This window comes from Haemaphysalis longicornis, unplaced genomic scaffold, assembly GCF_048455015.1.
Source record: "Haemaphysalis longicornis isolate Haplotype H1 unplaced genomic scaffold, Haemaphysalis longicornis Haplotype H1 scaffold_4, whole genome shotgun sequence".
Taxonomy (NCBI): Eukaryota; Metazoa; Arthropoda; class Arachnida; order Ixodida; family Ixodidae; genus Haemaphysalis; species Haemaphysalis longicornis.
Window position 1 is genome coordinate 194,362,916 of NW_027526361.1, and position 72,089 is coordinate 194,435,004.

The 72,089-nt window shown below is 45.8% G+C and overlaps 2 long non-coding RNA genes across 2 annotated transcripts; both read right to left on the minus strand.

Moving 5' to 3' along the window:
* Window positions 1-1,044: 1,044 nt before the first annotated feature.
* LOC144179603 (uncharacterized) lies at window positions 1,045-10,455 on the minus strand. The gene is made up of 4 exons (XR_013324297.1): window positions 9,492-10,455; window positions 8,925-8,992; window positions 7,229-7,307; window positions 1,045-1,487 (listed from the first exon to the last, which is right to left on the minus strand). It is a non-coding gene; the product is annotated as an uncharacterized LOC144179603 (long non-coding RNA).
* Window positions 10,456-25,062: 14,607 nt separating this feature from the next.
* Window positions 25,063-28,856, minus strand: LOC144179604 (uncharacterized). Its single transcript, XR_013324298.1, has 4 exons — window positions 28,681-28,856; window positions 27,102-27,247; window positions 26,887-27,009; window positions 25,063-25,829 (listed from the first exon to the last, which is right to left on the minus strand). It is a non-coding gene; the product is annotated as an uncharacterized LOC144179604 (long non-coding RNA).
* Between the last annotated feature and the right edge of the window lie 43,233 nt (window positions 28,857-72,089).

Below are 72,089 nucleotides of genomic sequence, written 5' to 3' on the forward strand. Positions count from 1 at the left end.
TTGCGAACGATCGCACGGTTGCCTTTGCGGCACTTTATCTTGCACTCTAATTTTCGCACATGACTGGAAGTTTGTTTTATAATTTCCCGTGCTGTTGGTTCAATTATCTTGGAGCTTAAATTTGCTTTACACGACAGAGAACCCCAAAGCAGTGACTGTGACGTCGACTAGTGGGTTGCATCAAAATATTTTTGAGTTAGGCAACCAGCATAGGGGGATTTTATACCTTATGTTAATATTAGGTACTGTCTTAACTGTTTCTTATTATACACAAAACCATTTATGCCGAAGATTATTGGGCGTTTAATAAACAATCTACCAGCGAAAAGCACGTACGTGCACTGCGCGAAAAATAGCGTTCATGCGCTGTAAACATATATGCGAGACACATCTTGCTGGTACACGCATAAACCAACAAGCAGACTCTGCTTCCGCATTTTCTTTGTTCGTTGTCGCCCACCCCAGCTCCGTTACTCATCCCCGTACACAGACCCACACGCGCGCGCAATTTCGGCAGCGGCGCTACGGCGCCTCTGCGATTGCTAGCTGCACTTCGATGAGTGGCGTCTTACTGCTTCACATGCATTTATTCTGAAAACACTGCAGCATACTCACACTAAGAAAAAAAGGAGTCCATGTGACCCTCTTTGGGGGGTATTTACTTGCCACAGATTTGACTCTTCATCGACCCCTTTCGCAGAGTCACGCTACTCTTATTGAAAGGGGGTCACATGGACCCCGTCGCAGTAGTCACAGTAGAATATGGGTGACTACATCCTTAGAGTCAGCACTGACTGCCACGAAAGAAAAAAGAGAGTCACGGGACCCCTGCCTGATGATCATCGCGACCCTGTAACAAGAGTTGTGAGGACGCCCCCTTTTAAAGAGTTCCGTGATTCTTATGGCGACAGAGTCGTGGAAGTGTATGGGTGACCTTCCCAGAGATGGTCAGTAATACTGCTGGTGGAATCATTGCAGTATACGTGCAAGTGCAATTTTAGCCCACATGCATGCAGCTTCATGAGCAGTTTCATACAAGTATAGCAAAGCAAACCAAAAGCATTTGAAAATTATTTTATTAAAGACGAAAGTGATACACATTTGAATGAAAAGCCAGCTTAGGGTATCACAGCTGTTTTAAACCACAAAATAACCAGCAAATAGCCTAAAAATACAGATACACTAAGCATGTTTTACTGCTTGCTATGGCTTGTCACAACGCAGGTTTGCTAGACTAACAGGCATGATATTAAATCACAAAAACAAGTTTTGTGTTAACCAGCTTTGCATACCTGCTGGTGCAAGGTTAAACTGGTGTGGAAATAAATTGCAATAATTTTTAAAGGCTGCTTTCCTTGTTGCTGTTTTTCTAAGGCAGACTTCTTACACAAGTCCATGAAGTCAATCCAGCAATCTTCACAAGCCGTGCACAAGCGTTGCAAGGTGTCCTCGGGACCTGGCGTCTCGGACCAGGCCTTGTCTCGGACCTGCCAGAAATATCAATGAAAAGAAATTGAACGATAAGACAAAAGCAAAATGAAATTGTAGCCAGCACAGTAAAATCATCAACAACAGGCTAACTGCCCAGTGCCTGACAAAAGAGAGCGCGACGAGCACACCTCTTGCCATTACATTTTCTTGCTTCACCATTTGGCTTTTGTTATGAAATGTTTTGTATGAGGGAACATATGTATAATGTATGAAGTCACATATGGACACCCCAGAAATGCAAAGGCTTCAAAAATTATTGCATCCATAAAGAGGATCTGAAAGCTCCAGGGAGGGAGACTAAGAATTTATGAGTGCAAAAGGCTGCTACTCCCCCCTTTTGATGGTATGAAAATATCTATGTAAAGCTTAAAGCAGTAAGTGAACTGAGTGAACAAAGCAGTACAAGTGAACAAAACAGTAAGTGAACTGAGACACCTGCTGCACAAAGGGCATGCTCCACACTGCAAAACACTGGAGGGGTACAAAGTCTAACTCAAACTGTTCAGTAAAAAGCATGAGGCAAGTTGGTACATAGTTCTTAAAAAGTCGAGTCCATAGCACATGGCAAAGAAGATGATAGGACAAGCACTTGCTTGCAACTAAGTTTATTGAGTGCATCGTCTAAAATGACACCCTTTAATAGTGGGCCGCACAATAATAACAAAGGAATCATAGTGAGGTTTCTAAATATTCAAGCTCATTGCAATACAGGTTCACTGTGCTCCTGTTTTTTATGTAATAAACATCTAAAAGCTCCCAAATCAGTGCTTTAGCTTCTTTGCAGAAGTCAAACTTGGCCCAAGAGAGGCTTGTACTTGCATGATTCGCAATGAGTGGGTACATGCAAAACGCCAAGGGACAAATTGGATACATCGACTTTCCAGATGGGAACGACACATCATAGATTCCCCCCATTCCCTGGGCAAAAACCGCTGGGTGTGCTGCTTGTTGCGCTTTTCTTTTGCTTTTAGGCTTGATAGCAATTTGCCTGAACCTTCTATCTACGCTTCATTGATTAACTTTGACGCTTTTTTAAAGTTATTCAATACGCTGACTATATTTTCTACTCTGCATGCAATGTCTGCACCCCGTTTCGTTTTTTCCTTCAACAGTTTTTAGCTTAAGTGAAAGCATGAAGCACTAAATAATGCTTACAGTTGTAGTTATCTAGATCACACTTATTACTGATGTAAAAGAAACCTAAGTTGTCAGTACAAAGGGCACCACTGCCTTGTTACGTGCCTCGGTTTCTTCATGTTTTTAGTGGCCACAAGAAAAAATTTTAAACCACTTGTCTATTTGAATTATTGTCAACGCGTTTAGTTTCTGTACCCTGATTTTTTAACTTCTCATATAATTAAATTTGGCACAAAACTTGTTCCAAAGTTTCTAATTCCCTGGATGGGCTTTTCTGCACGAGTTGTGAGCGATGCAGTAAAGCTGACACTACAGCCTTGATGGGACATGCCACAATAATTAGTTTCCCTATCCCAATTTATTGACTTTGGATGTCCAATTTTTTGTTCTCGAACTTCTCATGCACTAGAGGGGCTTCTCTGCACAAATACAGAGTCATGCGGTAAAGCTGACACCAGCGTTGATTTCAACTCTTTTGTTACCGCAGAAAATTGACCAGTTTTTAGGGCTCTAAGAAAACATTTCTTTTTGCTAAATGTGTTGGTTAGGCACATAGTGCAGTGGCAAAAATGCGGATGATTCAACGCCCTTGCTAGCACCAGTTGTGTAATGTTTGCATAAATAATGATCGCAAAAAAAAAACCATATCAAAATTTTGTCACCATAAAGAAAAATGAAAAAAAAAAAGAAGTTGTGTATAACAAACAACCAATAGTGGAAAAAATTTAGAATACGCATTTTGAAGGTTTACATTAAAAAATCCTGTCCAAGAAAAAATTCACTAGTGAAAATTAATTTGTCCCCGCGGTGCCCACGTGGTGCTTGCACGCATGGTGCCCGCGTCTCGTGGCGAAGCCGAACATTCATTCCAAAATACACAATTTTGGATGAATCTCTGAAATGGTTTGATATTATTAGGGGCCCAACTTAGTCCCCACGTGATGTAAAAACATCTTATTAAGGACTACAGCAAGCACCAGATTCACGGCAAGCAAGAGATGCCAAAAAATCCACTTGGAATTTAAAACCAATCTCAGTGGTGCATTTTTGTTGACATTCTGATCATCACTTATCTACCAGAACTTCCACTTGCGGTTTATTGTCATCTTCTGACTCGCTATGGTAGCCCTGCTTGCAGGAATAACTTGCGATGCACTAGAATTGTGCCCAGCAAGCTTTTGCACGGCGAAAAGAGTGCTGCCTAACATTTTCAAAAAGGCACCATATGAAACCTTTTGGAGACTGCCAGAATAGACAGTCGCAGTAAGAAGCAACACTAGACCTCCAAAAATAGCCTCGTACTAACAAAACTGGCCAGTGAACAGCTGGCAGTGTTCAAGGCTGATTGGAAATCTCTACTTGTCTGAGCTGATATCCGATGACTTGGTGTTATTTTTTGAGTTTCAGCTGGAGCTGTTATCGCAAAAGTAGGGCATGAGTCAAGCGATATCACAAAAGCGTTCTTTTTTCGAGGAATAGTAGAGGGCGACGAGGGTGCAATGGCAAATCGGCTTGAAGTTGGGTAACTGCGTAGTAGCACGAAATATTAGGTTTGCAACACACAAACAGAATGAAAACTGCTCGATTCGCGGCCACGGCGGCCGCTTTTCTGATGGAGGCGAAAAGCAAAAACACCCGTGTGTACGAGATTTCGGCGCACGTTGAAGATCCCCAAGGTGGTCAAAATTAATCCGGAGCCCTCCACTACGGCGCGCCTCATCGCCTGCGTTGCGTCGGCGCGTTAAACCCTACAATCAATCAATCAGAATGAAAACTGCTGGAAAGTGGCTCAAAATGCCAGGTCTACTTGATACACATGCGGGGAACCTTCAGAAATAAGCTTTCACAAAATAAAACGACCCTTTCTTTGAACCAAAGCTCAGTAGTGGAAAGCTGGTGTCATTTCCAGGTAATTATCGTCTGTCACTGCCATCGGATTGCAAAACTGGCAAAATGATTTGGTATTTGGCTCGCTGGAAGACTTTTGGTCAAGAAAATTCCATGGTAATGCAGCATGACCACGAGTCGCATGCTTTTTTATCAAGCGCAGCAGCAACGCTCCCTTCTGAGAAAACATACACACCTCACCTTGCAAAAAACTGCCGAAAATCTCAAGGTTGCCTAAACGTGTAGTGTCTAGACTAACCACCGTGGTACATGAGAAACAACTACAACATCACAAAATCGGCAATATAAAGCACCGATCACCGATCATCAATGCTGTATATTCCTGATATCCATGTTGTCATTTCTCTTGCAACTAACGCATCCCACTGGTTAGTCTAGACACTGCAGTTTTAGAATCAGTTCTAATTTTCCTGCTCTGGCTACACTGAAATTTCTGACGGTGTTTTTGAGGGTTGAGCAGCATGTGTTGTTTTGATAGGTGCCATGGCTGCTGCGCTATACAAAAAAGGATGTCACTTGTGGTTACGCTGCAATACCATTAGATTTTTTGATCAAATGGCTCACAGAAGTCAAGTATCAAATGATGTCGTCAGCTTTGCAATCCGACTGCGTTTAAAGGTGAGAACTACCAGAAAATGACACCAGGTATGCACTAGTGAGCTTTGGTTTAGAGGACGGGTAGCTTTTTTTCAGTCAAAGTATTCGTGGATGTCTCCGCATGTCTGACAAGTGCACTTAGCATTTTCAGCCCTTTTCCTGTCATTTGTTTCATTTCTGCATTGCGCAATTTATATTTGGCACTACTAGACAGAGAACTTCAACCCGATTTGCCTTAACGCCTTCGTTGCCCACTACTTTTCCTCAAAAAAAGCATGCCGTTTGTGATTGCACTTCACCCATGCCTTACTTGTGCAATAAGAGTTCCAGTTGAAAGTCAATTGATAACCTCAAGTCATCGGACATCAGTTAAGGCAAGGAGAGAGCTTAAAATTGGCTTTAGTTTTGATTCTGTACGAGGATATTTTCGGAGGTCTAGAGTTGCTCCTCAGTAGAACTACATATTCTGACAGTCTGCCACAAGTTTGGTATTGTTTGTTTTCTAAAATGTTAGGTGGAGGTGCAATGCAGGAGGCTCATAGAGCTGAACGCCTTTTTCATTTGTCACGCAACAGTTACTTGGGAATAGCTAGCTGGGCACTGCTCCAGTGCATCGCACCTCATTCCTGAAAGCAGGGTTAGAAAAGTGAGACAGAAGATTATAACAACCAGCAAGTGAAAGCTTCAACAGGTGCATGATAGTAAACTGACAGTGAACGAGTTTTGTTTTCAGCCCCAAGCAGTTTCTGTCCTATGCCGAATTTTTACCTTACCATTAATGCGATGTCAACCATTGACAAGATGTTTCTACATCATGTGGGGACAAATAGTGTCTCTAATAATGCCAAACCACCCGATTTTTTTCAGTAAACTATCCGAAATAGCATATTCTGAAACAGAGGTAGGGCTTCACTGCAGAACGAGGGCACCACACATGGTAACATGTTTTTCATATCTGACAAATTGTACTGGGCAACTAAACTTTTTTCCAAGATGTGTTTTTTATGTTTGGCAAAAATTATACTCCAAACTTTTTAAACTATTTGCGAACTGATATACACAACTTATCCATATTTGCAACGTTTGGCCAAAAACTGATTTTGTTAATTTGCGAATCTGCTCTTGTTGGAAAGGGCATCGAATAATCTGCATTTTGAGCTGATGCAGAATGTGCCTAATCAATATGTTTACACAAAAATGGTTTGTTAGACCCCAAAAATTGGTAAACTTTCTGCGATAAAAAGAAAGTTACCGCCCTGTCTGCGTGCCATATTCCGAAGTCTATTCTTAGCAGATATCAGCGTCAACGCCAGAAGTAGTGTACTTAGCGAGCATCGCAATGCATACGGCAGCTTCTGGATTTTCGGGCCGTCTCGAGCGTTTTGATGTTCGGGACAGTTTTAGTAGTAGGAAGCATCGCTTCGTTCACAGAAAAAGAATTACCTTTAAACTCTAGCTTTAATCAGCTATCATGAGACAAATTCAACCAAGCTATTTTTCTTAGAAAACTGTTACTAAAGACAACTGTTTTTCTAGTGGCTCATTTTATTCATGAATACGTTGGCTGAAGTTGTTGAAATTGCAACTGTGTGAGAGCTTTTTATGAGTTGAATATGGGAGCTTTAACCTAATTGCTTGTAGTATTAGCATGACTAGGCCGATCTGGAAGACCATTTCGTGAGAAATGAGCGTTATCACTGCCAAAATACCTTAAAAATACAAAACCCACCCACACATCAAGATATTCATTGATGCCAGGGTCCCTATGGGAAATTTAGGAGGTGTGTCACGGTGTCACAGTGGTGGCGTGGTTATCAGACCAGGTAGTTGTTTCGAAGGTTGGTAGCTAGTAGCTCACAATATGCCTTTTTTGTCTGCTTCTTCGGGTTTTTTTTTTTGAAGATGATTCGGAGCGAGATTATAGAGAAATCGATAGATGATTTTTGAAGACTGGGAACGATTCCAAGAAATTTAAGCAATTTCGCTGACACAACCGTTTTTCTAAAAATTCTAAAACCACACAAAGAAGCAACACTCAGTTTTTCCAAAGCTCCTGCGAAGTGATTTCATTAAAAGTAATTACTGCTGTACTTACCAGTGCTTCTCTGAAGGCTTCGACACCACTTTCATTCAGCAAAACAGGCCGCAGGACAGTGTATCCACCCCTCTTGCATCTAATGATAAAAAAAAATACATATCACTGACATGGAAATTAATAAGATGTGGGGGACCAACAAAAGAGTATAGAGGAGGCCATAAGGAAAAATATCCACAGGGCTCCAGCTTAACAAATGCAATGTGGTAATTGCTACGTTCCTCATATTTTCACGGTGTATTAACAATTGCTTTATTATCACAGCCTCTACTTCCGCACTACTTTCATTTAGCAGTATTAGAAGTGGAACTGGATTACAAGTTTGTGAAAAACGCGGAATTGCTGTAAACACACAGATGACGTCAGCACTGTTTCTGCAGCAAGCAAGCAATAACACATGCAGTAAAGGGTCCATAAAGACTGAATACAGCTTTGTTTAGTTTGAAAGAACTAGCTTTTCAGTACTTACTCGGCTCCCTTCCAAGCCGGAAATACATTAGTCAGAAATACGCAAGCAACACAGAGTATTTTCAAATTTCTCACTGAAGCTTTGGCATGAGAGACGCAATATGGGCTAGCACTAAAAAATGTCGACAGACAAGAGTCTTCTGCCGGCCCTGCTACATTAGAGTGGCGGTTCTCCACCACGTCCTCTTAGGTGTTTTCCTAGCATTTTCTGGGCATGTGTTCGCTTCTAAACTTCACTTCACATCAGACTACTGCCCTGGTCAATGAAGGGAGGAAAACTGCTTATTCCTGTGTTGTGGCCCACAAAAATGATTAAACATATCAGATGTGCAATATACATAGCAAAAGTTGCCGCAAGTGAAGAGAGAAGCCGCACCGCACATAGTGAACTCCGTCTGGAACAACTTCTATCTAGCCTGATAATTTTACTTAGATTTTGTTTTGACGGTAGGCCATATTTGGCCCCTCTCACCAATTTGAGCCCTCCGGGAAGGCGTTGTTGCACTGTTCCCTTCCAGTTTCCATTCTTCTATTGCTCCCTTTGTCAATTTCTGCTCTTAAGGCTGACCAGCCCTCCTTCTCTTCTGTCCCCTATTTTACCCTCTCCCAGTCTCCTTTGCCTTTGTGCTATCGAGAATAACTGGTTTGCATGTTTTCATTTATGTTGGTTACATTGCTCACAAAACCGGAGGGTGGAAAAAAAACTTTTCCGAACTAGTGTTTGCCGTGCTCGGAATTATTTTAGTGTAATATTGCCTTGAGGAAGCTTTGTCCACTGATCAAATCTGTCTGAATATTCAAATCCTGGTTAGGGTTTCTACAGGTGTTGTATGAAGGTTTCGACGTATTCATAGTATTTCAGGATTCCTTCACCTGCTTTTCTCAACGGAATTGGCGGTGGCCAATTTTTGGGCCAGAACGTTTCGCGTGGAATGACCCATTAGTATTATGAAGCTTTGGTTTTTTTATGTGAAGCCTTTGGTGCGTAAACAAAAAGCACAAAACTGACACAACCTCTCTGGGAATAAAAAAGAAGTGACACCAAGGTTCAATTTTTAACAATTTTCACAGCATTTTAACATCCAAAGATGCCTTCGTGCAATAACAGTAGCTAACCGTTATTTGGAATTAATTTGAAATCAACAATATTTATGCGATCTCTAGGAGAGCAAATGGTGGTTACGAGCTGAACTGAAAGAACTAAGATAGAGACAAGTGTAATACAAACCTCCAAAAAGGCAAAGTACCCCGTGAGCATGGACATCCACAGGACTTGAGGATTAAGAGCAGCCATACCTGATAGAGCCAAAGGTGAAGGCAAAAAGTAAGGGCAGGAGCAGTTGCAACAAATGACAATTTTACACAGACGTCAACCACACAAGCAATTCGAAGTCTCAAGGGCCAGTCCAAAGCAGGCACAAGCAAATGTTATATCCCCTGAAACCTACTACAAACCCGCATAACCTCACACAGCCATGTCGATGAAAATCTGCAGCCCTGCAAGATTTTACCTGCTGTTATGACATGTTTCAAATGCTGGGTCTTTCCATGCCAAACAGCCAAGTGTATAGTGCTTGACAATCTAACCTTTCGGGAAAAATTAATTGTTGATGCGAAGATTCTCTTGGCCTTGCAGGAGTGTGACACGTTCACACGGAACTCGGGAGAAAGGGAGCAGAATGAGTTACAATGGCGAACGGTGAAAGGGAAACTTAGCACCAAACAAGGACACAAGGGTCAACGTGCAGCCCCCGAAATCCAGTTCAAGCGAAGAGAAAAACGAAAATGCTCTCACCAACACGAGAAGCCCCATTCAGCGATGTGTGCCGCGGGTCATCGTTGGTCCAGGTTGCAGCAGAGCATTGGCCCCCGAATGCATGTACTGCTCGGACAAAGCAGCACAGGCAGCACCACGCCCTGCGTGGCAGGTGGGGTGATCCATCCTGGGCCGTGGCCACCAACCGCAGCCAGGTGTAGAACCGAGCCCGGTTGTCTGCAAGCCAACTCGCTCGTCTGGAACCTCTGGTACACAGAATCCGCAGGCCCATCTCCAGTCCTGGTTAGCTCACCAGCTTCAGAGTCCTCTGGTTCTGCGATCGGCCTCCACCGGAACCTTGTTCCTTGCTTGAGCACCTCCTCCTTAATTAATGTAGACAAGCTGATGTGTTTATGGCTCTGAAATACAGTACATACAAAATATAACGAGAGGGAAGATGAAGACTTGGTTGCTGGCTAGTTGAAAGACTGCGCAAAAGATGAGGGTGACAGGAAGAGCGCTGAAGCATGTCTACTTGTGCAACACTGGTCTGCACGCTGGAGTAATGCCCAAGTGACAACATGTCTGGCAGACAATAATGATGCAAACAGGCGACTCACTAAATACAGAAAGTACACTCTGAGTGTGTGATCAGGACATGTAATATTTTGCACAGCTTTATGTCGGGCTAATTGGTGTAAGCTTTTGAAGGAAAATTGCTCTTGTTACGATCACAGAGACGGGCACAAGAAAAACGTCCGCTTTCACGAGAAGATGGCGCCGTCTACTCGTGAAATTGTACGTAGTTTTCTTGTGTCCGTCTATGTGATCATAAAAAGCACAACCTACCTTCAAAAGAATATTTAGCATGCTCCAGGCTTCTTTTGATGCCTATATTAAAGGATTCATTTTGCATTGGGGCCTATTTTCTTTACCTGCAAATATCGCGCGAACGTGACAATACATGCCAATATGCCATTCATAATGGCTTTTCCCCATAAAAAGGACAATAAACGGTCCCAACAAGTTTGCCTATACGGGCAGACCAGTGTTAAAAATGACGCTGCACCAAAGTGTTCAAAACGATTTACACCCCCCATGTACTGTTTTTTTTTGTAATTCGGTTTGTAATTTCACGAAACGTCAAAGAAGAAAACTACAGAATAAAAAGGGAACACTTGACACACTTTTGAATAGCCTGCCATTGCAAACTAGCGCCGTGTAATACAGAATTGTACCGCTCCGCCCAACAGTCAAATGGTTTTCTGCGACCGACGGCGCAAAAAGCAGCCGTTAGACAGCGAACACAACAGTAGAGCTAGAGACAAGCTTGACGTGGGCTAATGGACGAGGGCAAAAGGAGGGTGTGCTGAAGAATACGGACGGCATGAACAAGTTAGAACAGGCGCCTCGTAGGCGCTGTAAAATACCCCTCCTCCCCACACACACACCCTGAGACTTAATTCCCTGCGAGGCCACATGTCCGCCTTTCACCTCCAATTTCCACGTATATGAATTCTGTGCCCCTGTGAACTCTACGTGAACTCAAAGACGGGCTTCGTCATTAGCTCGTGAAGCTTGGCAACGTCAGGCGTTTTGGAACTGCCGTACTCGCTCGCTGGCGCGCGGCCCGAACTCTCTCTCCGTGTCCTGCATTTGCATATTATTTTCTCCCCCTTGCACATTGCAAATTCTCATCTGTTTAACTACATTTCCTGCGTCCTCACCTCTTGCCAACTTTTTTTTCCCGACAACGCCGCCAGCACACGGTCAACGCGTACGCTGTAGGGGCGCGTTGGCGAGCGAGTACGGCCACAGAACAGGGAGTACGGCAGTTTCACGACGCATATCGCGGCCCGCAGACCGCGAGCAGCCGCGAGGAGGGGCGGTCGCGGCGGCGGCAGCCGGTCTCGCGAGCGCGATAGCTTAGAACAGTCTCAAATAGGGAGGAGGGGGCGAAGGAGAGATTTCACAATGCTTACGAGGCGCCAGGCAGCAAGCAAACAAGCACAGCATATGCAACTTTTTCGGCAAAGCTAACCGAGACAACTATTTCACTTGGTATTATTAGCAGGGACAGTACTCACGCGAAAAAACACGATGACACAGCCTTTGTTCCGGCTTCACATTCAACCGTAGCACGCCGTCGACTTGCCGAACTGAAGAACTCTAGTAGACGATTTCAGGCGGTGCGCAATGAATTCCGCACAGCAAATTTCATACCGGTGTCACGCCGTTTCCATCCCGCAGCGGTTTTGATACGCGAATTCGACAAAAATGCGTCAACTCGCCCCGCTGCCTTCGCCGCCTTCGCGCCACTCACTGGCTTACTCTACTTGGCTCGCAGTGGATTCTATTGATTCGCGTTGTCTAAAATATTTGCATTTGTATTCTTGTTATTGAGTTTTAAAGCAAACGCTCCACAAAAGAAATCTGGTTCTGGCAGGAACTTTTTATATATGTACGTTTTACGTAATGTACAGAAGTTTTTATAAAACGAACGCAAATCAGTCACGTGACTACTTGGCGGCTTTTTTAAACGCAATAAAAGAGGCGACGCTTGCACACAGGTTCAAATATATAATAATTGTGAGCAACATGCATTAATCATTTAAATAAAAAGATTGTCGCAATATGAAGTAGTTTTTATTGAATAAAAGCAACTACAAGTAAGGATTTGAATGACTAACACTTGAATTCTGCTTTTTGGTCGGGCAGCTTGGTGTAAGTTTACAAGACATCTGAACCCAGAGCTCTGTACGCGCGCAAGTGCGATGCCTTACATCGATATGTACTTAATGTACAAAATTACTAGTGGCACATGAAGCAGTGAACATACTGCTTAATTGGTAAAACGCGAATGAGAATAACATTGTTGCAGTAAAGTAGGCTTTGTTGCACGACAACGAAGCTTTGCAAGAAAGCAGGCACGCAACATCGTGCTTAGAGAGGCTGAATTGTAGAGCGGCAGAATTGTGGCGCAAAAGCTAGTTACGTACACGCCACACGTCCTGATATTCTCCCGCCTATTTTGTAGGGTTCCTGAGAAGGCCATTTAGTTGCGTAGCAATATATATTACGAAGCATAGTTTTATTCGTGTTCTTATTCGCAGAGCGTTATCCGGTGCACAGTTGGCAATGTTTTTAACGTAAAAAATAGACAACCCATTTAAATCATATACAGAAGCAATGTCAATCATACTTTCTGCTTATTTCATCAACATTGAACAGCATTGCAGTAAAGACTTTAATTCGTATATATTAAGTATATTGTGTTATTGTTACATGTGGTTTCTATGCAATGTTAAACTATTTGCTAGTCTTTGCGCACTTTAGCATTTCCATTCGCCCATAGTTACCGACAATTGTAAGAACAAAATAATTTGGCTACCACAGGTATGGTATGTATTGTAGATGATTGCTTTCTGATACGACATATTCAAAAATATTGTTAAAGTGAACCTCTCTATGCCCACTCATGGCGCTTTTACGGTTGTACGCACTGCAGGAAAGCCAGCTTTATCAAATGGGAGGGCTTACGGTGGTGATGATGATGATAAACTCAGCGCAGGAAAGCCAACTTTAAACAATGGGGGGGCAAATTGTGGTGTCGTTGATAAAACGCGAAGTAGGAAAGCCAACTTTACAAATTTGGAGGGCACATATTGAAAAAGAATAATAAGAAGACGAAGAGGAGCAGGATGAAAAAGGCGAAGCTTTCTCCGATACAAATGAAAAGTCCACACTCCTATCCGCCAAAGTCCAAATCAATGACAACACTGAGCTAACCGAAGCAGCATATTCAGATGACCCAATTACACTCTAAAAATCATAATCACCCCATTAGCTTAGCTCAGCCATTTGCATTGTGGACTTTGCGTTTGTATCGTAGAAAGCTTGGCGTTTCAACCTTGTGTGTTCCATAAACAGCGTTAGATTTTTTATGCTTTACAGTCCTAGAAAATCAAATTTTGTACCGTTTGCGCAGAAGCGGACAAAGTCTCGGGACACACACCTGTGTGCCCTTACTTTTCATGCTTTTGTATCTGCGCCACTAAATCTTGCAATACGGTAGCAACAAACCTAAGTATCACTGTGGAAATTCAATCAGTCCATAAATATATGCTAAAAATGCTGTTGACCCGTGACTCCCATTGCAAAGTGCAAGAGTCCCATGACCCCTCCCTGTTTTAGAGAGGGTCGTGGAGCGTAAAAGAGAGTCTTAGTAGAGTTGAAGGGAGTCATTGCAGCGACGACTCCCTTTGGACTCTTTTTTTTAGAGTGTAGTGCCTGCTCAGCATTATTGGCTGTAGTAGGGCTTGATTTTCGCTTGTGCGTTGCGCATTCTGCTACAATATTACGGCTACCTCGTTATAATAACAGACCAGTCGGACAAGGCAGTTACGTTGTAGTTACGTTACTTTAGGTAACAATCATAAAACGTTTGTGATAATGAATCGTTGGCCTGTTTCAGCATTTCTAGATTTAAGAATTTACCGCGCTAGTCGGACAGAGGCCGTATATTTACTCTTCGCTCCTAATTTTTTAGTATCATCATTATATATATCACCGACTATCACTGGAGCACACTTGAGGTCCAGTGGCAACAAGTGCTTGCCAGGTTATAATATGCAGCCACACAGAATCTTGGGCAAAAAAAATTCCCCGCATTTCCCCGAGGGGAAGAATGTGAAAGTGCGAATGCACGAGTTGAATTTGCGCGGTTCGGTAATGTTCGCGAAAGAGAGATCACACACACACACACACAACTACAAAGAAAGAAAGATGCATTTATTCACAGACACCTATTTGTGTTGTCGTTGTACTTGATTGCTAGAGCGGATCTCAGCTTTGAAATTTCGGGTCAGTACTCCTTTAAGAGGGTGCATTAGCCCTTCTCACGCCCGATTCCTGCCAATCCCCCACGTGGGTATGTGCCATGTCAGCGGCCAGGCAGCGCGCGCCCATCTCCCCCCGTTGCTAAGGAAGACGAGGAGCGCGCGCACCCGCAGCTGTTGCTATGTGGACTACGGTGGCGGACGATTCAGGCTCGCTTAAGAAGTGCATTCGCACTTCAAATTAGGCACCCGCAGTCAACACAAATTATGGCACGGTGGTGGTTCGGAGTGGTGTTTTTTTTTTAATTTCCAGAGAAATATCACCTTATCGTGACATGTATACTTGCAAAATAAGTAATCTGGTTGTCTTGGTTCTTTTACTTTGTAGGAATACTGTTTCCTCTTAGCCGGGAGAGAACTTCTATCAGGATTGGCCCCGTGTTTTAGTTTCTCCAAAAAATTGTTTTTTTAACACTGTCCTGAGCCCATAGGGAAATAAAACCGACGCGTTTAACGAAACAAGTATTTCCTGAACAAATGTGACTTGGTTTCTGGAATGGAACGAAACATCCCCGGCCAAAGTACAGCAGTATTCCCCATCCTTCTTAAAGATAGAATCTAATGTGAACATTCACGTCCGTCGCATAAAAAAAAAACAAAAAAAAACGCATTGGAGCGGTTTACAAAGTATTTAACGTAGTGTAGTATATTCTCTGTCATCAAGCACAGCCACCTCGGCTGTCGCTTCCGTATGTTATCAAGCATCCCGGCTTGGCAATATTCTGCTTAGGGATACGGCATGATAACGTATGCCTGGTTTGGCGTTAGTGCATTCTTTTTGAACACGAAAATTGTACAAATGAGTGCTATCAACCACAAGAACAACAAGTATCATTCACAAGCAAAGCGGCGAAAACAGCATGGCCGAGGTGGCCGATCCGGCCGGAAGTCCAGGTATGACGTTTTTCAGCCGGTTTTCGCCCGCGCTCTTCGGTCTTCCGGCCTCGCGCGGCGAGATGGGCGCGGGGCATCGGGCCACTTTTGTTTGCTCATTGCGCCGCTTCTATTGCATGTATTGCGAAAATATTTCGTACACATGAACTATTCAATGTGTACTTGCTGCTAGTCAACTTTCCTTTTAATTCTTAAACCGCTTCACCTTCCCTTTAAGCAAACAAACCAAATGCGTTGTTCGCGGCATTAACGCCCCCTCTCTCTAAGAGTGCATCGACCCGATGCTAAAAAAAGACAGTCCGAACAAACAAAAAAAAGTTATTATCTTGCGTAGTAAGTTTTACGGCGATCCGCATGGAAGACTTTGGGCCGCATGCGTCGTTATGATGTTCCGGAACCACCCTCGGGGATCAGTTCGTAGGTAAGTTGGCCAACACTTTGTAGAATCCAGTAGAGTCTGAAATACCGTCGGAAAAGTTTCTTTTTGAGCACACGTCTTCGTATGCGCGTCCAAACACACACACACACAATTCCCTGGACGGTACTCGACGTCTTGGGGTCGAAGGTTGTAGCGTCCGGAGCGCACCAGCTGCTGGTCGTTTGCGCGAACTAGAGCGAGCTGGCGGGGCTCCTCTGCGCGCTGAAGGCATCCTTGCACGTCGGCGTTTAAGTCGTCGTCTTCTATGAGTGGAAGTACAGTCGCGTGCGATTTGAAGGTAATCGCGTGAGCGTCGACCGACCTCGACGATAACGCCCCCACGCGGCTTGCTTTACTCTGCCTGGTTCCTGGTTTACGCATTCTTCTCTCCTTCGGTCGCTGTTTATTCCAGCAGCCATCACTCTAGCAGCAAAATCAACAACCCCTTCCTCTTTTTTTATCGCGCACGCAGCGATAAACGTCCCACTCGTGGTATTTTACAGCAGTTCTCGAAAAGGTGCGCAGAAACGCATTCTCGGGAAATACTGGACATTTATAAAAATGGGTGCTATTGTGGCTCACGATAACCAAGAAAAAACCGCACACGTGATTGCAACCACACAAGATCACCACAAAGCGGAAAGGGTGGTTTACTAGCCGAGGGAGTGATCACTGCTTCATGGAACAGCGACCGAGAGAGAGGAGAATGCATAGACTAGGTCCCAGTCGCTCCGAAAAAGGCCGCGCGGGGGCGTTATCGCCTTTATCGGTCGAAGCTCGCGCGATTACCTTCAAATCGCACGCGACTGTACGTAGTCAAGCATCGGTCAAGCATAGAGGGGGGTCAAGCGACGTAGTCGGCCGTCTTATATACACAAGCTCGACTGGTGTCATCGCCGTAGTTTCCTGGATAGCCGTGTTGTACGCAAACGTGACATACGTAAGGACTTCGGCCTAAGTGTTATGTTCAACTTCAACGTACATAGCATACTCACGATGGCCTGTTCAGACATTCCTCTAGTGCGTTCGTTTGGAAGCGGTACGCCATCGTTCTTCGGTGATCCGTGTTGCTGTAGCGTAGGATTCCTTCCATGAGCTCCGCAGCGAACGCCGTTCCGCGGTCCGTGAATAGTACTTGAGAGGCTCCATGTCACAGCACAACTTGGGTTATAAAGAACTTGGCGACTTCTTGTGCAGTCCCCGTCGGAAGAGCGGCGGTCTCTGCGTAGCACGTCGTGTAGTTTGTCGCCACGACAATCCACTTTTTCTGGGATCGTGACTTAGGGAACGGGTGCAGAAGGTCCATTCCAATCTGTTGGAAAGGACTAGGTGGGACGGAGATCGGCTGCAGAAGTCCAGCGGGTCTCGTCTGCAGCGTTTTTCGTCCCTGGCAGTCACGGCAGCTCCGGACATATTGGGACACATCGGTTCTAAGGCGGGGCCAATAGTAATTCGCCTTCACTTTTCCAATAGTGCGTGCTGTCCCGAGATGTCCGGATGACGGGTTGTCGTGGCATGCTTCCAAAATTTTGTCACGAAGGCCTGCAGGAATTACTAGAAGATAATTCGTTCACTTTCAGGGGTTGAAAGTTTTGTTCGCGAGGACGGAGCTATTGAGGCTGAGTGCTGGTACGTTTCGTTTGAAGGTCCTAGGCACGGCGACATTGCGTCCTTCCATGAAGCTTAACTCGGGGTCGGCACGCTGCTGGGCGGGTAGCTCACTCTCCGTCACGACACCGAAGAATGCGCTGTCTGCGTCGGAGTCTTGAGGTGGTAGGTCCACGGAGGTGCGGGACAAACAGTCGGCGTCGGAGTGTTTCCGGCCAAATTTATAGGCGATTGTAACGTGGAATTCCTGTACGCACAAGCTCCATAGCCCAAGACGGCCATAGGTGTCTTTCAAATTGGCGAGCCAACACAATGCATCGTGGTCTTTCACAAGTTTGAACTGTCTACCATACACGTATGGGCCAAATTTCGAAAAGGCCAATATGATAGGCAGGCACTTTTTCTCGAAGGCAGAGTAGTTTCTCTCCTCCTTCGACAGTAGACGGCTGGCATATGCGATTACCTTTACGCAACCGCTTTGCTTTTGGACGAAGGCGACACCTAGGCCTAGATCACTGGTGTCCTGGCGCATTTCCGTTGCTATCTTTCGGGGTGCTATCTTTCGTCAAGCGTGTGAGTGGCTCTGCAATGCGTGCGAAGTTTGCGACGAAGCGCCGGTAGGATGCGCACAGTCCGAGAAATCTTCGCACGCCCTTTTTGTCTTTCAGTCATGGGAAGTTCGCTATGGCTGAAGTTTTCGCCGGGTCAGACAGAACTTACTCCTCGTGTACGAAGTGACCCAAAATCTTGAGTTCTTCGTACGCAAAGCGGCACTTTTCAGGCTTCAGCATTAATCCCGACAAACGGATGGCCTCTAGTACAGGCTCCAACCTTGCAAGGTGTTCGTCGAAAGTCCGGGTGAATACCACAACGTCGTCGTGGTAAACGAAGCAGGTGTGCCACTTCAGATCAGCTAGCAGTGTCCATGACTCTTTGAAACGTTGCTTGCGCCGTGCTTAGCTCAAACGGCATCATCTTGAAGTCGTATAGGGCGTCGTGGGTTATAAATGCAGTTTGCTCTCGGGCTCTCTCGTCCACTTCGATTTGCCAGTAGCCGGTTTTCAGATCAATCGATGAGAAGTACTTCGCGTGGGAGAGGTGGTAGAGGGCATCGTCGATTCGTGGCAAGGGGTAAACGTCCTTTTTGGTGATTTTGTTCAATCGCGGTTAGTCAACGCAGAACCTCAATGCGCTGTCGTTTTTTTCACGAGTGCGACCGGAGCAGCCCAGGGGCTTTTCGATGGCTGTATACTGTACTTGCTGAGCTTGTCGTCGACGTGTGTCCGGATGGCTTCCCGCTCGTGGTAAGACACGCGGTACGGTGACTGTCGGGTTGGTCGGTCTGCATTTTCAGTTCTAATTCGGTGCTTTGCTAGAGGTTTCTGGCGTAGTTTTGAGGTCGACGAAAAATACTCGCTGTAGCGACATAGACAATGAAATAATTTGTGCCGGTTCTCTTGCGGTAGCGGCGGGTTCACGTCGAAAAGATGCGACAGCTTGAAAGCATCTGCGCGTGTGCGTTCAAATTTGGCGATCGCGAACACTTGACTTGTTTTTTGTGTTTCTTCGAGGAAGGCGACGCCAGCGCCCTTGTTTAAATGCTGTTGCTTCTTGGTGAAATTCGTGACCAAAACTTGGGATTTGATTTGCTTAATATCTCATGCGACGGAGATCACAATCTCTCAAGCGATGGACAATGCCTTATGCGACGGAGACACCGCGGTCGAGAAGCAAACTTTGGTCACTCTGTAGGATAACGTCGATGTCAGGAGCAGCACCCTCACAGTATACGCTGATCATCAAGCTTGCGCGGGGTGGCAGGGTGACGTGATCGTAGGAGATCCCTACAGCAGCACAGAGTTTGGGTTTCGGATGCTGCGTCGTGGAATGATCGGAGGAAAACTTTTCGACTTGGTCTGCAGATCAATTCTTGCGCCGTTGTCTGTCCAAAAGTCAATTCCAGGAATTACGTCGCGGGAGCACTTAGGCAAATTGATGAAGGAAGCAGGGCACGTGGTGCCGTCTGTTGTGATGCGCCTTGTGCACGTTTCACTTGGCGTTGCGAGATGGCCTCCTTGTGTGCGTATTTGCGGACCGTCCCATCTTGTTGCAACTTTCTTCAGCTTTAAAGCGAATGACCCGCTGATTACCGAGTAGTCGGCTCCCGTGTCGATGAGGGCGACTACGTCAAAGCCGTCGATGGACAACTGAATGTCAGACACCGCTTTCCTCGAGTTTCGGGTGCGCCGGGGCATCGTATCTCGGCTTGTGAGTGTGGGCGGTCGGGTGCTATGCGTCATCATTGTCTTCGTCTTCTCAACAGCAGGCTGTGATATCGGGTACGCGTGGCGTCGTGCGGCTGACGCCGTGTTCGGGAGTCAGGTCAGGTTTGGATCTGGTCGTCTGGCTGAGGGAACGTCGTGCATCACGGTCTTTGTTGAATCGCTGCGTCGTTGGAGGGTTTTCGTTTTCCCGCCGTGTTGCAACGTCACCTCCAGAATTTGCTCCTGTTAGTTACCCCCGCATGGGCTGGGTGACCTTCCACGTGCGAAATCAGCATTGCAACACAGGCCTGAGGACTGGTATGGGTAGGGCAAGGGCGAACGGTTGAAACGGGCTGGGCCACGGCTGGTTTCAGTTAGGAAGTCGTCGATCTCACGTGGTCGTTGGCCACGGAAAGGGCTAGGTGCGTCGACGGAAAAACCACGCAGTCCGAGTGTGTTTTATGGGCAGCGACGAGAGATGTAATCGGCCTCTCAGCTGTGGTAGCACTGCGGATGATTATCGGCGGTTGACTATACGTCATTCTTCCTCGGCGTCTGGTTTTGGCCAGCAGGGGGTCGGGCGGGCGACAGTGGACGGTGGTACGGTGGGTGTCTTGACGACGGGTTGGAGCAGGGCGGGGTAGACGAACAGCCGCGGAGTAGGTCATCGATTGGGGCTCGCGGTGTTCTTCGGACCGCGTAGAAGTTCCCAAACCATCTTGAACTTCTTCGGGGATTACGTGGGTCAGGGCGGCAACTTGAGGTTTCAGCGTCACTGGAAAAATTTTCGTAGCTCTTCCCTCACCGCTGCTTGGATTGCCTCGCGTAGTGTATCGGAGCTAATAGCCCCGGCACCGATCGTCTCCGAAGCAAGCGTATTGATGGGGCGGTCGTACTGCCCTGTACGAATGGCCAGCGTCTCCTCCAATACCGCAGTCTCAGACGTGCGTTCGGCCGCCGTTTTAGAGGGGACGCGTACAAGGCAAGCAAAGAGTTCTCATCATCGTCGCATCATAAATATGAGTTTATTTTCTTTCGTCATCTCGGGGTCCACGCGGCGAAATAGTCTCTTTATCTCCTCAACGAAGATCACGACCCTTTCATTGGGGTGTTGCGTCGGCGTTTTCAACAAACCTGCGGCTCGTTCTTTCCGCACTACGGTGGCGAATGCTTTGAGGAACTCGCTTTTAAATAGAGTCCAGTCGGTTAGGGAGATTTCGTGGTTGTGGAACCTCGTTCGGGGTGTATCTTCTAAATATATGAAAACATGGCGGAACGTTCCTTCTTCATCACACCTGTTAAAGACCCAGACGCGCTCCAGTGTTCACCGCGGGATCCGCGGAACGATCGTGGTTCCCTGGGCTGTTGTAGGACAATGGGAGGAGTGGCATGTTGCAATATGCTGTTGGTTTCAGCTGTCTTTCTCTTGGTTCGTGCTGGTAGGAGACCAAACTCGGACGGTAAAACTTGAAGTCGGCGGCTTGCTCGGCTTCGGCTGGCTTGTCGGCTTCCAGAAGGCGTAGGCAGCATAAAGGGTGCGCCCGCCGCACCTCCGCCAGATGTCACGAAGCCAAAGATGACGCTGTTGGCCTAAAAGAAACACAGGTTTGTTGGAGTGAACTTTTTCTGCCCAAATAATTTAAAATGCACAGGCAGTAAAACAGCAGTCAACAAAGGGACGTGCGCCGACTGTGTCGCCGAATCGAATACCGCGGCATCTGCTCAACGCGATTGTTTCTCTAAGCATCGAATTGCCTCCAGAACACTGCAGAATAAAGAAGATTATTATAGGCTGGTACGTTAGTTTGATAAAACTGTCACTATCAAAGGAGGCAACACGTGCGGCTTAAAGACTGGAACGCGCGCTTCAATTGTCCCACGGCTAACACAGGTAAAACTGCCCGGTGAAGCAGGTCGGCAAAAGCATCAAGAGCAAACTAAATCCATGGTTCACCCCAATATTACCATTTAATGAAATCCGCGTCGCGGTTTTTGTTTGTGGATTCGTGAAATCTGTTTCTAGCGGCTTCATTTCTTGCCTTAAGGTTTCCGCCTTGTTAATTCGGAGTGACCTTTACGCAAAAATACACCCGTTTGGCTTGCTTATTCACTCGTGTTATATTATCACACGCCATCTTTAAAGTTTGTGCTTATTCCATAAAATACAAAGGGAAGGTATACGAGGACAGATATTTCTCCAGAACTTCTCAATAAGAAAAGGCCAGAAAGAAATTTAAACACGAAACAACGAAACATACAGTTCGAAAGAATCTTGGATTCTAAATGCTAGTCCTGAAATATTCGTTCTACGAAAACCGTGTTTCGTCCAACTCCGGCAAGTATGTTTCCAAGATAGAGCGACACCTGAAGCTTATGGAGAACGAAGGGACGTGCAAGCCCCAGAAACTTCTTCGTACTGGCAGAAGAAATGTTGTAATATTGTTTTCTTTTTAACGACATGGAAATGACACACTTCGCAAGGTAGTACCCTATAGGAAGAGAAATACAGCAGAGGCTTGTGGTGTTTTGTACTAGCTTCGGTGCCGTTAAGCCTTGGCATATAAAAGCCACACCCTAGCAATATAAAGTGCACAGAAGGAACGCTGTTCCCCCTGCTGTTCCTTCATAAACCTAACCAGTTACCGTTACAGTTCCACCAACTCTTAAGGCAACGGCGGCGTTCCTCCGTTCCTCCCAAAAGGAACTAGTTCCAGGAAGGCTATTCCTTGGAACTCCGTTTCGTACAACACCTCCGAAGCCCAATTATTGTGTCTCCAAAGTGGCTATATAACACGTTCCCTAATAAGCGGTAGTAGACAGGGCCGCCCATACGAAACAACGAGCTTTTTGTAACCGGCGCTCAGACTGTCACCGCGCACTTACACAAAAATCGAAAGATACGTCGGCTTCAATAAAGTGATCTTGTTTGTGCGCTTATGGGGAAGTAATAAAAGAAATTGTTCCTCAGCAATCGCGGATGTTGTTCAAGCCACCACATAAAGTTGGGTATTTGTGATCATGTGGACCTTGGCTTGATCTAGACAGTTAAATGTTTGTCCCTGTAGCTTTGCTTATACGCTACAAAGGTTCAGAAGATCCAAGATTACTCCCTGCGTAGTAAACTACATCTTCTTTCACTGAAATAGTCAATTCTTCCGCTCGCATGTTTTTTTTTTGTGATTGAGCGATTACTGCACGCACACGACAAATAGCAAGCACTGGTGTGAGTCTGCGAGTTGCGTCGAGGCTAACTCCACACGGTAAAATAAACTTTGCATTAAAAATTGTACTTCATTGTTGAATCTGTCGTACCTAAAAAACGCTTTTATTCGTCCCTCATTTCGTTCTCTTCCCTGATGTCGTACACCGTTCATTTGAGAAGACCAATTTTGCTTAGTTTAGAGTTACTCCATAATTCGCTTCATTGATTCACTGCCGGCCATTGCACTGCCTTCTGTGTGATTGATGGGGTTTGCTAAGAGCAGGTACTGCTCACTCCGGATCCCACGGCGCACTGGCTGTTCTGGTCCAACTTATATCTGCGGTATGAAAACCTGGAGCTTCTATTATGTTTTTTGAACACTTTTGCTGCAGTCGTGCGGCGCTCCCAGCCAGGAAGGTTCGTTAACGCTAGTGTACCAAGTTCTGTAATCAGGCAATGCGGCGAGACAATAATTTACGCTCTGAGACGGGCATGTATATTTCGTGCGTGGCTGTGGTTAGCTCGGACAGCGACGACTTACGGCTGGACCGTTACGGATGCTGCAATGGCCATTACTGAAGACCCAGACCTCCGATGTTGCCTTTTCCTCGCCGTCACTACACTCATAATCTGGTTCCACGTAAGATCCACTTAGTAACTGGAACTTTTTTGCAAAAAAGTTCCAGTTATATAATTGGAACCGTGTTCCACATATACTGAAAATTAACTGGAACAGTGCACTACATATTTTTGCGACTAAATTATGTGGATCGGTGTTCCAAATAAAAGTATGCGGATCACTGTTCCAAATAAAAGGGTAGTTTAAGTTACTGGAACATTGATCCATGTAAAATGATTATGGAATTTATCCGGTGCGCCGTTCCAGGTACCTTCAGACCAGCTGTTTATATAAAACGGTGTTCCTATAGGCATTGGGAAGCTGTCCTGGGACTCCACTTTTCCAATATTTCTGCTTTCCTGTCGGTATACACCGAGGTCATATGCCAGGCTGGCGGATGCATTGGTATCAGCAGGAAACCGCAAGCACCATTTTAACACAGCCTTGATATATGACCCGCAGTGATACCAACAATTGGAAAGCAGAAACCACCGCAGCAGTGTGGTCCCTGACAGTTCCCAACAGTTGCCTATCGGAGCACAGTTCTATATAAAAGTTGGTCTGAGGCACCTAGAGCGGCACACCCTCTTTGGCTTCACCCGCAGAATCCTGTGCTGGGTTTCAGCTGCATATAAAAGAAACAATATACTTGCATTAAAATACGCACGAAACAAACTATTATGACTCATACACTGCTTTTCAACATACTATACAACTTTATTGGGTGTTAGTATTCATACATTTCAGGTTTTAATAGCTGTCTATTTTAAATTGCACAGAAAATGACCAACGTACAAGGAATAAATACCATAACGATAACACTAGGCTCCAGGTGGCATTTTCACATATTCACTTTTACTCAAAAACATGGTTAATAAAGACGGTGTAAGGGTCGACTGCTTCATAAATAAATAGACGTGTGCGTCTACCGCGGCACTGACACAGACATTATACAACAGTGAGCATCAAATATGCTGTCTTATCACATAAACCAAGGTAATTCAAAGGCGGAATCACTCATTGCGCTTGCCATACTGTGTTTACGCATAACTGTTTGGGAAAATGCAGTTTGCTATTAAATTGTAGGGAAAGGCCTAAAAACAAGCCATACACGGTTGTATTATCAGAAACCTACAACAGTGCAGTGCAAGAGTTTAGGAAAACAACGCTCGAGCCAAGATTAACGATAAAACATTTTGACACGAGAGGTCACATGCGGCAGTATGCCACAATTAAAACATGATTATTAAAGATAGTAGTTTCCTGACACCAGACGTAAGTGTAACATCAAGCTATTTGTAGGCAAAATAGACTTTATGAGCGTCCTGAAAAGGCCTTTGACTTAAGGCACGTTACTTGACCAAACAATTTGTAGTTGTTCAAAATAATTCATCCCCGAAAATCTCGTGAAAGCCAGCGTGAATATTATATAATTTTGCAAACCAGGTAGCTGGAAGCATGTTACACATAATAAAATTTAACAAGCAGACTAATTATATACGTCATCAATTCAAGCGGGAACAAGTCGGACATCCTTAAGAAGCAAACAAGCCAGCGTTGAATCATACAGGGACCAACCAGTTTTACAAAGCAGACTTGAAAGCATTTTTTCCAGCCTCAACGTTTTACCTTAGGTAAAATTCACAGTTGCGTGCTATAAAAACCCTCCCGTCTTGCTGTCAGTGTAATTGCGACCAAATCCCTGCTTCCGCCAAGCAAGAAATGCAACTTTGTTCAAAGGAGAAGACTTGTTCAAGCCAAATAAGCACATTTTAAATTCTTCTACGGCATGGGTGTCAGCTCACTTACAGTACTAAAATTTATCAATGAAGGCGCAAGCTATCTGCGTAAATAAGCACTGTCACTTTTGCATCAGCAACAGCACTTCTACGAAAAAAAATCTCATGAGCTACACTTGAATAATAGGACGTTACAATGCGGTGCCATGAACTACATTAACACCCACTTATGATTCAAAGACAGCCTGCGCATTGTGCCAATGATGAAAAATAAGGCACGACTTCAGTGTTCAGTTGACATGAAACTTGCATGTGCCAGTAACTTAAACCGCTTCATCTGATTTCACCCCCTTCATGCCTTTCATCTGACCTCCTTCATGCCTTTCAAGAGATACTTTAACCTCTACCAATAATTTAAAATCCCAAGTAGAGCTGAACACTTCAAGTATTTCAACAAAGACTCCAACTTAAATGACACCAGGCCACTGTCAAATTTCTCATGCTTTCCAAGAACTCCCTGCAAAAGTCCCAAGAACTCTTCAAAGGCACACAACCATAAGAACATGATGACACGATGAAAAAGATGACATATGCGGCGAAGAGGATGACCACATCCTGAAGTGACAATGCAGGCGGCGAATCCGTGATGTGTTTCTTGCGGGCAATATTGATGGCGCCAGTCCCTTCTCTCAGAATAACCGGGCCTCGAGAAGACTTACTGCTCACCTCATGTACCTTCAAGGAAACAAGAATATTTTGTTACATGGTTGCTTTAAATGAGTGAGTTGCTTAGGCCCTTTCATAACACAGTAATTTATTTAAAATCAGTGATTTCTTGCGTTTTTTTCTGGGAGTGCTGCTAAAGGTGAAAGTGCGCTAAACAATATCACCACAGACAATCAATGAAATTGCCCTGACTCTGGAAAGTATCCCACCTTGCTGCCTCGGTATCCTGAATATAAGGTTTTTTTATCCTTGAGAGGTTTCGTTTATTAAATAAATCAAATAATAATTACTATAATCACCTTTCGGCATTATATTTTACACAACTTCTCTCTGCAAAAAATGTTCTCTGTACTGTATAATGTGCTCCCTAGAATGCTGTAGTCAGGCTGGCTTAATATAACTTACAGCTAAACGATGTTTCTACCGCAAAGAAATAAATGGCCAGTCATAGGAAATCATAAATATCGCACTGTGGCAGAAATTTTGGGGGGAATTAGTTCCACCTAAAATATTTCCCTCTCGATATGTATTACCTCCATGGTTCGTAGTGGTATGAGGCAGAAGTTGAGCTGACTAATGCTGAACTAGGCTGTTGCACAATTTTCTTATAAATCACAACTATAGCACATTTTCTTGCAGACGACACTTTCTGTGCTCTAAACAATTGCCTTAAAAAATTACCCCTTATTTAACCACCTGTCAAAATCCAATGCAAGCATTACTCATGCTACGGCTGTATTTGGGAGTATTATTGGTGCTACGGGCGTATTAAAAGCGGGAAATTTAAATCGTCAGTTGCCACCGTATTGTTGTAGCAGCAACCACGTTGGGCGTGTCCGTGGTGCTGGCAAATCACAGCAACAACTCTCAAGTTGTAAAAGCTAAATATTTACAAAACTTAAATACAAAATAGTGTTTTTTTTGGCCACTGTTGGAGCATCCGTAATAGGCGGAATGTGAACACAATGGCCAATATTGGCGTTCACGATAACTTGTTAACAGTGAGATTTTATTAGGATGAACAGGCCCAGAAATTGAGTCCCGCAAAAACAAAATGCCAGCTTACCCAACCAAAATTATGACCCGGGTGTTTCTGCCAGGGACGTCTCAAAGTGCACTTCCAGGAAAGTTTTGCTAACGTGTTCCGAAAAGCTCCTACTGTCACCTTGAGCCACAGGCCAAGCTGTCACTGAAAAGAAGTTCAAGTTTCGAACCATTAGTTACAAAGAAACTACCTAAAAACACGCCATGAAAGACCCAAAAATGGCAGTGAGTGCTTACTTGTAGAATGCAATGATTTCATCCCGTGCAAGAGCTTTAATTTGTTGCCTTCTGATGATACACTTCCAAGAAGGCGTCCAAATACAATTAAAATGGCCATATGCATTCCTTGTACAGCTGTTTTAGGTCTATCTTCACCCTATTGCCTAGAAAATAAACAGTACAAAAATATCAGAGAATAAATTTATGCCTTGCTTTACCCAGGGAGCACGAGAAAATATTGAACAATGTCTGATTCATTCCACGAAAGTCGAATGTCTTTTTTACAGCGGAAGCCCTGGTAATCTTTTCTTGCTAAACAATTTGAGATATAAAAATATACCAGTCTATGCGAACTGGTGAATATCTGCACAATATGCACGACTCAAAAGGTACTCTTTTGTGGCTTATGAGCTCCACAGGGCATTCATAATCCGCCGCACTCTCCCCGACGACACTTCAGCATGCCGAAGATGTCTTCAGCCAGTAAATGCCACAGCCATGACTTCGCAGGAGCATGTAAAGAATGGAAATAATTTGTTTTCATTTTTTTTTTGCAGAGAAATAAAAACATTTGTCACAACCTATCAGTGGAGGGCCAAATGTCTCCACAGTCAGCCACAGACTCTTTCTGAACAGGTCATAGAGTATGAATACAGAATGTAGCAATCTGCTTTTGCAGTATAATTTCTACGTTCCAAGGAGAACAAAAATGGATTAATGTTTGGTGCACATCATGATTCAACAACTTTGCACCTGAGCGTTTCGAAAATTATTCCAACTCTCTAGCTGCCACTGACATTGATAGCATAAAATAGCAGGAATGAATTATTTTGAAACTTACTTTGTGACGTTAAAACTTCTAATAGTCCACACGTGAGCTTTATGGGTAATTATTCAGAGGTCTCAGGTTACCACTGACATTGACAGCATAGAAACGGCTCCACACTTTCTGCGTGTTTCCACCTGACTTCCCCTCCACAAAAGGAACGTTTTGTTACTACGCTGCTGCTCAGACAACCACTTTCCCTTGCATTTCACTACACGTCAGGGAGCCAACTAAAGTTGACTAGTGTAAATAGACCATCTGAATTCATCGAAGGCATTGGAAGAAACGGGGAACAACTACACACACAGCACAGATAAACGTAAGCAGTGCTGCCGCCAACGTCTTGAACGCACATCAACATCAGGCGGAATAGCGTGATTAGCACAGTAAATGTATGGCTCTCAGAAGACCAACACAACGCAATTAACACGGAAGTTTGAAAATACCGATAAGGCTAAAGACACACGCTCCGACAAACAAGCCGTGCAGTGTGTGCGCGCGAGACAATAGCGTGCGACTAACTCGAGAAGATTCAGCACTGCTGACAGGTACAGCAACCGTCAATATACAACTAAGCAACACCACACCATAAGGTGACATGCAGACTCGAGAAATGCGCGCACCAGCAACTTTCTAAATAGCACTAGTTAACGTATGCAGTCAAACGTTTCTCGCATCGAACAGGCAGCGGAGCGGCACGTTTATCGGACGCAGTGATGAACAAGTCAATGAACAACAACCGTTACCAGAACATAAATAAGCAGCACTGACCTTTTTTGCGCCTCCCGGCAAAACTTCACTTCGTCGAACAGTAAATACAGCCCGAGGACATGAAGAAATCCGCAGTTTCACGCCACAACCAAACTGGTAACCGTTCCCGCCAGTCTGACCGACAGTTCATTTAGTACATCAGGCGCATAACGCGAGCAATAAAGAACACCGCTATAGAAGGCCACTGGTGGCGCTGCATGCGGACGAACAAGAACTAGCTTGCAAAAAGGTTGAGACGTAGGGGCGCTGCTGTCGTTAAAAGTGTTCACGCAGTCCCGTTTTTCCCTCATCGTCGTTGTACCCGTTGCCGTCCCACTATACCATGCATCAACGCAAGCGGCGCTGCCTTGCGGCTGTCAACGCATGCGCACGGCATGCCGCACTGAAGTGGCGGTCGTTTCGTAATGGTTTCGGCCAACTTTTTCTTCCTCCGTGCCAACCAGCTTCGGGTGGTGCTTCCCTCAGGTGGTGCTTCCCTCTTCAGGTGGTGCTTCCCTCTAGGAGAGTCGAAGCGAAGTAGCGCATCATGACGCTTATGAGCACCGACAGTTGGTGTCTCGATGCCAGCGCCTTTGATGTACGGGGGACGCGCATGAATTGAGGCACACCCCGCTGCGGCGTTGTTGCCATGACCGTTGTGTTTGAAGTTGCTGTTTCTGCGCATCTCATTTTTGGTTTTGTTGTCCAGGAATTAACCGTTTTTTTTTTTTGTTTCTTGCGTGTCGCCATCACTTCCTCTGGATGGGTCTGCCTCGCGAACCCTTCGATCATGAAGGAGGTTCCTTTAACATTCAACTGCTCCTGTGAAGGCACCTTTCACTTCCGTGTTTTATCGATTCTGCGGAAAGAGGGATCAACCACAACTTACTTTTAAATGCCTAACTACGAACAGTATATTCTAATTTCTTTTTAATAAGCGTTTATGTGAGAAAGGAGGATTTTCATAATTTTCCTCGACGTTTTGACAAAAAGCTTGATTTGGGCGATGTTTGAAGCCTTCATTTAGGGCAACATTTGAAAGACTCGGGCCATTAAACGTTCATTCAATCATTATATTTCAGCACCGCTCAAAAACGTTGGTCTGCGGCTATGCACAAACAATAGTCTGCATAGCGAAAGAAAGACGCTTTTAGGTGTGGTGTTGCTGTGGAGGCCGCACCACTTTTCTGGGATACCCACAAAACTTTCGGATGTGCACACTGTCGGTCTATCGTTTGGGTTTCGGGTGTATGGCGCGACTCGATACCGGCTCCTTGGCGTTCAATGAGCATGTCGAAATTGAGAAATTGGATACACCTTGGCTTTATAACGCGAGGATCCCTGGTTTGATTCCGGCCACGGGAAGCGCTTTGTTAAAGCAGAGCTTTAATGTCGTCACTGATGCCATTATACACCAATACGCCCTGCAGGAGAAAGCCAACTTCTTCTGGTGATGATAATGCATTATTGTGAGTTAAGGGAAAGGAAAAATTTACGCATCTCCACGAAGTGAATCATGACGACTGGGCGAAACACTGGGGATCGTTCTTACCGTAAATCACCCGTGGGACTACTTACTGCTGCTAAAACGACTTCCAATCCAATACGAACCAATCAATTTCAATCCACTCTAATCCGATCAAATCCAAATCCAATAACATGCAATTCAATCCAATCCAATCCAATTCAATTCCACCCAATTCAATCCAATGTTCCTCGCGGAAGCGCAGCACGGCTCTCTCTCTCTCTCTCTCTCTCTCTCTCTCTCTCTCTCTCTCTCTCTCTCTCTCTCTCTCTTTTTTATCCTTTTGTGAACCTTTATTTTGTTCTTGCTAACCTTTTGTGAAACTTTTGTTCACAGATATTTAGATTTACACTATGCTGAGCCGTGAGCACGGACGCCGGACGACGGACAAGGCTCGGCCTCAAGCTGCTTCGCCGCTAAAAAATAAAGCCAATGCACTCGATGTGAAAGCTTTCTGAAGTGCAGAACAGTGATTCGCCATAACGGGCTGAAGCGCCGTTATTCGCTCACTGCTGCATTTCAAATTTCCCGCCTTCGCAGGGCTCGCGCGCCCCTGCATGAAACTCCGCAAGCGGGATTCTGTTCTTTTTGCCGTTGCTTTAACTTCGTACGCTGGAGCTGTTTTGCGTCATTTTGAACAAGTAATTTTTTTCGGCGGCTGGAGCCTTTCTACGGCATTTCGAAAGCGCCATTTTTTTCTGCAGCTGGAGCCTTTCTCCGGCATTTCGAAGGCGCCATTCTTTTCTTGCGTGGCTGGAGCCTCACTGCGTCATTTCGAACGTGCCATTTCTTTCTTGCGCGGCCGTGTTTTTCACTTATTATCTTAAAAACCAACCCAACGAGCGTTTCTAACTAAAGGAACGCGGGGGCAGCCGGTTATATGCACAGATTTTTCCTGAAATGTACCTGCAATTTTTTTTGCGCTGAATAACGGGAAGAGGTATGACGAGCGCCAGTAATTCACGAGGTTTGAACAGTTATGACTATTTAAACCGCATCATTTTCGAAGCCTCAGCATCACTTCCTGACCCCGGAACGTAAGGCTCTACTTGGGTTCGTTATCGCGCTGCGCCACCTGATTGCGGCTGTCCCATGTACCGTTTGCGAGCTGAGACGACAAGGTGAGCCCATAAAGTGCTCTGTACTTTAAAAACGCTTCCCGTGGCTGGAATCGAACCTGCTCCTATCGCGTTATAGCCGGCGTCTATCTGATTGCTCTATATAGACACGGTCGAAGCAAATGCTGAGGAGCATGTAGCGATTCGCGCTGTACACCCCAAACCCAAACGTTGGACCTGCCGTGTGCTCACACGCTTGTTTCTGTGGGTAGTAGAAAATAGTGGTTCATGCCTCCAGAGTAGCACATACTCGCAGTGTGCGATTGGCCAACCAAAGAATCCATCACGAGAAAGCTCCGCTTTCGACCATCGTCGTCGTTGGACGGGTGCGAACCCCCACAGTGCAGTGGAGACTTTATTTGAACCATCTTCCCCTACCCTTTTTCTCATGTTCCCCAGCAGGGCCTATTGGCCTCCTCCTATAATAAAGTCATCCATTTCATTCCATTCGATTCTTTCACTTCACCCACGATCATTCATCATCACCGTCAGATAAAATTGGCTTTCCGTGAGGGCGTATTTTCGCACAATGGCACCAGTGAGTACACTAAATCTTGGCTTTCAAAGAAAACACCAAAGCAAGAAACAGTCACAATCCAGGCATCAGGTGATATCCTTTGCCTTGACGAATGTGCATTGGGTCAGGTACTGAGTATTTTTAATCTGGTACACCCTACTGCAGCTATAATTACATTTTGGGTTAGAAAGAGAGGCTTCAACCTTGAACATATACCGAAATGTTTCAGCAAAAAGAGGTACCGCAATTACTACTAAACTAATTCCGTAATACTTCCACTCGTCCCTTGAAATGTGAGCTCCACGAATACAAACTAGATAATATTATTTGCAGCAAAAGAAATAAACGCTCTGCTGTTTCTGCATTGAAAGCTCGGAATTTACCCAACGAGGTGACGAGACGTAAATTTAGCAGAACGTCTGCGCAGATTTTTAAGCCTGTGTTTGTTGATGTAGGTAGAGCCTCACTACAAGGGAATTTATAAAACAGCTTCTATAAAGGCGCGTCCCGTGGATGTGACTTTACTCAGCCGTGTGGGTCCTCCAACTTCGAACACCACTGTGGAGAAAGATCGCTTGATTGTATTTTCCGGACATCCCAGATTCACTGCGGGGAAATGTTTTCGAACGCCAATGACAGAGGGATGCATTGTCGCCGTGTTACACAGTGCTGTAGGAATACTAACGGGTAATTTGTTAGTCGATTTTTTCAAGGTCACTCTTCTTGGTTCCCAGCGTGAAATTCAAATATTAAACTGTGTACAGTGCCGGTATATACGATAAGGAGTATTGTTTTTTTCGCGGGAGGGCAAAGGCTACATATTAGCCGTAAGCGTCAAAAAATAACTCCCTGAAACATGCCTCCACTCTGTAAAAGTCCTTTTAAACGTGGCTTTGCCACACCACACAGGCAATTTTATTGAAGCCATTAGTTCTGGAATAACCGGCATGGCGATGGCATTGCACTTTTTTTTCTTTTCCGAATAGGATGCGCGTTATTTTTAGAATTGCGACTTCATGTATTTCATCAGCTGGACTTTAGCTGGACGTTAGCGACGGGAGGTTCCCTCCCTTAGCGAAAGGGACAAAAAGCAGCAGCGGTGAGACCTGTGCGCACTATGTCGGTGGGCCTGGAAAACCGGTTTCCGCGATGCCACCGGCGGGTATGAGATCATGCTCCTATCCTTGATTGACACGCGACATTCAAAAGGCGTATGGAGAAGGTCGACCTACAGCAGCTTCGCTATTACAAGTATTCGCACGCTAGGGACAGGGTTGGCGTTAACATCACAAAAAATGCAACACTTATGTAATAGGCGTAGTATAAATGTGCGGTTGGAAAATCTTTGATGTTTATCAAGTGTCTCATATTCGGCTATACTAAAAATAGGCAAGGTTGCTGCTTGGGAGTACCACCAATATAGTTTCAAAAAAGAACCTGCGATTTATCTGGTGTCGTCAGTTGGAAGATCTAGCGCATACATCTGCGCAGTTTCTTTAGTCATATCTTGTTTATGTCAGTGTAGGATATTTGTGTAAAGGTCACTTATAAATTTTGGTCTGGTGTTTTGCAGAATTCATCAGAAATTGGGTTGCAGGGCACTTTTGAAAGCAAGACGAACATATATAATATGCGCTTGAAATGGTGCACAACGACCTCAAATAACCACGTTGACTATAATCCGTTTTTTTCCGTTGTGACAAAGCATGCACTAGCCGCAAAAGCACTTTGGTGATATTGTACGGGATACTGTTTCAATTGTTTCCAGAGTAGCCTTCAGCATTCTTTTGTTGGCAGAGTATACAACAATGGTGTTGCTACTGTATTTGAAACCATTAATTTCAGAATGTTTTTTGTTTTTTTATTAAACCAACATTTACGCCTACTCTTCAGTGAAACTTTACACAGTGAAATGGTCTCCTCACGTTGAGCCCTTTTACATCCACATTGCTGCATATAAAACATTTCTTCGGAGTTCTTACTTTGAACGGGAAATCGCCCGCTTAATGTGAATCTAGGCAGAGCATACAAGTACCAACCCAAATATTACGCTATCTGACGTAACTAGGGAACTTGCCAAAACAGTATACGAAGTTTCAGTATTGAACATTGAAAAGAACACAATTTCTTTCTAATGTTTGCGAACGTTAGCAAACACAGCTGTGGAAGAAGATTGCCCCGTTCGTTTTATTCTCACAGGGAACAGAGCACAAAAGTCAATTCAAAAGCTGCATCCTGGCGACGTGAAAAGTCGAGGTGAACTCATATCAAGACGCAGAGAAGTTCAGGAGAAATTATTAAAGAAAAATGCCCTCTTCATACATAATTAGGTACCTAGATTGTCCATCACAGGCAGGTAATCATAAGCTGTAGAAATCAATTCGGACAGATATATAAAACAAAAATGCAAAGGGTAGACACCGTAGACTACAGCTCACAAAAATTATGTCTGTACTCCTCCTCTCGGAAAAATTCTTTAGCTGCCATTTTGAACAACGGGGTACTTGTTGATTTGTAGCAAACCAATTGAGTGAACATTTCAAATCAGATTATCTAGAGAGATCAATCAATATTCTATATGAGCACCATAAAAAAGCTGATACCACCTCCCCTCTGTATTTGCATGTGAACCCAATAATCCAATTATTGTCTTAGTGTCTAGTTTAGATGACTACCATGCAACGCGAAAACTACGTGGCCTGGGAAAGCTAGAATTTTCTCCTGTTTAAATTACAAAGTAAGTGCCGTTACTCTCACCATGAAATACGAAAACCGCGCGTGTATTGTTCACTTCCTTCGTCAGCGTCCCTTTTGGGATGTTGGGAAGAAGCCAACGTACCGCTTCGTAAGCTACAATCTTTTTACGGAAAAAAGAAAACGAAAATCTGTGGTCGGCGCGGACGTGAGCCGGGCACCGCGCGTTGGAAAAAAGGTAAAGCAGTTCCACTCAACGTGAGAGCTGTCAAGTGAAGTGCGGAGCACTGATTCGTCAAAAGGGCTGTGGCGCCGGTCTCCGCTGTTTGCTTCCTCACCTCAGATATTGCCCTTACTGTTCACTCTTCTCCTGATGAACTTAACAGAGGTTTGTTTAATGCGAGTCATTTTCCATCTTCGCAGTTCTCGCGCGCCTTCTCCTGGGATGGCTCCAATAATATTTTTGCTTATGCTTTACTTCTTCTTCATCCTGGGCCGCCACGAATGGGAGTTTTGTTCTTGTTGTTGGTTTCTCCTCGCAAGAGTTGAAGCCTTTCTGTGCCATTTCGAATACATCGCTTTTTTCATGGCGGTCACTTTTTTTAGCTTGCTATGATAAAAAGCAACCCAACGAGCATTATTAACTAAATGAATGCGGGTGCCCCAAATGTTAAGTACAGGTGCCCCAAAAGTAAAAGGAGCACGGGAGCGTTGGCCTGAGCGGACAAAACTGCATTCCAGCGCGATCTATGAATAGATGCGCAGCAGATAGCGAGAATGCGTGGGCACATCCGGACGACCCATTTCGATACTCAGACGCTCGCCTTATCGCCAGCTCAAGGGGAACTGCGCCGTTTTCATCCCAGAGATGCCCGCCAGGGGCCATTCCGATGCTTTTTGCTCGAATCTGTTTGCCCACATTGGGTAGAAAACTGATCTGCAGCGGCGAATGTGTTCCGTTTTGTTAGGAACGCCGCCAGTTTGCCCACGTCCCTGCCGTGGCTAGAGAGTATTCTGGAGGCAAGTATGTTGTTCAATGAGCTTTAAACGCTCGAAAGTCGCATGGCAGCTGCGGCCTTACTCAAGCTTGGCACAAGGAAACGCATGAAAAATGAAACAAAAAAACCGTTCATGCGTGTATTGGCTGCATGGCTTCCCCGGTCCTATATGGCGCTTAAGAAAATTAAGAAATGTAGCTCCATAGACCTTGACATGGGGTCCCCTGTGGGTGACATAAAGCTCTACCCAGAGCTCCATTTTCACCATACTAATACCGGTAGTGCCTTTATGGTTGTAAGTGTTTGATCAGCAATTACATTAATAAGACATAGGAATGTTATAAAGCTATTTTATATATATATATATATATATATATATATATATATATATATATATTCATTTACTCCCATAATAATTCATCCTAATTCCTTCAATATGCATTTGCATTCATCATACTTTGTCGATGAGAGGAGAGTTTGGGTGACCTTTTATTCAGACACTCGAGCAATCGGGGAACTCCAAAGGATGATGCTGACTATGGGTTATCGATGCTGATGCTGATAGGGATTGCTGTGATTTCAACAGATGATAGTCGCGAGCACAGATGGTAGCGTACCGCCGAAGGTACAGTTCATGATAGCGTACAGATGAAGGCTGTGTACGAACACCAAGAGCACTGGCTGCGTAAACAGGGCCTCCCACATTATCAATGGGTCTCATAGGGAGTCAGCGGAACCCTGGGATAGGGCATTTCAGAGGTCCACTGCTCAACCACTGCGAACACAGGACAGTTAGGATTGAACCTTTTGATGTCCACGTCTAATCCTCCGAAAAGCATAACAGACATGTACTCAGTGAAGGCATGAAACCTGTAGCTGCCCGTACCCACTCCCCTCACGACACTCTCCACACGTGTACGATAAACCAGGCGGGTAAAGCTGGCTCAAAAATGTGTCTAAACATGGATGCCGCCATGATGCCACGCTGTAGTTGCCAGATCAGTAGTGGAAGATATGGCTAACAAGTTTTCTTGAAAATCAGTCACAAATTTAGGGCCCTAAGCTAGAATTAGGCAACTTTTATGGCAATAGCTGAGTTTGTTTACGAGTTTGTATGCTTTTTATTAGTTTTCTTAAAGCATTCATGCTTGTCGAACAAATGAAATATTAAGCAAAAAAAGGACGTCGGGATGAGGCGCCAAATTCAGTTTAGGTATATTGTGAGGAGGGTCACTCATGTGGGGGTAATTTACAAAGGTTCACTCTAACACGCCTTAGTGTCTGCTGTGTCACTTCGTTGCTTGCGAAGACTGCCGACGATACGGAATAAAGCCGCCGCCGCCTATCTTCAAGGACACCTTCTCTACATGTCCGTAGTGGCTTCTGCCAATTTGAACTCGCCGTCAGCCGGTCAAATTGTGTTACGCGAGACATTGCTTTGCAGATCGGCTTCTTTTGACCGTATATGATTCGTAAATTAAAAACAACCGAATGTACGAAACATTTTACCATGCCTAGCGTATAACTAGGCTCTTGTTTACGAGTGATGTTATACTTTCACTGAACGGTGTTTTACTTGAGTGAGAGATAAAACAACCGCCAACTAATAATAATAATGGTAACTTTATTTGCACAATAAGGTGGTTTTCTAGAGGAGGACAAGGCGAAGCCGAAAGGTAATCCCGAATGTAAATGCAGAAATCTCCTGTATGCGTGTGTGCGATTGGTGCATGCTCCTTCGATCGCTGAAACACGTAATCTGAAATTTTCGAGAATATATTTGATGCTTTGCATGACACATTTCTTAAACTCGGTGGATCAGCGACGTTGTTTTAGTACGTCTACTTGCACCTCTACTCTCATATGGCCCATGTATATAACTGCACAAAGGAGGAAGGCGAGGAGTAAACTCCATTCATGTGAGATGGGCACCCGTGCGGTGGGGCGTTAAGAAAAATTCTGTCCTTCCCTGGGTGCGTTCGCAAAAGAACGGAAACGGCCACCTCTGTTCACGGCAAATTATCAAGACCACCCTGCCTGCAGGCGGTTTTGCCTGAAACGCCTGCGGGTTCGGCCGGAAATCTGTCTGTCAACAGAAACCGCCTAGGAAGCATGTTGAGGTAACACAGATATGCGCTTTCTTGGGTCGCGATGGGACCATTATGTATTTTGTGCAAGGCGAAGTTGACGAAGGATTTACGTCTCCCTTGAAAAGTAAATTATTTGAGTGTACCTATAAATTGTTATTGCCCCTAATTAGTTCAATCATAGTGGTTAATTTTGAAACAGCTGCCAAACAGAACTATTGCAGGTGAATCAGACTGCCTAGCATGAGACTATCAATCGCTAATATAAAGTATTCAGACAGTTAATGTGTATTGCATGTGACAGTCATTAAGAGAGCGGACAATATATTGAACTCTCAATTTTATTATTTCTGACAGTTACACCTGCACGTACCGGTTCAGCCGGTGCCACCTGGATACGTTCTTCAGCTGTATACACCAGATAAAAGGAAGGAATGCGATATGCAAATGTGATACGCGATAGAAGGAAGGAATTCGATATGTGTAGCACAGCCTTCTCATTATTGCCAACATTAAACCGGTGGCCGCAAATGTGTCACACCAGACCTTGTGGAATTTCCACGCTTCCATTCCAGCACACTCACAGCAACAAGGATGATGACGAAGTTGCATTACCGAAGCTGGGTTTCAGTAATGCTGTAGCTGATTATGAACGTTCTGGCTAATGCTCATTCAGATTGTGGTCACCAGCATTGTTATTTTCATCCCAAATAATGGGCCATCACAATGCCATCAGCCCGTGTATCATGTGCTTCACACCATAGAACATATTCCGTGTCGCAATTCCGGCAAAAAAAAAAAAGAAATTTGACATTGCCAGCCTTACCTTCTCATCCTTCCACTGGTTTTGTTTGAAGTGTGAGAAGTTATTTGTGGAAGCTGAGCCAAATAAAATCTTACGCACGAGTTACTTTTCATACATACATTACTATTTGGCTGCCAGAACAAGCAAAAATAAACACAGAAAAAGCAAGAGGGTCATATGTACAAGCAATTCTCATCCATCAAATTTTATTTCACCACCAGTAATACCACCAGACCTCTAGGGAAGTTTGTAATGGTAAGAGCAAGGCTAAGATGACCTAATGTGTGACTTTAAAGAAAGGAAGAAACTGTAGAAGAAAGCTAGGGAGGTTAACCAAGGAAAGGAGAAGAACTGCCCAGCTGGATATGCTACATGTGGAAATGGGAACAGGAAACCTGAAAGGAAAGGAAAGGACGGGCATAAAATAAAGAATAAAAAATTCGGGAGAAAAAAAACATGGCGTGGAAATGGCCAGTACAAAGACAGCACCATGGGCGAAAAAAAGAGAGGCATAAAACATGCAGGCAAAACGACAAAATGGGCAAACGAAGGATGCTGCATGCAGGTAAAGGTAACACCCCTTCAGCACCTGTGACTGTTTTCATCTCTTATTCACTTCAATCTGCTTCTTCAAGGCAAGAACTGATTTGGCTATTTCAGCTCCATCTTGTCTAAAACCACTGAAATATGTCTGATTTTCGGGGTACATGATGTAAATAGGGTACATAATTTCTAATTTTTTAAAAAATCTCCTGAAGTGTCTGTTCCTTCGTGGCAAGCTTTCGTGACTAACTGCCTCGTAGAATTGCATTTGCTTTGTTCATTTTTTGCTCTTTTATGCTGCCGCTGCTTGTATTTGTTTATTTCGTTCTTCTCCTCTTCTCCAGTGCTTGTTATTTTAATAATGATAGTGTTTTTTCTTCGAAAAGGTTTTTTGCCTTGTAGCCCTGTCTGTTTATTGGCTTTAAACCTGCCATAGCTTTGCTGGAAATAGTTCCTCACACAATTTTCCTCTTTCTTTATTCTGGGAGAGGGGGCATGAAATTTTAAAAGGTAACGAGCCCTGCAGCGACTAATGAACACTTCACTACTTTTTTTGTGGTTGGAATTACAGAAAGCTATAGTTCCACAATCCCTTGAGTGAGTTTCATGATGCACACAACATAGTAATATTAGGCTTAGGTATTTCACGGTTATTAAATGTAAGCTAATGCAAGGGCCACTACCTAAAAGCATTTCAACTGGAGAAAAAAGTTGACACACGTGCTTCAGAGGCCTCGTAGACAGGCACAGGCACAGGCACAGAAAGCGTGTTTGTTTAGCATAAAGTGCAGTCACAAATACGATTTCCATTTACAAGCATTTCTTGGAAGCGTTGTCCAGTTTGAACTTCCATTCGCTAGAAAAACAAGTAGTTGTAAAGAGCACCTGTACAGAGCGCTGTACAGACGGGACAACCAAGAAAAGACTACACAGGACTGCATATTAAACTGAACTCTTTTACCACACACAAAAGGATATATACACAAACAGCCCATGCGCGAATACGAGGGAAGGCACCAGGAAAAAAATCAGGGGAAAAAAAGCCATCAGGAGGAAATGATTTCTTTTTAAAGGACGAAGGCAAATAGATGAACTAGGGATATTATTAGGCTCTCATGGGAGCTCTACTGCATTTAACACAGTCCAGAAGCGGGAATAGTAGCGGAAATAGGATAGGAGAAAGAAAAGTAAAGGTTAGAAAGGTGAGGAAAGAGTAGAGAAGAGTAGTTCCACTGTGGTCGATTCCGTCGCACACAACACACCACGAACAGTGTTGGCTGGCGTAATGCGGCGTCCGGGAGACGAGAAGCCTTGAAGGGAACGGCGAAGCACGGAGGAGAGCTTCATGCGACGAAGCGCGAAGTCTGCGGCGGTCCCGACCGCTTTGGAGTTCGCTGGAGAGGAGTGCGGCCGACAGACGGGTTCTGGGGGGGCACTCGACCGCCCACACCGGCAGAGCGAAAGCCAGGCGACATCCAACGTCCCGCGGTTGCAACGGGCCGCCGAAATGAAGCCCCTTGAAGCACAGGAGCACGAAAAAACACGTCCGCTCAAATCCGAAGCGACGACCTAGCTTCCCTTACGCACCCGCAAAAGCTACCTCTCTGAGCGTAGGAAGTACCCGCTAATCTACGCGCTACCCTTCTCAGTTGCGAAGAATGCAACAACTGCATCTAACGCGGCAGCACGGCACAAAAGTTCGCTACCTACCACAGGAAAAACTTTACACAACGTTTCTGCACAGGAGAGTTGTCACGGCGCACACACAGCAACGGTGGCTGCCATGATGGAATGCGTATGTTGCTAGGTGAAAACCCACTACTTCCGCCAACTCTAGTAGGGAAAAAGACAGCGGGCAACGCTGTGAAGGTGGCATCATGTCTGCGCCCGGGTGTAGCACGGTTTGAATGCACGGGCTGGCCGGGCAGCTTTTCCTGTAGAGTCAGTAGTATTAACTCTATGCGATAAACTGGCGATCGGGTATGTGCCCGTGCTTAGAAGTAAAATACAGGAGAAAATGTGGCTCCCAACGCCCTTAAAGCTGAACAAGAAATAATGGCACACGCCGCCGTTCAAAGCGGGCCCTAGTTGCTGTTCAAATGAGAGTAATTCGCAGCTACTGTGCAAGCTGGTACTTGCAGCTGCAGCAGCGCCGACAGTGGGCTGCCGCTGTTTTCGCACCCATTCGAGCTTATCTTCGTGCCGACGCTCCTTGAATACCGCTGTTCCTGCTGCGAACGAATGACTTGCTTACGTTCCATACCGATCGAAACCCTGGAAGGACTGGAGCTTTATTTTAGCGGACAAAGATAGGAATGCCCGCTTCCCTCCCGCGTCGTAGATATCTAACTTCCTGTCTAACAGACCAACCGAAATCCAAACCACTAAACGAAGGAAGACAGCTGACAGGCCGCATTGCGCCGTGAGACTTCCGTGTTTATACCTCCCCCAACACTACAGGCATGTCATCGTTACGGCGTGAAGGCTAGTTGTGCTTGCAGGCCCCCTCCTTTACCTTCAACTCGTCTACACATGAATCGGCAACCGGTGATGGGCGCGTGCTGAGGCGTGAAGTAAAACGGCGAAACTGGCACCCAGAAAGCCCCTCAAGCAAAAGATTACGGGCTCACGTCGCTTTTCAAAGCGGGCAATTTGCGCTCCATCAGGGAAAGATTCGCCACTAATTGAGCAGATAGAATTTGAGGTGGCTACGGCATGGCTACATATCAGGCGGTAGCAGATTACCCTCATTTTTACGCCCGTTCGCGGTTCTGCTGATTCTCTGCAATCATGTGATAACGGCGCAACCGCCGCTATAAGCCGATTGCGCAACTCATTCAGAGTCGTCCCAGGCGGCGAAAGCCATAAACGTTGGAAAGGAGGGTTCAGCGGTGGCGAGGAGGACAGAAAGAACGGTGCTGTGTAAAGCGGGTCGATCAAAGTGAAAACTACGGGGAGGAGGGTGGGCTGTTGGGGGCTAGACATATATCGCTTCGCAGTAGAACGAATTCTTTTTTGTGCTTTAAGGGGTGTTTTACGGACAGTACCCGATTCCGCGGTTTAACCAGCATTTAGATGAAAGACTACGTCAAGTTATGGTGTTTTCCTCGGGTAGCTTCAAGATCATAAAAGCTACAGCCGCTGCAATGCGTTCACCGGAACGCCGATAGTTTAAGTGAAAGGGTTGTGAAACTTTTTTATGGTCCACTTGGAAAATCCGCTTCGTTACGTTCATCCACTGAAATTCATATTGGGTGGTGAAGCCTGTTTCTTTGCAAACTTTTCGTTATGTATTTGCGGGTCACTCCCTTGCGAACTCCTAATTTAGGCATGTTTATCAGAGGTCATAGATATGAAAATATGAAAATATGCGAGTGGATGCCAAGACCTGACACCAAAAAAAAAAAAAACAATTTGTGTGCGTAGACGTTTGGCACCGGTGTTTGAGTTTTTGAGCCCCATAGACGTTTTCTTGAATATACGACAAGAAAACGTACCCAGGGAGGACACAGCGAGAGATAAAAAAGACTTGCTGTAGCCTTCACACGTTCTTTGCCGTCATGGAAACAATTTCTTGGGCCTGTTTTTCTGGCATTTTCGAAAAAGTACTGCTCCCCGTTTTTCGGCGCTCGTTCGTTTGAAGTCATAGAGCGTTGTTTACGCAAGATTCAACCAAGCAGTTCAACGCTTTGTTCTCTTCCATGTCGTGCAGAGAATTAGATTTCTTCGTGTTAACAAAGCCGAAACATAATGCGCAACTACATTTTTATTGAAAAATTGAGTCTCCGTTAGGCGAGCGGAAATGACCTGTAGTTCAGGCAAACAAGCTTGATCTTTTTTAGGGACCTCCCAGGCATTATGCAGCCTTTGCTGGTAAGGTATTTCCTTTCCCTTGTTTTATAGCCGGCCTCCGCGCTTAACATGTGAAAACCTGAACGTGTTGCCGACTTGAATTATTGTTGTTATGCGGCACTACTGGAAACCAAATGTTCATGAAAAATAAATCCCAGAAAAGAATAGCTTGAGCTTCGGAAACTTCTTATTCATGGTGTACTCATTGTGACATCGGTTTTACTGCACATTATTAGGATTTGTATACAAAGCGAATTGCATTGCTAGGTGTTAATATAAGCAACGCGTGCTGTGTTGGACTCATCCATTTTGGTTAAAAGTACATGAAAGTAGTTTTGCAAAATTTTCTTAGCTGATTTTGTTTTATGTTTTGGTTACGTTTATTCCAGCAGAGTATGTATGGTCGCAATTTATTTCGTGGTTCGTGCGCGAGTGAGCGAGTGAATAAACTTAATGAAACAGTAAATGCGATCTTCTGGTGCTCCCATGGTGACAGGTGTCCTTCTGGCCATTGTACCTTGGTGGTTGCATGGCAGGACTCGACGGTCCACCTCCCTCGCTCCAGAAAACCGGAAATTTGGGCTGGTTGATAGGTGTTCATCTTGGTATGAAAACAAAAGCGCTCAAAAAACAGGGACGAAGGAAGACGTAAGCGCCGTGTTGTCTACTTCTTCCTTCGCCACTGTTTTTTGAGCGCTTTTGTTTTCCACCAAGATGAACACCTCCCGCACTCCCCTTACGGCCTTCGCATTGTGGCGTCTTGCTGCATGCTGCCACAACTTGGGGTTGGCGCTGCTAGCCCACTTTGCTCCGCCGTGGCCGAGCGCGTTAACAGGCGCAGTGTGTGTGCCGCACCGTCGGTTGCAGTCGCATGCGTGACAATTTGTGACGCGGAAAGTGCATGGTTGCACATCCTCCGTTGAATATACACTGTTGTCCAGTAAGCGGCCAGCATCTATCCTAGTAACGTTGGCCAGCACTCCTCATAGCAGCCAAAACTAATGGTGGCACCATAAAAAGATGTCCGGAAGATCAACCGCATTGTGGAGAAATGGCTTCGTGTTCGGCAGGTTCAATTCAAGGACCTAAAATCGCAACATTCACATAGCGAGCACCTTATGGTAGTGCTGTTGCATTCAAACGAGATAGCATTATTTGGTCAGTTGGAGCCTCATCGTTGAACTCTCCACTCAACAATCGGATTCCCGAATTCTCAGGAAGGATAGCCAATCTGTATATAAATAACCAGGCCTCACCAATTTTTCCGAGTAATCAACCGTAAAAACTCTCCCAGCGGGGTAGGAAACCAACTCACAAGGATTATATTTTTTGAATCTGTAAACGACAGATGGGATCATTACAGTTTCAGCAAACAAGACAACTAGACAGCCTTTGTATTTTTTCTACCCTGTTTAATTTTTAAGTACTGGTGTTTCATGCTTAGTTGCCTGATGGACTGTATTGCGCAGATTATGGCGGACGTCGGGGAAAGTTTGTATAGCATCGCAGACCTACCATGCCGTCACAAACACGTAGGGCAGACATCGCGATGGTTGAACGGGCGCTTGCGCGAGCACCTGCGGGAGGTGAAGAATGCGCACACAACAACTTAGTGCTTATTGCCGGAAATGCGAATGAACGCCTCTCAATAATGAGACTGTAGGGATAGCAAAGCATAAAAACCAGTTCCCAAGAGAAACCATTCGGACGTTGAGGTGGCTCACATTGGACACACTCCCATAAGTATGGCGTCATTGGGTTTATCGGCCGAATCAGTTGCGTATTTTGCCCCTGAATAATTCCAAACGGCCGCACCCTGCTTTCTATGCCTCGTTTTTTTTTCTTTTTTTGCGTGTAGCACAGGGTGTCACACAGTTGTCGGTTGTTGCCTAGTTGTTATCTGTACTGTCAAAACATACTGCCGTTTTGTCGCCTGACAGATGGTTATGTACGCTGCAGAGTCTAAGTTTTAGCTGTTGTGCGCAGTTTTTGTGTAATATGCAAGCGTTTTTGCGAATAAAACTTTACTGATTGATTATGGGGTTAAATGCACCGACGCTACACAGGCGATTACGCGCACAGTAGTGGAAAGCTCCGGATTTATTTTCACCTCCCGGGTATCTTAAACGCCCGTCGAAATCCCAAACACACAGGCGTTCTCGCTTTTCGCCTCCATCAGAAAAGCATCCGCCGTGTCCGGGAATCGAACCCGCATCGCTGAGTTAGGAATAAATGCTAGTTGGAAGTAGCGCTTGTCCCGGTGGTCCTCGTTCGTCCTTGGTGTAATTTCTTGCGTTTTACACGTCTACATTAGGCAGTTCTAGAGGGGTGGGGTGTTTTTTTAGTCAGGTATAGTCGTACAGGATAGGCTTATTTCGCAAACTTGTATAAAGCTAGGCATAAAATAAAGCTTTATGTGTCACGGTGAGCCTCAAGGCAGAACTCTTGCAAGCTGATATAGTACATACGCGAACCACTTTTGCTCTGATCTTATTGCGGGAACAATTCCCTTGCGTATATATCGTTTATACACCAGAGAGAGAAAGACAAATAAACGTTTATTGTCTAAAAAGACCAGCTAGGACTTGGTCTTCGCCGTTCCTAGGTGGTAGGTCTCCTCCGTCCAATAAACCTCTGGCGGTAGCTGCCTTCTTGGCCCGGTTCACAAGATTCTTCTGGTTCTACGGCTCTTCGTAGAGGAGCAGCGCATCCCACTTTTCAGCAATGTCGTGTTGACCGGTTGTCTGCATGCTTCCAATATCTTTCGGTGTGGCAGTCAGGGTTGCTGATGATGCATGGATATACACAGGTGGGTCTGGGCAGCGTGCTTCGCGAGGGCACTCCAGGATCATGTGCGGAAAGGCGTCGGGTATGTCGCAATAAGGGCAGAGATACAGATATTGCCTGGGGTAAATGCGGTGCATGATTATTCCGTGTGCGCACGTGTTTATTTGGAGGCGACGAATAATTACGCTTTCTTTCTTGGTGAGATCGAGGTGTGTGTGGGGATATCTTCGCCGCTCAAGTCGGTAGTTCTCTAATGTTGCCCATTTGGTAATGGGTACGTCTTCCTCTCCCGTTGAAGCACGGATGTTTGGCGACAGGAAGGCCCGGCTGGTATGTTCTAGGGCTACAGCTTGCGCTGCATCGTTTCCACTTACCCATTCATGCCCCGGGATCCAGGTGACGTAGGTGTCAGGAAGTGGCGGGCGCGTCTTTAAGATTTTAGGTGCTGTCGCGGACACGCGTCTTATTTGAAAGTTCCGACAAGCCGCTTGGTAGTCAGTGAATATCAGTGCTCGGTCGCTGCAGGTCTTCATTGCAAGGGGATGGCTACTTCTTCCGCTGTTTCGGGGTTACGAACCGCTATTGTTGCCGAAGTTGCCCACACTGCCTCGTTGGTCCGTGACGCTTACTGTGAAATCAGTGTGGTCTGGGTGTCGAGCAGCGTCTGTGTATCTTGTGTTGGGATCGTCAGCATATTTTCGGAGGAGTGCCTTCGATCTTGCCACTCTTCTTTTTTTGTGGTAAGAGGGAGCATGTTACGTGGTATGCGTGCTATACAGATTGCTTCTCCGAGTTCTGATGGTAGTTTGGTTTTTTGTTCTGTGTCTGCGATGTAGGTTTCACTATAATAGAAATAGCGGAGTACTGCTCTGCCAGAAGGAGTGAGCTTGAGGCGTTCGAGTTGGCTGGCTTTGTGGGCTTCAACCAACTCCGCCAACGTATTATGTACGCCTAATTTAGGCAGCTTGTAGGTGGATGCCATGAAAGGGGCGCCTAGAGCAGCCTTGGTTGCTTTTCTGATCGTTATGTCGATTTTTTTTATTTTTGCACTTTTTAAGGCCACTTTTCTGGTGCCGTACGTCATCGTACTGGTTATTAATGTTTGAGTGATCCGTAAAGCCTTGTTCTTTGAGCCCCCTTCATTGAGTTGTGATTCTTTTAGCGAGGTGGGTGACTTGTGTCACTGTTTGCTCTAGCTTGGGAAGATGAGCTGCGCCCGATCCATCCTTGTGTTTGGTAAGACCTAGTACACGAAGGGAGTTGACCTTCGGAATTTCCTCTCTGTAAAGAGTGGCGCTTGAATCCGCATCAACAAGTTCGTGTGATCGTCCTCGAGTTCGAGCCTTCAGCACTAGACTTTCGGACTTCCCCGGAGCGCACTGGAGGCCGCATTAGCCTCAGTAGTCTACTATCACGTCGATAGCCTCCTGCAGAGCGTCCTGTTGTTTTCCCGGTGTAGGCGCTCTCACTCACTTCGTGAGGTCGTCTGTGTAAAGAGCATGCCTTAGTCCTTCGGTGGTCTTTGGCAGGTGTAGTGTGGCAAAGATGACAAACTGTGGGAAGACCACCGAACCCTGTGGCGTGCTTTTGTTTGGTAAATGGAATTTTTTGCCTCCAAGGTTGCCGATGCCCACCGTTGCCGTGCGATTCGTGAGGAAGTTTCGAACATAATTGCAAGCTTTGAGGCCACAATTGGTACTTTGGAGATTTTCGACGATCTTTTCGTGCTTGACTTGACATTGTCAAAGGCGCCCTTGACGTCAACGGCGAGTATGCAGGACTTGTGATGGTGATCCAGGCGGTCTGTTATTTCCTCCTTCAGAATAAAAAGGATGTCTTGGGTAGACCGATGCTGTTGGAACCCAAACATTGTGTCCGGTTTGTACCCGTTGTCCTCGAGATAGGGCGTGAGCCGTTCGTGGACAACGTGTTCAAGAAGTTTACCCGCGCAGGAACTCAGCGATATAGGGCGAAGATTCTCAATACGTAGAGGCATGTTTGGCTTGGGAATCATGGTCACATCCGAATGCTTGCGCGTTCCCGGCAGTTCACCTGTTTCCCAGTTTACGTTAAAATACTTTAGGAGCGCTTCTGTTGCGTTTGAAGCTAGATTACGGAGGAAACTATTGGTAATCTTGTCATTTCCGGGCGCAATGTTCCTTGTGAGTTTGGCCAGCGCTGCCTCCATTTCAGCTCTGGTGAAGGGCCGATCGAGGCCAAGATCATGCTGGCCACGGTACGGATCCGTACTTGTCGGACTCGATGGGATGTTACCGGTCAACTTGCGTTTGATCTGGTCTAGTATTTCTTGTTGGGTGCCTGCATGTGAGTGGAATAATTTTTGGGAGGTCTTGCTTTTCCTGCATTTTTTGTCACTGTAGTCGCAAGGGTCCTCGTAAGATATGTCAGGTCCTTTTTGTACTTAGTGTGCCCAAAATTTGGTGACATGCTTTGTCTCAATTTTGTCGGTAGAGTAGGACGCTATATTCTTCGGCTTTCTTAGTGATGGCGGTGATTTTCAGCTGGAGTTTTCTGTTTGTGTTTTTGTATTTTCCACCGTTTGAGGAAGCTTCTCATTGCTTCCCAAATGTGGGAAAGGTGAAGGTCAACAGTGGGAATATCAGTGTGCTTAGTTGAATTATTTTTGTGTGCTCTTCCGCTTTCTCAAGTATCTTAGAAAGCCATTCGTCACTTTCTTCGGTGTTTCCGGGATTGAGGTCGGTACGGAAGGATTTCCAATCCGTGAGCTTTGCTGTCCTGGACAGAACCGTTCTTTTTCGATGGCTTATCTCGAGTTGTAGTAAATGGTGGTCACTTCCTAACATCTCCTTCAGTCGGGTCCATTCCGCCTGCGGGATGGCGTGGGTAAAGGTGAGGTCGGGATTAGGTCTCTGGAGACGCTGTTTCCTACTGGGGTTGGTTTCAGGGGATCGCTACAGAGATCTAAATGGTAGGATTGGGCTGCGTCACGGATTTGGGTCCCTTTCTTGGTTGTTGACGTGTACCCCCACGCCGTGTGTGTGGAGCATTAAAGTCATCCTCGATCACGACTTTGTGCCCTTTCGTGATGTCCCCGATTTTTCTTATAAACTGCCCGAACTTCGCCAGGTGGTCTTCAGGGGGCTGTAGACGCCTGAAATAAAACATTTTGCTGAGTTTCTTTTTCAGGTAGGATTTGCACAAGTGTATGTTCCACGTTTGTGTCCGTGATTTCGTGCATTTTGGTGGTAAGGGACTTTTTAGTCGGGACTGCGGTGAGCTCTGTTTTGTTGAAGGCGTTGTATCCTTGAAGGCGAATGTTAGTGCTGTATGTATTCTGAAGGGCTACCACATCTGGTAGATGCTGTTCAGGGAATTCTAGTAGGGTAGGTATTTCGCGCCTGATAGATCTACAGTCCTATTGCCAGATTTTGGCCTGTAAGGCATCATAGGTGCCGTTAGTTTGGATTGCCATCTTGGAATTATTCTACGTCAGAGAGCTCTTCTCCGCTGAGAGAGCAAGAACGTGAAGCGTCGTGGCTTTCTTTCCTTGCCTTTTTACGCGCCGCATCGATAGGGCTGAGGAGTGAATCGAGCACTGTTTTGGTGATGTAGATCGTCCTGGCGTATGCGACAAAGTTGTCAAAGATTCCCGTATTGTGCGACGCTTGCTGCGCAAAAGGCGCTATGGCCTTCTGGATTTCTGCCGCGACTACCCACTGTAGGTTTATCTTGATCTGTTGTCCAAGTCCGGTTATTCTGTCTTCAGTTAGCTGAATTGCTCGCTCCTCTGTAAGTATCACATGTTGTGGGGGGCGTTTAGCTACTTCTTGTTCACGACAGCGCTGGAGCAGCGTATCAATAAGCGTTTACTGGCTTTGGATCTTCATCTCTAAGGGTTTCAAGGCAGCTTCATCTTCGGAGCTTCTTCCAAATTCGCTTGCCACATTGGCGTAGCTCACTCTTTTGGGATGAAGCTCGCCAGCCGGATGGAGATAGCGAACGCGTTCTGGATCTGTCTCTGCTGCTTCCCTGCGCGTTGTTATCGCTGCTATCCGAAGTGGGGCTCTTGACTTCTAAATCAGAGAAGTCTTCTGCATGGGGCCGTCATCCACTCTGTGGTTCTTGGCTATTTACTTCCTATTTTCTCATTGCTGTCGAACTTGGGGGGGAGGAGGGCATCCTGGCTTCAGCTTCTGCCTGCAGTCTGTCCCTGCGGTCTCATGTGGTTGTTTGCAGATTTGGCAGCATGGTCAGCAATCGTGGTCAGGTGATTGATTGGTCTGGCCGCATTTGTGGCAGAGGTTTAAAGCTGGATGTGGGCATATATATCTTTCCGGCGGCCCAGCTCCCCGCAAGAACGGCAGTACTGTACTATCTTGCGATAGGGCCAGCAACGGTATTAACCGCTCTGATATATCGCGTTGAACCGTACGTGGGGGCCATTAAGGAGATGACGGCTGCAGACAATTTTCCCAGCATTCATGCTGCAACAACTGTATATCGCTCTGGCACGCGGAGTCCGTCCATGAGTTCTCCGGGACTGGTATTCGGTGGAACGCCGTTGATGATTCCACTGCTGATCCCTTCGGTGTTGATCCCTTCATACTGCTGATCCCTTCACACGGGCATCGCACGGTGAATATGTAGCATCCTAGTTGTATGCTGCTGATTTTTACCGGGAAGTCGAAATCGAGGTCTTGCCTTCGCCTACTTGCAATGACGGGTTTTCGATGTGCTGCACTTGAATGCAACATTGTCGTAGAATTCCTTCTGTGTGATTTTGCTTTCTCTTTCGGTGGCGTTAGTAGGTTTCCGAGGGACCATTTCGAGAGATGAAGGTTGGCTTGTGGGCGATAATTGAGTTTCGTGTCGTCTACGGGCAATGGTGGCACCCGGGAACGTTACTGCTGCACCGTCTCCGGGGCCGAGTGCTAGGAGGTTGGTTGTGCGGCTGGTGCGGTTACCTAAGTGGCGGCGGCCTTGTTTCATTTTTTTTCGGTCACTTTTCATTGATTCTGTAAATCAATTGTTCTGCCGCTGTTTCATCGTATGCCCACTTCGCTGGCGAGCATCTTTCTTCGGTGGAGTCGGTGTGCATAGCCTTGTCCTCCTCGTTATGTTCTTTGCTTTGCGTGTGCATCGCCGTGCCGGGAGCTTGTCTCATTGTGGGGTAGTGGGAGCTTGCGTCAGCGAAGAGCAGCTGCGGCTGGACCGGCTCGTGGCGCTCTTGGACAGCCGCAGCTTGGCGAGGAGAGCTCGCGCTGCTGCTCATGCGCGTGGGGCGCACATGTGCTTCAGCCTCCTCGAGTTGCTCCCCTTCGCCGGCCTTGGAATGTTCCTCTCGTGAGGCCTAGCGTAATGCTATGTTTAAACAGCCTGAAATCTTGGCGTAAAATGCACTCACTGCGGCTAATGTGGCCACGGGATATTCCTTGTGACTTCCCGGTGTTCTTGACGCACAACTGAGAAAGGTGAATGGCCTTTTTCCGCATGAGCTAGAGCTCATGTGGAGGTATGACTCCATCACCCCCTAGCGGGAATCCTCTACACACCAGAACAGCAAAAAAAATCTGGGCCATATCAATTACACCAACTGCCCCGTATCATTCAGAAATGCCCCATTCGAGTATGCCCCATGTGTATGGGGCATACTTTTTTTTTGTGTTGCCCTTCCTGCGTGATTCCTTCAATATTCTTGCAGTATGTTTTAAATAAAAGAAACTCCTTGTAATAGTTCCCGGAAAAAGAAGGCGTTCTTTGAAACGGGAAAAATTGAATGCGTTGGAAGAAAAAAAAACTGAAGGAAGTTTTTAGTAATTTGATTTTTTTTCATTCTTGAGAAACTCTCGTTGACGAAGCGTAAGCAGAAAGCAGAACCGTCGTTCAATAGAAAAAATGAATTCTGGCTACCACGTCCTAGCGTAGACTGCAAATACATTCACTTACAATGAGTTAGTAAATTGAAGGGAGCGCAGTTTTTCGGTAAGCGTAGTGGTTATATAATCAGGCGAAGATTAAAAGGTCGTCTGGCCCGACTAAAATGCTCCAGGTAAGACGAAACAAGTGTATTTAAAACGTATTACATGCAAAAAAAATAAAATTGGCGAAGCTTGCACTACGTCGCGCAAAGCTTGAACCATAGCGAAGCTGTAAGAGTTTTTTCTATTTGAGCAATAAAGGATACACCACCACGCATAGCATTAGGTTTGAAATTGTTTACATATTTTGTCCTCGGTTTTCATTGTGGTAGTAGTAGTCATCGTCATATACATCTATATTGTCGTCCAGTTCATCCATGACTGGCGGGACCAGATTGTTTTTTCCAAGGCTTTCACATTTCTCGAAACGTGGAACTCGTCAGCACGCACTAGAACCGGAGGAAATCGACTTCGCGAACTGGGCGTCTGTAGCGCGAGCTGTCTTGTACTCTCCCCGTCAGGCGCGGGAACACTTTAACTGTTTTCTTGGTATTTTGCGAGTGCCACGCACGAGCCTGCAGGATGCCGGGCGCTCCTCGTGAGGCGCGTGCTCGGGTGGGTTGTAAACGGCGGGAGTAACTATACTCTTACTCAACTAAGCCAAACAGCGACACCTGAGAGGCACAGGCCTCCATCCTGGAAGACCCCTCGACCTCCATCGGAGGCTTTGGGAACCCCGGAACCACTTCCTTCTTGACTTCCTTCGAGAGACGGGTGCCAATCTCAACCTGTAAATAGGTTATGTTTATGCCAACGGCAATCTATCGCAAAAAAACTATGCTCCGGGGTTTTCTGATGACGCCGAACACATCACGGCCAGCAACAACAGCTCTGCTGTTAAAATGGCCAATTTAGTACCCTCTTTCTTCCTTGGCATTTTTAGCGGCTGGTTTCATTTCTGTGTTGCTTGGTCGAGCCACTCGTACCAAATGTTTACACTTTACACGCACAGCGATGGCCCAGGTTCTTGCAGTCGTGGTGCCAAAGTTACACCATTATTCACGTTGTGGTGTTACGTGGAGCCTGGAACGGTAACTGGTAATTTCGTGGCTTCGAAATGATTGCACGATATCGGTGTATTTAGAATCCTTACTTCAGCTTTTACTATTGTGTGGGAAATTTACACCATTGCCCTATAATGGGGTGTTTTCTATATATTGTTATTCTGCAACGTACCTCCCACTGTCAGTGGTACCGACCGAAAGGCTCAACGAGAAGCGGAGGACACATATCTTTGAGTTTGCACCAGCAAAACACTGCGTTAAAAAATATGCTTTGAACATTTATCTTATGGCCTTCCGGCTTCAGTGAACTCTGACATGCGACCCCGCCTTTTTTTTCTTGTAGTGCGTTTTTCTGGTAATGTTTTTTTGGTTTGTTTAGAAGGGCTCTGTCACAAAATAGTTCGATTTAAATATTTTTTTTACTATTATTCCCGTGTGACTTCTAGGTAGAAAGGGGACGTGCTGCACGCATTCCAATTTCGTATACATAACTCTGATTTGCTTTACCAGTTAAACATACACAAAAAGAAAAGAAATGTCCGTGAATCCTTTGTCTGGAACTTTATTATGATAAATGTTCTTATGGGCTTTCGCATTCGTTTCAAGGAATATTTTTGCATCTTGCGAACGAAAGGCATCAAAACACTTGGGAAAACGTCTAAGTGGATTCTTATGTACTGCTTGAATACAGACGTGTAGAAACAGTTCCGCGGGAAAACGTTGCCTCTGAACGCAGATATCGAGAAACATTTTCTGCGATCATTTTCATCCGAGTCATACGTGAACTTATATCAAAAATTTCAAATACGTCATTTTCTGATCCATTCCATGCAATAAAGTAGACAAAAAATCATATATATACATTTTAGTACCTGCGATGCATACAGTGTGGTGACATGTCGGATATCAGTTATTCTAATGTTCAGAATCATCTAAAGTCTTCTAAAATCCATAAGTTGAAGTTTCGGCTCATTTTTAGTGGTTCTTCATATTTAACATTGGGGACGACGTGATCGTTGGAATTGCTTAGACCAAAACGCTGTCTTTCAAGAACGTCAAGCTGGGCACAAGGGAGGGGGTTACGACTTTTTTTTGTCAAGCCAGAACATTATTTTCTGAAACAAAAAGTGGAGAAATACACGGTCCACGCATGGGACTGAACGCATAAACTGCGCATGACGCGTTCCGCCAACCGGTTATCGGAAACTGGTTACCGGGACTCAGATAAACAATATCAAGCTACATACCTCCCTAATAAAAAAAATACCTGCTACCCATTCAGCGTACCTTCGTAGTACTGACCACTTTCTGCGGGAAATAACCAGCATATAAATCCCTGCTGGCGCCTTCCTGGTAAATATAGATGTAACTTCTACAAATATACCTCACCGAGATGGGATTGATGCCCTGGTTGAGTCTTATAGCATACATCGACAGGACGATTCTCCAAGCCCACAAGTTATCGATACCTCCACCAAGCTAGTGCTGGAGTTAAATAGCTTTGAATTCCGCTATCAATAAAAACACCGGGCTACGTCAACCCCATTGCTGCATGCGAGTCGTCATTTTTCTGCTGACGGGACAGACCCCCCGAGGCTGACGAGCAGTTCCTATAGCGAACTGCGAGGAACTACCGCAAGGCGTCACCACCGTTTTCGGAGTAGCACAAGATATTTGTGCCAAGGAAAATCTGACATCCACCTCAAACGCAGCCTTACTGCTACAAAGTTCCGTACAGATTTCTCAACAAATTTCGCAGTTGAAGGATTTAAACACGGACCACCGCCTGTCTAGGGCAGTCGCTCTATAGACTGAGGAGGCCAGCGGTTTGCAGCACGAGAGCGAATGGATCAACAACTCTAAAAGAAGGGGAAGCTTGAAGCGACCAGATTTAGCGGAAATCACCAGGGTTAAGTAAGTTTGCCCGAAAAGAAAATTCACTTGCAACCTAAATTCATCCTCACGTGGAGTTGATCAATTGGCTCTCGAGCTACAAACGGCTTGCCTCCTGGTAGCTCCGTTGGTAGAGCGAGTGCCCTAGATTGGCAGTGGTACCAGGTTAGAATAGTGGACTAGGACAAAGTTTTGTTCAACTATATCGCTTTTTTGTAAAGCTTTACAGCTTTCTTTGTAGCCCTACAGCTGCAGTTGAGGTGGACCTCAAATTTGTTTTCGCAGAAACTTACTCCGCCTGTTGTATTTCCCCGAAATCTCATCGCTTACAAGCTATTTGCGGCATGCTTTTCACAGTTGATACCGCCAACCACTACTCTTTACAACGTTGATGACCGCAGCTCCTCCAACGAAACCATAGTTGCTTAGTGGAATGTTCATTGTTCGTTGAGAATGGCTACCAGTTACCGCGATGTTGCTACCAGTACCGGTTGTAGCACCTGCTGCCTCCATACTTTCTGAAGAACCGCGGCCTTGTCGTGGCACTCATCATTCACGGTATACTTGTTGAAGACAGAACAAGAATTCGCCTGCTTGTTATAAGAGCGCCGTAATGAGGATGCCGGTGTCTGAGGGATGTTGTAAAGCAACGACTAAGGGACGCGGAAGGTGTTTCATCAAGCTGTGCATGAACCAAATGTACATTTATAACATTGTTACTGAAATGAATTAACTGAAGTTGAGTAATTCGCGAAACGTTGTCTAAGGGCCGAAAACTTTGTTCACCTTTTATTATGGCTTCGGTCAAACACTAAACCTAGTCAGTGGACAGTGCTGCGTTAATGAACAAAACCTTTTTTATATGTTAATGGGCCTGCGAGACAATAAAAAATAAAACTATACCTATACCCCCTAATAACAAAACAATGCCCGTGGTCTGTACACAAAAAGCACACTTTGAAATGTTTTCGACAAAAGCGCCTTTTGGTTAATCGTGAGAACAGTCCAAATATTTGAGAATTCCAATCTAGATTCTAAAAGTATGCTTACCGAAAGTGCATCCAAACGAATCGCCGCGCCTCCAGGAACAAACTTGAAAAATAGAGGCCACTGGTGCGACTTGACTCAAAATTTGGCGACCACTGGGAGAAAAGGCAACGCGAATTGTCCCGCCTGCATTGCGAAAAAGGCATGAAACAGCCACACAAAAAAACGACAATCTATTGATTTTTATTGCAAAATGTAAAACGCTGGTCATCTTGGAAGTGATGTCACATAGGTAATATGCTGCCACATAAGAAGCGCTTTTCAGTAGTGTGGTCGGCAATAATGAGGACTCAATATCCTATTCTTGAGAAATTGTCTGCAGTTAGTCCTTTTTAAAGTAGCCCAACAGCCAACTAACAAGTGCTCCAGATTTTTTGTTCATACCAAGCAAATGCTGCCAGATAATAATATAGTCAGACGTAGAAAAATGTAGAAAAAATTGGCCCAAAAGGGGCACACAATGCAGTACTGCTGACCTTCGATCCCTTCCAACGTCTTCAATAGTCTGCATTCTAGCTTGAGCAATGCTACAATCTTCTTAGCCCTTTTTCGAGCCTGATTTGAATATCTTTGAAGCCACTTTGCTCACCCATCTTGTGACCCTTTCGGGATATCTGCGATTCAAACCAAGCTCAATGACGCATAAAATTTTGCCACAAAGAGAGTGCTGCGCTACTTGTATAAAGTTTATTAGGCCGAAGTTTTCACCGCTGTTACAAAAACTCCGCATTACATGACGCTTTGATAAATTGGGCAGCTCTTTTACGTGTCAAATGTTTCCAAATTTTCAGCTCTTTTACATTATCGAGTTTTTTTTCTATGTGCAACTATAGCATAGCCGTATTGCCTGAATAATTCAATAGCCTCTCTCAGAAAGAAAATATTCTCTAAACATTTATAGCGGAATATGAAAAGCATGCCTTCACCATTTCCAGCTACAACTTCAGCAAAATTTTTGAAAAGCCATCTCATCGCGCAGGTTTGCAATTGCACCACTGGGAATGCTTAGGATGCCTCTGCAATACGACGAATGGCGCTTTCCCCGCTTTCATTGCTCTGTACAGCTGGAATACGTCTGGGCGCATATTTGCAAAACTACCCAGGCATCTTGAAATATCTGCTGCACTTCGGCCGAAGATTTGTTTGTCAGAACTAAGATCCAACAATACCGCCCAAGTTATTCTTTTCAAGTACCTCTCCAGTAGAAGTGCAGGTAAAATTATGATGATTATTTGTATCTTCGATATTAACAGGCACCGTATTTGCGTAGCACAAACCTAGAAGCTATTCTCACTTATACGGCGGTTGCGACTAGATGGACAGACCACATTTTGGCACCGCTAAGGTGTCGTACACGCAAACAGAATAAAGAATCTCCTCCCTTCATAGGGTACAAGCACTATCAGCGCCAAAGCCACAAAAAGTTTTGTTTTAACGATACAGATACTTTTCAGGTGCCTATTCGACTGGTCCACGTGCCAGCTTTATTTTCTCTGCTTTCGCATTTAAAAACATGGTGGCGCTTTACACGAAGTATTTTGATGAATTGTGGGCTATGCTTGTGTGATTTTTTATATAAATGTATTCAGCAGTGGTTGCCTACAATACTATTCAAAAATGTATACAAAATTTCAGATAATCAATCAAGAAACCCGTGCCGGATCGCGGATGACCTTCGATCTATCTATGTTCTATGTTCATACCAGGCAGCCCAGAATGGGCTACCCAACATGGGTGATCCATCAGTGACTGGTTGGCATCACCGTAATGTGTAACAAGCGGTCCGCTCGAAATTTGGTGGTGGAGATTCACCAGTTGGTCACCAACATGCCACCACAAATGACCTCTAATGGCCTACTATTTGGCCGGCTGTGGGTCATGAGAAAATTGCATGTCACTGGTCACTAATGAGCTACCAGCCACTTTGTTCGCGGTCTGCCAGCTTGATCGGGTAGTACTTTGTCGGTTGTGGTTACTTGTGAGTTTTCACCCAACCGCGTTCTGACCAAGTTTTACCTCACGGGTAAAATACCTGCTGTTTACTGGTAGTTCCGTCTTTCTCTTGGTATCACCTTCACTGTGGGTCACGTGGGTCACGTTTCTGTTGGTCACGTGTTACCATGGCGGTGCAATCCAGATACAAAAAACTGTGAGCAGATATTTTGGACGTGGATTTTGGGGCCATCTTCAAATTATTGGCCTCCCAGACATAGACAACTCCAATGTCCACAAACATTGAGCTTTTATTTTTCCGCAAACCCAAAATACCGTTGTCAGGTTCTTTTTACATGCGTAAAATTAAATTTCGTTTGCTTAGCTCAGCATCACGACGAATGCAAAACAGGTAAATAATAACAGTGATGATTAGGTATTGCAAACGAACGCTTCGCATTATCGACCGAGCTCGGGTGGGAGATATCACAGCACTATTCCAAGCCAGTCGCTGACCATGCAATGCCGATAACTTCCTACGGAGACATTGACCTAGAACTAGGGCAAAAAAACTCACTCCACGGAGCAAACAAACACTTCGGCGGCAAAGAAGTGATTCGGACTCCGTAAGATATCAGCGGCTGGAAGACCCTGCGCGAGGTGTTTGCCCTACAGTGGACAAAAATTGTCATATCATGGTCAATCACTTAATCAATTGAATTGAAACAGATCTGAACGAGCTTGTCTCTGAGGAAATGCTCAGGAGGGTAATTTATTCACTCAGATCGACGCAATTACAAGTGCGGAGCACTTTGGGGGCTCACCTTGGGTTCGAAGCTTGATGCAACCGTCGATGTCAAACGACTGCCGGAATCAGGCGGTGCCGCGAGATGACGGACCAAAGTAGATCCAAGCATTCCGTTGTAGGGCGTCCCGCAGACGCTTCCAAAACCAAGGAGTTTAAATAGTCATAAACGTTCGAAACCTGTATAACCCTGGCCTTTGTCATACATCTCCCCGTTGTTTAGCGCAAAAAAAAACTGCAGGTACATTTGGCGTAAAATATACGTAATTAATTGGCAGCACCCGCGTTCATTTAGTTCGGAACGCTCGTTGGGTAGGGTTCGGCTATAGTAATAAAAAAAGTGGCAGTGGAACACAGGCACGTGCGGGAGGAAAAGAAAGCGCCAAAGCGAACGCAAATCCCACAGGCGCTATTTCAGGCCGAGGGTGCGCGACCACTACGGAGTCGGGCAATTTGAATTGCTTTGGGTGGTAGCAGTGATGGGATGACAGCGCTACAGCCCATTACGGCGAATAACATTCTCTGCACATCTGTCAGCTTTCACGTTGAGTAATGGATGGATGGAAACGACTTTATTGTGTAAATCGTGCAGTAGGTAAAGCCCGGTTGACGGGCCGACCTCAACGTGGCCGTGCCTTGCATCCTCTTGGGCAGCCCTACTCCACAGGGACCCCTTTGCGGAGTCCGTGCCTTTCGAGTGCCTTGAGAACGTGCTTGATGGCCCACTCTTGATCCGACTTGGCTTCGATTTTGTTTATGGGTTGACTCTTCGTGTCGTCTAAATGAAAGTTTTCAAGACCGGGAAGTGTCGGTGTTGTCCAATGAATGGGTGTTAAAAAGATTTTTCGTTTGATTTTTTTGTGGTTGCGATTGGCATACGAGTAGTTGTCAACTAAATATATGAAATTGTAATAACATCCAACGCTTGATTTGTATTCCCTCTTCCAGTCAGTGTTTCATAGCGAAAAAACCATGCCATATAAGAAAATGTTAGCCAGATCTGAATAGACCTTTCCGGAAAGTTGCGCGCGCCCCCAAACGGCGGCCGCAAAGCAGCCTGGGAACTGTGAGCGCCGCAGCAGCCGCCGCCGCCGCCGCCCGGGCCGCCCTTCATGTAGCTCTACCTTGCCAAACCGTGCCGTGCGCGGCAGCGCCTGTGGAGGCAGCATTTGTTGACGGTGCAGCTTCGGCGTCATAGGCGTGCGCAGAGTTCTCGATTAGGGGGGGCAAAGTCTTACCACTGCGCCCCCCCCCCCCCCCCCCCGCCTTCCAGCAACTCCCGACCTCTTCCCACTGAAGGCCTAGCGATCCGAACGCAGTGCAAAAGAGGGATGGATATAAAATTTTTATTTCAATGCGATGTAATTGCAACAACATACAAAATATTTTTGAGCATAAATTTTTACTTTAATGGGTTACATTGGCAAAATATGGGCCAATTTGGCGCCCCCCTTCAGATGATTAGGGGGGGGCGGCCGCCCCCCCTGCCCCCTCTGTGCGCACGCCTATGTTCGGCGTTTAACATTGTGTGATGCATGCAGAACATCTGCTATCCTGGACAGCTGTTTTGATAACTGGCTTCTTTTTCAAACTTACGCATTCTTACCACAGCCCGCATTTCTTCAACAAACTGCTGCATTTTGGGGAGTTGCAGTGTGTATCCCATCGATTCATGCTACACTATGTCTGTATTCGCTTCAAGTACTGTTGCCTAAGAGGTGGCAAGTCTCATTGAGCAATCCTGAGCTCTTTTGCTGTTTTCGGCTGTGTGTAAATATGAAAATAGAAATGTTTATTTCAGTCGAAAAAAGACGAGGTAGCTAGTTTGGTATCATTGCAATAAAAGACACGTACACTTTTATTCGGTTAGCAAAACTAACCAATACCGACTAAAAGGTAAAACTATTCAGAGGGCGCTAATACAAAACACGAGTTGACATTTCGCTTACTTATCGATTGAGAAGTGGTTCATGTGTTAAGTTGTTCAGGTAGCAACAAGTTTTCCATATCTGGTTTGGCTTGTCAGCCATCGCATTTGGGAAAACATACCACATGTAGTATTCTCAAGTTATTCACTTCTCGAATAACTCGCTCAACGTGTCTCCTCAGCGTGGCGATCTGCCGTGTGCGTGTTTGCTCCGCTACTGTCAGTTGACGCCGACCATTTAACATGGGGGGTACGTCTGTTCAATTTAACGCCAAGTTCACGGAGCTCATCTTCGATCAAAAATCCTGGGTCAGCTATGACGAGCTGTCTCCTTTGTTTTCACTCAGGAAGTACACCATACCTTAAAAGTGAGAAATAATAATTCCATAATGAACGACCGAAAAGAAATAGTCGAAATGCTGAACTCACAATGCCGCAGGAGACAGGCTGCAGGCAGTCGCTGTCGCTCGATAAACCGCATCGTTGTCTGCTGGAGCGAAAGCATTGCTTTATCGCCCTGTTACGCCCTTTGTGCTAAAATTCATTTCAAAACGGGCGTTGATTACTCTGAGCTGACAGGAGTATCTCGACAGTGCTGCATATCACTAGTTTGTCTTGGATGCCTGGAAGCGGGACGGGCGCTTAGGAAGGCGGTGTTTCGTTCACTTCGCGGCAGCATAGGAAACAAAAAAAACATATAAAAAACATAATTTACGTTATAATGCTGGGCTTGCCTGTCTACCGGAGGACACCTCTTGGCTAAGACCTGGTGTGTAAAAGTGGTCGCATACGGTCCATGTAACATTTGCGTCCGCTCGCGTTGAAATGGGCTCCACATATCCTGTGATGCTCGGACGGCTCCCACAAAGCGAATCGGTCATCACGACCCTGGCGATTTATCCGGCGAACCCATTAATCCTTTTTAATTGTCTTGTCCTTCGGAAACTTGTGCAATGAAACATGCCGGTCTCGTAACGTATTGTTGTCCCAACCGAGCACACAGGACGTTTGTCCGCCTCCTGCAGCTTCCTTGGCGCCATATCGTCAGTATCGCGTAAACTACAAACGCTAAGGCAGGTTGTAAACGAGTGTAGCTTTGCACACGCGGAAATGCATCACGAGTAGCGTGTGCACATGATATGGGCTTCTTCGTTTTCCCACTCGGCTCCCCGCGGGCTGCGGAAGCAAGAGCTGGTTATTTGTATTTTTCTAGGGTAGCTCAAGTGTCACATTTGTTCTCTATTTCCTCGTGTTGAGGAATTTCTCTTTTCCCGCGGGCAGCCAGAAGCGCGAAGACGCTTTTCAACTGGCAGCAGCTGGTTCCACTCTCCAAGCTAGCAGACGACGTTGATAGCAGACGACGTTGCTAGCAGACGACGAAAGGTTCTCACGCGGTGCCAGCAGTTTCAGAAGGATGGGGAGTTTATTTCTTATTTTGGGTTCAATGGTTTAAAGATGCTTTAATTGATGCGTGACATAACTTTGAAAGCACAGCATTTCATTGACGGGCTCACTCCGCGCACGCGGCGCGCGGCGCCTATGCACCCCGTCGCCGCCGTCGCCGCTCGCACCGCCCGCGCACGCAGTTCCCATGAAGCCTTGCGCGGGCCCGCCAGGGGAAGGAGCGGCGCTGCAGTTTCTGGAAAGGTCTATTGCGAGGTTTTAAAAATTGATGCGTTGCTATTATTGTTGCATAAACGCACACCCGGTGGCAAAATAAACCGCGGCAGGCGAGTGCATAAACGCACACCCGGTGGCAAAATAAACCGCGGCAGGCGAGTGCGTGGCAAAATTGATCGCCGGAATTTTGGTGTTGAAACACCGATGTGTATACCATCTTGTCTTTTCCTTCTCTTCAAGCGGGAAAGCTGATAGCCATGAAGACTTGTCGCTAGGTGTCACATTTTGTGCTCAACTCAACTCAGCGGCGAGGGTGATGCTTTCTTAGCCCTATCTGCCTGGCTCTGACAAAAAAGGCACTGCGCGGGGTTTTATATCTTGCTTGTAATTGCGATAGCCTTTGTTTATTGATTTGTGTTTTAACGCGCCGATGCTACACAGGTGATGAGGCGCGCTGTAGTGGAGGGCTCCGGAATAATTTTAGCCTCCCGGGGATCTTTAAGGTGCGCCAAAATGGCAAACAAACTGGCGTTTCCGCTTTTCGCTTCAATCAGAAAAGGGGCCGCCGCAGCTGAGAATCGAACACGCATCATTTGGTGCAGCAGCGCAACGCTTTAGCCACTGAGCCAATGCGGCGAGCGATAGCGTTTGTTTGATTGTCCAAAAGCGAAACTTTTGGTCTGTGTCTGTGCCAATCAATTCAACACGTATTGCAACCTATTATTTATTTTGCAACAAACTCAAGGCTGCTAAGATCTCTGCTCCCGTTTTCTGCCCGGTAATTGATGATTTAATACGTGCGCAATCTGAACTTTGATCACGCTTAATTCAAGTAAAATATTTCTCGCCTCAGTTCCCCTCAGTTTTGTTCGCTCATTTTTAGCTGCCAACGAACTTCGGGTTTTAGGCAAAACATACAAAGACGCGATGGAATGTTTTCCACCCTCCCCGTTCGCCGCCGAGGCGTGTGCGATCGAAACATGTCAGCAAAGAAACCGCAAGCCACGGCCGCTCGGTGACCAAACTCTGAATGTGATCAGCTGTTCCTCTTGGAGTAAAGGGAAAAAAAACAGGATAGCGAGCTCGGTTGGACGCGCACACGCACATGGCTGCCTCGACACGAGAGGTGCAACGTTAGGTGGCGCGGCGATGCATTTGGCAACGCGCTCGCCTATCCGGCCTATTTTGCCGCCGCGCAGAGACGATTAAAAAAACGGTTTTCTTAAAGCGGGGTACTGCTATGTTTGAAAGTATGTTGGATATGAAATACACGACGCTTTCGGCCACTGTCTGAAAAGCTGACACGAACCATTTGTAATGAAGGGGCCCCACACTTCTCAGCACGTGCATGCTACCTCCCCTGAGCCCAGGTGGCCATTCCGAAAAACTCGGACGTCTCCACGGCGGTGAAGACTCACCAGCCTTTGCTGGCGAAAGGGGTCAAATGCCATCCATACTTGTAAGAGCTCCTACGCCTTGGAGCTATCAGTGGCAAAAAAGTACTCTTCTGAATGATAAGTGAATATCTCAGAAGTAAAACATGGTTCTATAATAGGCGAAGCCAGAAAATCAGCGCCTGATAAACTAATAAAAAATCTCGCGGACTTTGGTAAGATATATTTCATGCATACAATTTTGGCCTACCGAGAAGTTCACATGATCACTTCAACTACTGTGGTCTGTACTGTACGAACTACCCCAGAACACAATTTAACTATTAAAAAGGTGGAAGCCTCCACTTACGGTTCTGGCGAAATTGGGAAAATATTTGCTACCAAATCTAGGAGAGTGATGTGGATTATCGTCGACATATTGGTCCCAAAAAACCGCGATGGGGCACCACTAAAATCTTCCTCTAAAGCTAAGAATATCGAATCGTATGAAAAGCAATAAAGAAATATCATTGGATCTCGGTTGTTGTAGTTTTGAGTAACAAAACCACAATTATCTTTACGAAAGCAATATACTTGTTACCCTTGCTGGTTAAACTCCTCGGTAATTTCATGGGCTACATTTTTTTTCCTCTTATTGTTCACATTTTCCTGCCTTGCTCAAGCACAGAAATGCGGACAAACGTACCGTGTCCACAATAAGTGGGATTACGAGGTCAGATAGAAGAACATTGCGCGAGCCTACATTGAAGAAGGCTCACTGACTTAAGCAATGGGGGTTTCGGGAGACCAAAATATATAAATCTTTATTGCGTTCTTCGCGTGGTATACAAAGCTCCACGCTGCACAAAAGCCTTACTTCGAAAAAGCGTGCCAAAAGCTAAAAGGCAATACAAAGCCGGCCACGCCTAAAAGGAGGCCGAACAAAAAAAGGCAATAAGATAAAACTAACACTGTAAACTTGTGGCGGTCCAGAAGAAGAAATGAAAATCCACTTCTAAGCCGGAATTTCAAGGTATACTGAAATTTGTGAGAATAATTTGAAATTAACTCTGTGGGGGAACTGTATTTGGCCGATATTTTTCAGGTCTGTAGTCTCAAACATTGGAGAAAGGGATTTAAAGTACAACAACGTCTCCTCATCACGGTCATCGCTAACGTTGCGAAAATAAAAGGTCATGTGAGGTTCGCGCAGCTGTACCAAAGTGAACTTAAACACACCTAATAAATAAAGGAATAAAGACTTTACCGGATAAGTGAGGCCGCTCAAAATCTGTGACATATTAAAAGACAACTTTGTGCATATTTACGCCGGTTATCATTTATGAGCCGGTTTAGGTGCGCAAACTCAACAAATACTTTTGTGGATTTCTCTGCTGAAGGTAGTGATGAAAGTAGTAGTCGTGGATATATGTACGGATGTCCGCGGACATTTCATAACTGCCATAGTGTTATTTTCCTTCACTTCGATACATTTCCATGAAATATTTCTAATTTTTGTTTTCACTTTGCATTCTTTTGCTTTAGCTGTTGTGTAAACATCACTGAACGCTTCGCTTTGCGTTGATTGCCACCTAGGGGTCGTATCCTCCTGTTTTGATTGATTTATTGATTGATTTAATTGTTGATTGTTGAGTTTAACGCGCCGACGCAACGCCAGCGAGGAGGCGCGCCTTAGTGGAGGGCTCCGGGTTAATTTCGACCACCTGGGTATCTTTAGCGTGCGCCGAAATCTCGTACGCACGGGCGTTTTTGCTTTTCGCCTCCATCACAAAAGCGGCTGCGGCGGCCGGGAATTGAACCCGCTTCCTCGTGGTCAGCAGCACAACGCCTTAGCCACTGAGCCACCACTCACACTAACGCGTAAGATTTGAAGGTAGCGAAGCTGTACACGACCTTTCCGGCCACCACGAAGGTTTGAGCCCAAGATTCCAGCACATATTTTTTCTGCTTCGCTGCTGCAACGACATTTACCCCATCATTGTTGCTAGAAGTGCGAGCTTCTTTCATTTTTTGGAAGTAATAATCATTGGACATCATTTTGGAAGGGCGTACGCTATGACGTGTCTTTCGTGCTCCCAGCAAGTGTTGCAACGATTACGGCGAACGCTGAAGGTTTTTCTTTTGCCGATCTTGGCCAACGACGCTAAGTGGGTAGGTGTCGCTTGACAAACATGCACCAAGCATGATGGGCGGTCGTCGCGAGGCACGCACACACGACTGCTAAGCGTTTTTTTAAGTGCGAATGCACTTCTTAAGCGAGCCTGAATCGTCCGCCGCCGTAGTCCGCATAGCAACTGCTGCGGGTGCGCGCGCTCCTCGTCTTCCTCCTCGTCTTCCCTAGCAACGGGGCGAGATGGGCGCGCGCTACTCTCCTCCTCCTCTCTCCGCTCAGTGACTGCGGGTGTTGGGCGCCTCCTCATGGCACATACCCACGTGAGGGATTGACCAGGAATCGGGCGTGAGAAGGGCTAATGCACCCGCAAGGACGGAGAGTGGTTGGTCGACTACATGCACGCCACGCACTCCATGTCGTGCGTACCCCTCGACTCGCCCACCACCATCAACGGCGGTTTCATCGACCTGGCCTTTGCGAGAAACCGCCAAGTCCGCACCGTCCTCCAGGACCCTTTGACGGTCCATTTCACGGACCACAAAGCGATCCTTCTAGCAATCAAGTACAACGACAACACAAATAGGTGTCTGTGAATAAATGCATCTTTCTTTTAAGTGCGAATGCAACCGTGCATTCGCACTTACACACTCTCCCCTTCGGGGAAGGGCAAGGGAATTTTTTTTCGGTTTTGTTACCTGCCGGCCGGTCGTCCCGTCACCGGCGCTCCCACGCGCGTGCTCGGCAATTTGCGGGCATTTCTAACTGCGGACACAAAAAATTACGCTTTTCTAATCAGCTTCGCTGTTAAAAAGTCTCGTACCGCCACTTGCGGCGCCCAGCCTGCACAAGATGTGGCATCGTGCTTTTCATGCTGGTGACGCCAGTCTTGCAACCCATTATACACTTAGTCCGCGCCGTGGCCAGTGCAGGCCGAAGGCAGGGGCTGGCTTGGTGTTTCCCGGCATTCAGGAAACCTTACGTGATTTAATTTCCGCATACCTCGAAGCAGAGCGGTACGTCACGCTATGTCGAATGCGTAGAAGTAAACAGATCGGTTTTTGAGCTGGGCATTGCCTTCTGTATTTTGGCAATGCCAAACGTATCCGTCTCAAACGGCCAACCAAACCCCTTCCTTCACACTAAACTTTTTTGCAACCTTTATGGCTGAGAAGGGTGCAAAAATCTTGTCCTTTGGCTAACACCCTTAAAAGCTGTTTTGGCAAAAAAAAACGGTGTACAGTAAAAAAACGGGTGTTGAGCTCAACACCTTTGCTAAAGGTTGTTGAGGATGCTTAACACCCAAAAAAATGGTGTTGAGCATCCTCGCACCCTTTTTTTAAGGAGATGGCATGCGCACTGGCAAAGTGAATCGGCGGAGCGCGCAGCATTCAATACAAACAGTCACTTCGCACTAGTTACAGTTGGAACACAAATGAATTGAGAAAAAAAAACCGTTTAAGTTTAACTGCCGTTGAAGTACGTATTTTTACCTCAAATGTACCAGCAGTTTTTTTTTTGCCAAATAATGGGTACATTTATGACCAGTGCTACATTTTACAGGAGTTTGAAACAGTTCTGCTTATGCAAACCTCTTGTCCATGCACTCTTTTCAATTTTACCACGAAGACTGAGTCGAGGGCACGGTGCAAGATATACTATTAGGTCAGGACACAGCTTGCAAAACAATCGTGTACTCCTCCTTTTAATAAATTCGCCAAACTAATGCCGCTGAGACGGCAGACTGCAGAGCCCTCCAGCGGCAGAGTAAAGAAGCTGCCGGAGCGCCGGCCACTCGGAGGTGTTCGGACCTTTTCGGCTCCTTGTCGGGCCTTCGCGGTGGCTTCAGAAAGCGGTCGTCTGCTCGATGTCTGCTCACCGCGTCTTGGACGGTTCAGCGGCCCTGTGGAGCCGACGATAATTTGAAGAAACCCGTGCGAAAGCCTTCGTTCTCGCCCCAGTGTTGCAACGTTTTCTAGGCATGTGTTTTGAGTTGGTAACAATTAAAAGAAGGTATAAAACAATAACCGGAAGGGAATTTGGGCCGCGGTAGCCATTCAGCTCTCATACAAGGGAAATTTTATGCTTGTGCAACAAAAATTGGGTGGAAGTGCCCTAATGAGTGCGTACTGCAATGGCCGGCAAAAAAAAAAACCATTATGTAAAGTTCTCTGCGATTTTAAACGAATGAATGCGTGCTGTGCACCGATATCCCCAGCAGAAAATGATGCTTCTGGCCGTCAGCATTTCTCGGAGAGTGCGATTGGTCGAAAGGGTATTTTAGGAGATTGTAGGAGCTTTAGGAGTACTACTGAATGCCGAAGAGGTGCGCGCTCGCAGACGATCCAGTGTAATCGATTTCACCGTTGGTGACAGCCGCAGCATCAGCAAAAAGAAAGCGTCCGCTGCCGGAACAACGCCCCCATATACAACGAAAGTAGCCCAGTTTCTGAAATGGAATAAACTAGCTATGCGTACGGTGATGTTTCTTCATCCTGAATGACGTTGCACAAGTGGGGTGTGTTCACGCACGAAGCAGCGGAGACGAATCGATGTTGTCGCAGTCATTGTCGGTGTCCAATGTTCAGAGGCGCTGCGCGCGTTTAAATGAACCTAGGACATCAGAACTCCCGTTAGCTGCCTAAACAATGCAATGAATTAGGCGTTAAGATTGCGTTCTGTGAGCTCACACAAACACCACTGTTTTACACGCATGCCGCTGGAGCCTGCGAACTACCTTGCTTCGGACAGTCGTTGGTCAAGCCACTTGAAGAATAGGATGCTTCCATAGGTTAGTTAGGAGCTCTGCCACCAGATGTCCTTGCAATCAAAGGTCTACGGGCGACGCTACGACGCCACCAAATCTATTTCACATATTTTTGGGCTGCTGTGTCCACCCCTAAAAGTGTATCTTACACCGTGGTAGAGGGACAAGCAGAGGGACAAGCTCTGGTTACCTTTTCCAAGCCTCAGCGGCGAGATACTGCGGCAACAGACCAGGTACCACGACATGCCTTTCCTCTAAAGTCCCCCGTCCTTAAAATTAGAAGCCTTGTTTTGTTCTCAGAATGCAGCCTGCAGTGCCTCGTAACTAAAATTGTTGCAGTAGGACATGCGAATGTAATAATCTGCGTCTTTTTCTGACCTTTGTCTTATTTTTATTTTTAGATGTCAAGCATCTCATGGTCGCGGCTGTGTCTCTCACTACCTCGCTGTCGTTGTCCGCTATCCGCATTCTACTGCGCATGCGCGTCTCTTCCGCCCCGTCAACGTTTGGGCTGACCTCAGCGCAGTCCACTATAAAAAGAAATACGTAGTTAGGTCGCGCCCGGTTTCGATCCCACGACTCACTGGCCGCAACGGCAGGTAGGTGGCGCTCTTCCCACTGCGCTACAAATCGAGATGGGGGGAATGTGTTACGAACGCGCCTTATGTCCTTTAATCATTTAAACTACGTCAAGAAGCTACTGATACAAGGGAGGCACGCGAAGCTGAACGTCAACGGAAACGACGAACTGAAATCTATTGGGAACTTAAGTCGACCCCATGGCTGCTTCACATACAGGGTTCCGCTACGGGAAGATGGTGTAATTTTTTCCTGGACATTCGCTTGCGGCATGATGAGGTATGTTTTCTGCAGCTTCTGGAATTCATTGGGTTTGCAGCTTGTTCCTAGGCATCGGTACCGATGATCAGAAGCTTGTGGTGCGAGGTGTAGAATAGATACAGTGTAAAACTTTTAAGGGTTTGCATGGAGGTGCTGCACGCGTGTTATGTGGTTTTTCTGGGAACGGATGACGTCCGTAATTAGGGTCTAGTTTAATAGTTTAGAATACAACACTGTAATTTAAACGTTATGAAGACGTTCCACCTCCTCACATTTGAGAATAAACGGTGACCCCAGCGGGTGCGGAAGTTGCACATTTTTTTATTTAATGGTACTGAGCTTACCCACTAGGGGAATTCGAATTCGCCGAAATTGATCCTTTTAACGTACACAGGATCGCGGCTTTCTACTGAAACTTAGGGCAACTAATCATATTCAGTTGTGTATTTCGTCGTCCCGTATTGCTCTGTACACATCACGTATTGCGCAGTAGCCATCGTCCACGAACTCCCAGTTAATTAGCAGAAGGAAAAACGTAAGAGAATGCTGAGGTATCTGCGGCTTACAGTGCCTGTACATCAAATACAAGAAAGCTCCCCTCTTTCCTGGGTGAATGCAAGATTTATTTTTACAAAAGCGCGGAGCGTTGCCCACGCTGTACGGTACAATGAACATCGAAACTTTCACGCTTCCATCAAGTTACATACTATGAAAGGCTCATAAATTGTTCAACCTAGAAGAGTCGCTGAAAATACCTACGCAGCATAGAACAGCATTCAGCGTATTTTTTTCTGGTTCTACCTTTCTGGCAGTTAAATAGGACTAGTACTCCACATGGGCAAAAAGTTACCTTAACAATTGATGAAACACAAAAAAAGAAAAACTTCGCAAGTATTTTGCATAAATTAAAAAAGCAAGCATCCGCACTCTGCAGGTGGAAGAGACAGTTTGTTTCGAAAACTGCGGACCATTGCCCACATCTATATGCAAGTAAAATATTGATGTGATTGTGCTGCTGAGCACGAGGTCGCGGGTTCAATACCCGGCCGCCGCGGCCGCTTTTCTGATGGAGGCGAAAAGCAAAAACGCCCGTGTGTACGAGATTTCGTCGCACGTTGAAGATCCCCAGGTGCTCAAAATTATTCCGGAGCCCTACGACGCGCCTCAACGCCTGCGTTGCGTCGGCGCGTTAACCTCTAAAATCAATAAATATTGCGGTGGAACCACCAGAAAACGGCGCATCCCGCCGTCAATACGTACAGCATGGTAGCAAAGCGACCAGGAGCCACAATATAAAAAAGTGGAGGACATAAAATGGGCCTGTGCTAGTAAGAGCTCGAGGGTTCTTTGTCTGCTCGGGAATGTTTACTGGGGCAAAACTGTATCTTCTCCGAACGTGGTTTCTCCAAGGAAAGAAGCCGACGGCCAGTTGTACCTGGTTGGTGGTCAGGGCAGTTTCACTTCGTGTTTATTCCTAGTTTTTGAATCATGCCTTGAGACAACTTTGGCATTGCTCGGTTGCATTTTTAGCCCGCCCAAAATAAAACGCAATTCAAATAAATGAGACTACCAATCCTAGACGGCCTTACACAAACACGCGATGCTAACTCGGCATCCTGGCGATTTCTTTGGAGAATCAGCGTTACTCGGAATGCTGACGCACAATTCGTCGATGAAGGCAAAAGCATAACGGAGAGCGGAAGCACGAAAAAAACGGGCCCGCCCCTAAAGGCTAGAGCAGAACTGAGTGGCGTCCGTCGGAACGGAACGTGAGCGTTGAACCAACATTGGGGCACACCAGTTTTTTCTCTCACTTGAGGTTGTATAAACGTATCCTGAAAGATGGTCAGCCTAAGTTTATACGCGCGAATAATCGTGGAGGTGTATATGCTTTTCGTAGTCAGCACAGCCAGGCGTCATGTCAGCTTGCTATTGTGGTTATACTATAGCATAAACCTACCAAAAGCGCAGAAAACCACCCGAACTGAAATAAGTAACAGCCCAAGCGGAATTAAAATAGATGCAACAACGCAGGTGAAAATAATAGACTACGGAAATGCCAGCCGCAGCTACTTAAGCCAGCCATTGGCTGACCTATGTGCAGGAGAGAAACCACGCTAAAGATGGCAAAAATCACTCACATAGAAATAAAATGGGAACCTGATCCCTCCCAAAAGGGAACAAGCATGATGTGCAAACATACTCATGAAAAATAGCCCAACCCACCTAAAAAAGGCAATACCACCAAAACCCTCAACAAGGAGAAGCTGAAACTGTCCTTAAGGGAGGGAAATCACCCAAAATTGCATTTCAAATGCATAAAGTTGTGTAAATGACTTTTATGCGCAATAAAAATTCAGCGAAGTCTGCACTCACACGTAACACTTCAATGGCGAAGGTGAACATCGCCGGACACCTACCTAAGTTGCAGTATCATTGTTTATTTGCATAGTTGGGGTACCAGTAATCATCATCATAAGCATCAAAGAGGTCGTCGTTGTCTTGGCGGTGAGTGGTGGATAAAAGTTTATCCTCAGCATTGCAATTTTCCACCAGCTCTTCTTCATCGACTCGAGGCAGCGGTCGCCGTATCTGCAAGTCGTCTCGGGAAGCCGTGGCACACTCGCAGCAATGTCTCCAATTATCCATAATGGCTTCTAGAGAATGCGGCGGCCGTGGTTATCTATCCCCAGCAAAGTGTCTTGTCAACATTAGCAGTAGCACTGTAGTTTTTTTTTCATGCGCGGCAGCACTTGGTGACAGTACTGAAGTTCCCTTTTTTTTTTTGCTAAAGCCACTGTGCGACTTCGGTACTTGGCGGTCGCCACGAGGCATGCGCTCACGACCGCTGGACATTTTCTCGCTCCTCGTGGTTTTTGTCGGTAGATTTTCTTCCTAAAGCCACTGCGCGTGAAGGGACGCTCTGCTGTCACCGCCGGGCACTCCTCACGGGCGCTCGGCATTTTCTCGTTATTTTGTTCAGCAATACAACACACACGTGTGTTGCAACAGGTCTGCTATTAAATTACTTATTTGCTAGTAGGACCAACCGTTGAAATAAAAAACAGCGCAATCGGGATTAGAACTCAGGTTTGGATGTTTGCTACGCAGGGACGGAACCACTACACTGCGAGATCGAACGACTCTCCGGGATTAAATCGAGTGCCGCAATCACATGAGTATAACTTCAAACATGCACCTAGAT